Here is a 72089-nt window from a genome sequence, read left to right as displayed (position 1 = left end):
GGTCATTGGAAGGGATAAATTGAAAGGCATATGGTTCATTTCAGCATAAAATAAATCTCTGGGCATTACTTCATGCTTAAAGGGAATTCTTTTTGTAATACAAGGCGTGTCAGAACTTGAGCTGAGGCGATAAAAAGTCAGTAGAAATCAGAAACGATGACATGACTAATTAGTACAGCTTTTATAAGCAGTGGCTAGTTCTGTTTTTATTATTTTTATGAAGTTAAACTTAAAAAGTAGAGAGATATTATGCACAGAGGCATCAGTGACTCATGAAACTGTTGGAGTTTTTAGATCTTGGTCTCACATGTAGTCTACTTTTTATCGCAGGATTATTTTCATTTGTTTATTTTTATTGTCAACCTTTTAAGTGTCGCACTATATCACTATTATGTAACATTGAAATTAAGCTTGTAGATTTGCAGCTGAGTTGGTGAATCAGAGTGCAAAGCATGCTGTGGATTAGTTAAACAGGATGTATTGTTCACTCTCTGTTTTAAGCCTTGTTTGGCATCCCCACTAGCTGACGGTATATATTTTATATTCATAAACAAACTCTACTAACTTTTAAAATGAGCATTTTAAAAGTCCACCTCACCGCCTTTACAACTCAGACTGTACACATCCTGTGTTAATGAGGCTTTAAGATGCCCTCTTTGCTCAGGGTCAACGGGGGAATCCTCTGATGCCTCAAAACATGTAACATTTCTTGTTCAGGCTCTCAGGAGAAAATTTATTCCACCTAATGATGAAGTCTAAACAACATATTGCAACGTCACTGTATGCAGTATGCATTCGATAAAGAACTACTTGGGCTCCAATAAATTATTTGCAAATTATGTAAGTACTATGCATTCAGGCTCTCTGTGCAAGTTATGCATTTGGTGATCAAGTCATTAAGAAAATTTTAAGTTAAGTTGTTTCAATGGCAAAATTTCAGATGTCGCCCCCAAAAAATACATTTTCAATCGCAAAAACCATTGCCAAGATGGAATAAGGATATTGGTATGTCGTTATTTGTGCTGTTATTTATTTATTTATTTATTTATTGGGCGGATTTTACATTCTTGAGCTGGAAACCGTCAGTCGGATCTGACAACCCGGTCCGGATTGATGACAATGACTGGGTTATAGTGGAGTGGATTCTGTAAGAAAAACATATGTAGTTTCATAAGGGCAGCCCACAAAACATCTGGATTGAGGAAAACTGCCTCAAAGTTTTCATGCCACATTAAACACAAGATTTCTGTCGAAACAAACTAACGCCATCAACATGTTTTACTATGTTGGCTAGAAATAACGCAACGCAGTTTGGAAGATAACGAATGGATGGTTAATGTGTCAAGGAAAGTCCTTGTCATTTCTGCATTGGCCCCGTTTTAAAGGTTCAAATTGAAAGAACTGAACGTTACTCAGATAGCACAGATATCATCTTCATAGCACCTAGCATGCATCATCTACCCAGAATGCATTGCAGTGCAAACTACAGGGCAATGTCAAGTGACGATATTTCATTTAAATTTATAAAAACTAAACAACCAACAGTATTTTACTGTTTTTACATCCGAAATAAATATTTCTGAAACAATCTGCTGTCAGAATTTATTGTGGATTTTTTTTATGCACTATTACAGCAATATTTATCTGTCCAGTAACACCTGAAGTGATTACAAAAACATTTTTAAATATCTATTTAAATGTAATGAAGCCATTTCAAAGAGCCTGATTAATTCCTGGGAAACCAGCTGTTTGTAATTTCCGTTATGTTCCAACGGTGAACTTGTAAAGGAATTGGATCTGAAAATGAAATGCCCAGCAGGCCTTCTGGTTTTACAGAAATGAATGAAGTCCAGCTCGCTCACACACTACTCATTAAAACTGGGGGAAAAAATTAGACATGAGGAGAATCACAAAACTACTCCCTCAGTTTAGAGCTGGCCTTCCTTTCATGAGCAGGCCTGTAATCAGCACCTGCATTCGAATCCACATATATGCCCACAGCATGTAATTAACATATTTAAGCACAGAACGTTCCTGAAGCCTGCAGAGAGTGAAACATATGGTGCATGAACAGTAATTGTGAGGTCCATCTATTAAAGGAAAACTTTGTCAAAAACACAAGTGAATTGGATTGGTTAGAAGAGAAGGATGAACACTGATATTTAGTTGAAACAACAGACAAATAATTCATGCAGGCAACACAAGCAGCACTTGAAGAGAGAAATGTGTAAAGCAGGAAAAAATACTCCAATGCAGAATTCAAGTCTATGCTTTTTCTGATGTAAAGTAGCACTTAAAGCCTCAAGTAAAAGGTACGGATAGAAATCCATATATATTCTCTAAAATTGTTCTCTTTTGTGACTTTCAGTTTCATTTTTAGCCACAAATTGTTGTCAACATTCCACAATATTCAATCTTATTTGGATATGACAGCATTTCTTGCATCACATGTATGAGACTCTGAAATCAACATTCATTGTTTTTATTTTTTCCATTTCATTTCTGTGTGTCGAGCCTGAATTACTCTGAATTCACTGCTCATTCCTCCGTTATTAATCTATTTCTTTGGTTGTCGAAGTTCTGATATAGTTGTCCGTCGTCATAAATTGCCTATCACAGATCTTCAAAATGAAGTTCCCACTTCCTTATCGTGGTGCCACAGATGCTCAAAAACAGAGAATTTGATTAATTGATCAAATTGATTTATCACCAGCAGAAACCTTCCCTGTTCTGCATAGAGGTCATTTTGCAGATCCTCTGTAGGAAAAATAGACTAAAATCTGCACACACTGTAGTCGTTCTCCAAAAACGATTACTCACTGACTTTGGTGACACGTTCTTCAGCTCCTGTGTGATCAAAGTGACCCATCTCATTTAAACACAAAATTTGTTCAGATTGCCGTTTTACGCCAATGACAACAATCAAACCACGGCGTGAGGTGGCCTGTATCATTTCATGGCTGTTTGCACACAGATTAATCACATTACGTCTGTGACTTCTGTTACAGATCACCAGGCGGGCTCAACACTCTCACCGCCTCGGTTCTGTATTGATAACAGAGATCCGTTTAAAGAAACAATGACAAAGTTGAAGTTTAAAGAGAAAAAAGTTTCTATTTGTTCTGCCTTGTGAAGGCAAATGACTTCCTTCTAGAAAAAAAGATGTATGGATGTCTAAATGCTACGTTTCTTTAATGAAAACTCATTCCTTCTTTCAGGCCTTGCTGTAGTAATGAAGAGAGCTAATGAGAGTGCAAGGCAAACAAAAGCACACTTAATGAGCATCAGAGTGCCAACTCATTAGGACTCTCCTTTATCTAACTGCTGCCCCATTTTTAACAGTTGGGCCCTTCTGTCGACGGTGCTCTGATCAATCATCTGCATGTGCTGTGACAAGGTGTTAAAGGAACAGCTTGATTCTTAGCAAGTGGAGTAATCAATATCTTACCTGTGGTAGAGAGCTATCTCAGTTTGAAGACGCTAATGAGAGATGATCAGGACTGAGTGACGCTAACAGATGCTCCAAGCAGGAAGCATTCATGACTGTAATTGTTCCTTAAAAACAAACCACGCCTCCAACAGTCTCTGTAAACAAACCTATTTCTGCCGGAAAGCGGGCAGAGTCAAAATGCATGAATTTCAGGAACAACATAACCAACAAATACAAGGAAATGTGAGCAGGGTGAAAACAACCCAGACGGCCATGACCGCTTTAAAACAACCAAAAGGAATCGGCTGAACTCACCATAGATGTTCAGTTGAAACCAAATGCACTCTATCCATTTGGATGAATCTGTCAATACTCCATTTGTCTGCTTCCCCTTGTGTTCTTCTGACTGCTCCCTTAAAATCACCTGCTGTGCTTTTTCTTTTTAGTTAACACTTAACACAGTCCAAAAGCTTTCTCAGCTCCCTGCAGCCTTCTCGAGCTAGAGATTTTTTTCCGGTGGCAGAACCTGTGGCGTCTGAGACTGAATGTCTGCTACCAGCACAAATGAGCAAAATTGAAAACATGGCCTTTGACCGGTACAGAAATCCGTCTGTGATTATAAATGTGGATATGATTAATTGATCTATCAGAATTTATGCTGTTTGTTTAAGGCTGAAGATATTCAGTTAAGTCCCAGAAGATAAACACCTACGTAGTAATCATAAATAGGAATTTCTAAGTAGTTAATGTTTTTACTAATAGAATAGTAACTCTAACAGGAAACTTATTTTATCTAACTACATTATAGGAAGCATTTCTCTGATTATTTTCATACATTTATAGAGAAAAACTGGCATGAAAAAACCTTCAAAAATCTAAAGAGCTTTCCTCGTAAGTCAGATATATATTTCTAAAATCACAACTTGTTTGAATCTCAAGTTTCACTTTGACCTTAATATGTCTTACCTTTTAAAATGAACAAACTCTGTTACCAAGAAAGAGATGTACAATTATTTTCCTACCCAGAGTTAGCAAACGGTGTATTCAGCAGAATGTTTATATTAATCTGAAAAGGTTTCATAAATTTACCTTCAACTCTGTGGGCCCCTGTTACTGCTCATCTTCTTTGTTGCTTTTAGTTTCTCCAAATAATGTTACTCTTGTAAAGGCCATCGACTGCCTTTCACTGTGCTGAGGATATTCAGTTGCACCGAGAAAGCAGTGTGTTTTATCTCCTTCCTCTCATTGCGGTTCTGAACTTGCCGTCTGAGCAAATAAGCACAGTCACAAACACAGACGTAGGGTTTAGAGCCAGGAGAAGCAGCACATCTCAAGCTGATAGCAGCAATTTAGCTGGAGATCTCCAAATGTAGCAGAACTGTTGTTCTGTCAAGATGGAAAACTGCTAATCTCTGAAACAATCTTCTTCTTATCCAGTTATGGTTTCTTTATTAAATTAAGACTGATTTTAAACTGAAAAGGTATGTTGAAAGTATGAAAATAGAGCAGTTTTAGTCACTTTATATTTCATCTCTATGCACCACAGGCTTTCTCGAAAACTCAGAATTTCTTTTTTTTCTTTTAGTTTGCTCTTCTGGACCCACAGCATCAATGTTTTTTTTTAGAGGCTGTTGTACATTTCCTTTTTCTTCACGTTTATCTTGCGCTTTTTTCCCTTTTTAGCCTCTGGCAGTTGCTGTACCAAGTGTACAGGAGTTTTAAATTCTTGTTTTCATAGATTCAACTTGCATAATTTATAGATTTATAGTTTTTTTTTTATATCCCACATCTTTAGGGAAAAACAGTCTTTGCAAAGCTGTGTCTTCTTTTTGGGTGCAGCTGTGGCCCATTTGTACTGAGCTCGTCTTTCGGGTCAAAGGACTGAGGATTGTATCTCCTGCCCCGCAGCTCGTCAACGTCCAATCCTAAAGCTACAATTATACTTGAGCTTGTCAGCAGAGTTGGTTTTATTTTTGCCTCTTCTGATGAATGACACTCACCACATCATGCCCTGATCACAGTAGATGTCACAACAAAGAAGACATGACTCTGATCAACAAGTTGTTGGAAAAAATGAATAAAAAATAGTGTTAAAATTTCAGACATAGCGTCTCTGAGGTGCTTTTGTTATCATATATTTTCCTCTGAATCCTAAATCCACTAAAATAAAACTGTATTCACCGAGCAACTTCTAAGATAAAGTCTTGTTCTGAATGTTGTTGAGTGTGTTTTGTGTTTATGATCTGGTGAAGAGGAAGCGGCATGGCTTGTTGACTTTTTCATTCCACTGAGAAATTGCCAAGTAAACGTACAAAACCCAAGTAAACGTACCTGCAGACGATGTTGCAGTCGCTGGAACTGGGCCTGGACATGTTATTGTTGGCCTCTTTTTCACCAGTGAAGTGTAGAGAGCACATGTAGGGGTCGTCGGTCACCTTCTCCACGGTAAAACCTTCTCGCTGAGAGGCTTGTATCCAACGTTCACATTTCTCTGCATTTCCTCAAGGTTTAGGAAAAAGAATGAAACAAAATCATTTTATATAGTCAAAATGATCATATCACAAGTTACTGCAGCAAACATCAGAACCACAGTGTTCTGTTCTTACTACAGTCCATCTGTTGAGGCGATATGAGTATACTGTCGACGCTTTATTGCTCAACTTGATTGTCTGAATCTAAAATGGCTGCAGCACATGCGATGTTCTAAATTGAGTGTTTTGATGTATTTTAGAATCAGTGCTATACAATAGCTTGAGATGGAGTCCCTGAAAATCATAAATTAGCTTCACAAAATACAATCAGTATTATGAAATTGCATTTATAAATAAATAAATGATGAAATAAAACTCCCCATTAAAAATATGTTTCAATATTTTGAGGACCTTCATTTGGGTGATAGAGGATTTATTAGTTACAAATAAGAGTATTTAATTTTGAAAGAAATTGCTCTACATACACCAGCTTGTGTAAGTGAGCAGAGCGACAAAAGCTGCTACCGACTGCTGGTACAGCACATTTCATTGTTGGAAATTGCGTCACTGAGAGACTTAAAGTCTGGCAACACTCCTGTATTTATCTTTAAATATAACTGGGAAATTAGCTGACTTATTTCTTAGTGTGTACAGTGAGCAACAGTCTTAAAATATTGCTGTGCACGACATACCGCTGCCTACAGAGGGCTGCATCACAGCAACAATCAAACTTTAAAACAGTAAATTTAACTCTAACCCTTATTATCTTATGGATGACTATATAAAATATGCCTTATATAGAGTGTAAATAACATAGAAATCACTGTATGTCTACAGTAGAAAAAGATGCATATCCAAGTACTTTGCAGAACCTAGCTGACATTTAAAGGTCCCCTGATGGAAATCATAGGTCAGACCAGAAAGTGATAACTAAAGAACAGTTTAATTTCTGGTTCCCTGAACAGAAATAACAGAATATTATCCTCTTATCTTGATGATTGAATCTATGTCCTCACATGCTTATTTGACTGAAAGCTTTTCTCCAAGCACTGCTGTTAAAATTGCCTGTTTCATAAACCATAGTTGGACTGCAGCACATCTTATCTCGGTTGCATCTGGCATGCTGCTCCGTGATTGTTTGCCAGAAATGTGGATTGTGAGTCAGAAGGTTTTAGAGGATATAAATCATCATGGGACGTTTGGAAAAAGGTCTAATGCCCTCATGATTGGTGGGTTTGCTGGACAAAAACTTTTCTGTTTAAGCTGAAATATTTGCTAAATGTATCACCTTGGAACGTTTTGCTACCCTTCTGAGTTTATCTGCAATAATGCATCTTGTTCCTCTTGTTCCCACTCTGTGGTGCAAACCAGGCTTTAAAACTAAATGTACCAACAAATGGAGTGTTTTTTAAGAATAAATGTATCGGTTATCCTGCTGTAGGGGACTTCTAGGTCTAAAGAACAGACATGAAATAAGATTTTTTTTTGGAAAAAAAAAGGAAAACACAGGAGATGTTTTTATTGAGGATTAGCTTCATAATTGTTGTTTATTCCTTTTTATTTCATGCCTGACATTTTAATGAAGGCTTTGCATTTTTAATTTTTCCCCATGAGGTTTTTCTTATTGAGTTATTAAAAAAGCAATGTATTTGTAAACAAAGCATAGATTAGTCTTCTAGACATTTAGACATCACTGTACACACAATCCTAAGTTTTGCTGGTTTCTTTTAATGTATGGCATTTTAACACACAAATATAAAAACCAACACAACTTGAATTGAGATAAAAATGATTTTAAAAATGCTGGTAATCAAAATTTACCTGAGTGATCAGATCACACATCCTCAAGATGCACTGTGTGCAGTTTAGGTCATCTGTATGCAGTTGCATAGAATCACCCACTGACTTAATTCAACTCTGTTCAATCAACAACATTTCTTTGAATTTATAACTTTTGTTTGTCCCAAGCCCCCAAGGATGTTTTAAGAAATTTAAAATTACTATGTGTCTCTTACTTATGTAACGATTATTGGGGCCTGCCATAGCAATGCACAGGAGAGCATTGAAATACATGGAAGGCACCTATTATTCTACACCTCAAAATAACTGTCACTTCCTTTTACCGTTAATGTGGCTCGTATTGCTGCATGCACCCTCACAAGAGTGTTTTCTGGTAACCAAGTGCCTCAAAGTAAACATCTGATTTTTAATTGGAAAATTTACCAACTGTAAATTTTCTATGTCTAAGCAGATAAGCAGTATTTCAAAAGAGCTTGTTTCATGAACAATAATATTATTTGTTATTCATTTGTTAAGAGTTGAGCATTTCTTTCTGGTATCGAACTGCCTCGAAGTAAACGTCTGATTTTTGCTTTTGCAAAATTTACCAACTGTAAATTTCTTCAGGAGCTATTTATTGAGCTATTTATTTATTTATTAGCTACATTTAGCACACTGAGTGGAGGAAGTCAATGTAAGACAACATGCTAGTTATACCTCACATACTGCTGGAAGCATTCAGGCTAACATTAGCATTTTTGGCTAATTTTAGCTTGTAGCATAATTTTAACATACTGAATTGAGTAAGTCCATGTTAGTTAACATGCTTGTGAATCTCCACATGCTATTGAGTACATTGTAGCTTACTTTAGCACTGATACTAATTATTAGCATCAGAACGCTGCGTTTCAACAGACAGGCACACTTTGGCAGGCCCCGTTTAAATTTCTTCAGAAGTTTTCTAGTTGGTTATTAGAAGCCTTTCAGTTCAACAGCCCTGCAATATTCAGAGACAGCAAGTGTCTATGCTTTGTGGTTGATTTCTGTATAGATTTTGACTTTTAAGCTTTGGTCTTAAAGATTAGGTCGGATGGTAAACAGTCTGTTGGCTATTTTCAGTAATTTGCCTGGTTTCGTCTGTGCTACATTTTCTTCTTTGAAGCTCTGCTAAACTGGTTACCATCCATCTGCACCAAATGCAAGCGCTTGCATTTTCTCCCCTGGCCTTAAGATTTTGATCAGGAGTGCATGAGGAGGCTGCAGGGTTAAGTGGATTTCTCTTTTGTTTCTGGAGATAACTGATCCTGCTACTGGCTCTGCATTCTGAAATGGTCCATTCAAAGCAACGTCCGGTCACATTTATGCAGCTCATTTTGCCATAAACCAGTGTTGTCCAAAGTCAGTCCTAAACGGCAATATTCTGCATTTTTAGTCGTTCCCCTGGTTTAACACACCTGCTGCAAATGATGGTCCATTCTGTGACGAGGTCTGGCATGCCGAGGAGACAAGTGAACCATTTGAATCAGCTGTGTTGGAGCAGAGACTCATCTAAAACTGGCAGGACGTCGGCCCTCGAGAGCTGGAGTGTGACACACATGCCCAAAACTAAAAACAGATCCCTGATCTGATGCAGAGCTTTGTACAGTCCAACATTTGAATTCTCCATTTTCTCTTTCACACTGCTCACAAATGACTAAGACTAATTTCAGCCAAGCTGATATTTGAACAATGGCGTAATTTAAGAGACAGAATGTGTCTATAATGTTACCGAAACATCAGGAGATCTGCTGATTACTCTGCTGAAAGCTCACTGTCACCTGGATACATGTTTTTTTTAAGTTGCTCCTGGGGACAGATCACAACGCCAGGAATGTTTAATTGGGTTTATTGTGGATCTTTGTCTTATTTTGATATTCTGCCATCTTTGCATCTGTATTAATGATGCGTCTAAATAAAACTGTTTTTTCCACTCAGAAAATTTACATTGCAATTTAACCTTGTAGTTCTTTTATGATTTGCAGCCATGTAAGCATTTCTCTCTCCTCATTATTAGTGACAGTTGTGTATTAAAAACAGATAATTTGTTTGCACTAGTCTACTGGTAAATGGTTTGAAACGGTGGAGTACATTAAAATAATACTTTCCTTTGAGTTTTTAAAACCACCACATTGAATTTGCATTACTTTCAGGTGTTTTGTTGGTGTATAATTTTACAGAATGGACTGCAAACAGTGCAGCATTTAAAGGTTACTGTACTAGAGGAACAAAAGGACCATGAGGGGAAAATTGAAGCCATAAAAGCAAGAAAAAATTATTTCCTTTTTTTTTGTTGATACTTTGCTTTTATCACGAACAGTATAGATTTTGGAGGCTGTTTTTGTGCTCATTGTGTTGATAAGTTTGAAGAGGACCCCTTAGGGTTCAAACAAACACACCCACATGAAAGTTCTGCAAGTCTCTTAGCAGGAAGTTGGCAGAGCTCAGGAGACAAACTTACAGCTCTAGTTAAATTTCTCTGGCACACACAATAGCTCTGTGCGCGGGTTCATTCAGTTTTCCCATCATAATTAATGTCTTTTTGCTGTGGAACAGAATGAACATGAAAAATGAAGAGTCGGTTCAGCTGCATGTAAGTGAAACTTTTCGAGCTTTCCCTACAACGTGCTCCAGTTCCATGAGACAGAAGTTAAATTGTTTGACTGGAGGCAGCAGTTCCTTTGTCATTTCATTTCATGTCGTCCCATTCGCTGTGCTTTTCCCATGTTTCTCATCTGCCTGTCATGACATGGAAGTGGACCCCCTACCTGCACTCATTTTGTTCAGCAGTAACAGCTTGTCTGGATGAAGAGTTCATTAAACAAAGCATTTCTTTTCTCCCCCTGCTACGTGTTCAGGATCATTAGTGCACGGTTTTCTACCGAGTCGGCCTCCAGGCTACTTATTGATCATGTTGCATGTTTGATAAGTTAGCATCAGCTGTAGCCAAGTGTGTGCTGTAAACAAAAGTGTGGATTAAATGATTACATTGATCAATTCTGCTGACAGTTATCAAGTTTCAGCTGTAGTTGAGTCTGAATTGTTGTGGGAAAAATGTTGATTAGTGTTTTTGTTTTCTTTACTTAGAAATAAAACAAGCTTTAAAGTATTTAATCTTCTTTGAACATTTGAGGCATACTTTCTTCGGCTTGTCGTATGACTGAAATGATTTGCTTTCCAGTCACAGAATGAAATCCACAGAAAGATAGGACTGCAATAAAACAAACAGTTTGAGGGTCAAGCTATGCGGGTCTCTCAGTTTCAGAAAACCCATTTATTGGAGAAACAAGCATCTATTTACATTTTCTACCTCAAACTCAAGGCTTCAGGGGCCCCTACAACTTCTGAGAACCATTGCACCGAATAGCAGTGTGTTGATCTCGGACTAATGTTGTATGTCTTACTTTTAGTGCAAAAGATCAGACTTGGGAACAACCTGTCTGTTAACCCAGGAATGCTAAACAGTAAAAACAGTTCAAGTATAACTGTTAAAGCATGATGGCTGAATGTTCTGAAGCAGTTTTAGTTAAAATAGGCAGATGATGAACTTTAATTTAATCGTTCAATCAATATTCCCCTTGCACAGACAGCATAATCAGAAATCAGACTAACAAGCTGATTATGATTGGTACCCTGCTGCTACAGTAAATGTGCTACATGTGGCTAAGACTGTGCTGGAATATTGTTGTCGACTAGGAGTGATTTTTTTTTTTTTTTAATAGTCGTAAATAGTCATATCTCTTGTATCTCTCCTTGGATAAATTGCAGGTCCAGGTATCTTGCAATATTACTAAATAATTTTTTTCCCCATATTAGATATTTATCTGGTATTTATGGACTTTAGGCCTCCTGCTATTGTTTTTTGTGGCTTTCCTCAGGTTTGTGTTTTTCCCAGTATGCATTTCACCACTGAATTTGTTAAGCCCTCTGCAGCCTGCAGGGCTTTCTGACAGCTTGAGCAACACATTTCACTGAGGTGCAGGAAATAAATTTCTGATGAGTGACAATTAGTCGAAATGTGTCTCCTGCACCGACGTCTGAAGCACACTGTGGCCTGAATGATCTGTGAAGCAGGCTAAGAATAGTCCCAATCACCGATAATGAGCAGCCCAGACTGTCTGGAATGGACCGTCATTATGACCGTGTTCAACAAGGCTGTGTATTGTTCTAAATAATGTCAGCTGCAAACATTAGTGGGAAACACCCAAACTGTGTTTCCATAAGTCATGGGTGGGTTTGCGTTGCCCTTTAATAGGAGTATGTGCTGATAATGTTGAAAAGTTTACTGGTAATTCCTGGAGTTCTTCTAAATTGTTTGTAAATGCTACATGAAATGAAAACAAAATGTAGGCAGGAAAGCATTTTATTTGCAACATTTATTATGTTTTATTATCCATATCAAAAAGTTATGTGACCATTTATATGTTATTTGCAGTTAATAGGAAAGAAGGCTAATCGAAGGCTAACCGATCCCCATGAACAGCTTTAGAATGTAAATATGCAGCTTTGCATGGCAGGGGTTATGAAGACCATTAGTGAAAAATTAATTTGTTGTTGGTGTGAAATAAGTGATGAACTAGGCAGATGGCCAAATATGCTGATAACATTATCAGCATATAATGTTATCAGCACCTTTATAGCACCTTTATAGTACGTGCTTGTCGTACTATAAAGGTTGCCTTTTCATGTTTCAGTAGAGAAACAACAGGAACATCAAGACACGTGGATGTTTTATTTTTTTGTTTTTTTAAGTGTAAGATGGAGAGCAAAGGCTAAATAAAAGCTGCACGTTCAATAAGCAAATATTAATAAAATAGGCATACACTTTACACATTTGTTGAATAATTCACTGTTTTTCCACTGTGGCTTGCAGGCCTGTAAACTGGTACTCTGAGGATGCAGCCTCTGATGATGAAACTGAAGTGGCAGCACAGAGTGAAACACTATATGCTTTTAATCTAACACGATTCCGCTGGCTTCTGCTTGCCACCTGAAATTTCATCAAAGCTCTGGGACATCATTTTCCCACATAAAATGAGCAGCACACAGGATCATATTTTTATATTGTGTGTCTTTTTGGTTGCACTGGAAAAATCCCCAGATAGGAAGTCAGGAAAAAAAGAAAATGATTTCTGACTTCAGTTTCACAGTTGCTTAAATCCTTATAGTTACATTTTTTTCATGCATATACTTTCTGAATATTGCACGTTGAGTCTAGAAATGCATTGTTTATCTTGGTCTGTCAAAAATGTGTTCAAATGTGGACCTTTTTTTTCCACACCGTAGTTCAGCTGAGCTAACAATAGAAGCAGTAGGGAGGCATCTTTGTCCGCATGATCCAATCGTAAGGCATTTTAAGGTCCCTACACTCTCAATACTCTTATTTTGGCTTTTCATTGTGCTACATCCCAACCTCAAGTATAAACACAGGACGTAAAATGTTTACTAGATGTTAAGTTTTCTATTCAATTTTGTTCCATACTCCAAAATGATCCAGGTGCTGAATGCCAGAGCCAGTTGGTTGATTCAGTGAAAGAGTGATTTGGTTTTCAAAAACTTTGAAATCAGCTTGGAGCCACACCGTTGCATCACCAAAAGCTTCTCAACCAGTAAATGTTTAATCTTTCCTCAGTTTTATTCAGAGTTTGAATGGAAGAAGAAACAGCTTCATTACACAATATTTATTATTCATAGCTGTATCTCTGCAAACATTTGAGCTAATTTAAACATCTTAATAATGCTGTTTTAAATTACAGGGAATGAGGTGATCTGTTTGGATTAGCATCGTCCCAAAGCAGGAGTTTAACAGTAATATTTTTAACACCCTCTGCTGATATCAAAAGACATTAAGAATTATGTCTGAAATCGGGTTCAAGGTTTCAGAGCTACTTTATTTGACTTAAACTCTTCACCATGTCATCAAAATAAGGAGCAGGTATAAGGGTTTCAATTCTGAGATGACTTTTGACTAAAGTTGAAGCTCAGCTTTTTGTTTTGAATTTAGCAGCTCAGTGAAGCTGAGCTGTATATATGTGGGGAACATGGTACACTCAGCTCATTTCTCTTCCCACTAATGTTGTTGTCACTCATCTCTTTGCATTATCCAGGGTTTACCCTGAGCCACCTCTGTGAGACGTGTCTGAATTTTGATAAAGGACTGCAGCGTCTACAAAAATGCTCATCTTTATTTATACTAATGAGCCACAGCTCACTGCAGCTTTTTTATCTTTTCATCCCGCTGTTTCCTTTAAAGACATATCTCCACTCACACTGTCTATTAATTTCCAACAGGGTCAGGACGTCTGTGTCAGCCAACCACCTTATCTGAGGTTTATGATCAAGTATGTCCCCAGGCTCTGTAACAAGTGCTGTATCAAGGAGATTTTATGAGCTCAGACACAGACAACCTTCGTGATATAAAATTATTGTACTGCTTTAACCTGCATTCCTTTATCTGACCCTGCACAGAATTACCTCAGCCTGTAAACTGTGTGCAAGTTGCAACCAACACATGTAGGGAAGAAAGTAAGAGGATGTCAGTCGATTCAATCGTTTTGTAGTTTGATTCGTGGTGATGTTGTCCGACCACTCGCTGATTTTCTTTTTAACCTCAGTTACTTTGTGTTTCTCTGTATTGACACAAGTATTTGATCAGTATTACCTGACTTCCACTCACACAAAAGCTTTTATCAGTATAAATCAAATGCAGGAGACATGCTTTATGTCCCTCCAGGTCAATAAATGTTTTCATCCACAACAAATGCAAAATTATAACAGAGCTTAGGATTTAAAGACCAGGATCCTGCTAAAGTACATTCTTCAGTGTTCTACAGTATGTATTAATGTTTCTGTTTCTGCTTACATCTGTATAATCTGGTTATATGACTAATCAAAATGGTTTTCATTTTTATAAAGGCCTACATATTTGATTTTGGAGGTCTTATTTCTCAACACCACAGAGCTTTCTGCACATGAAAAGAAGCCTGCTGTAATGGAAATTACACAATCAGGATGACTTTGAATTCATAAAGCTGTGGCAGCTTTCCTCACAACGATGCACTGAATATTTTAGATAGATTTCTGTAAAAATGGAAAAAGTTGCTTCTGTGACCCGCAGCAGGTCCTGGATCATAACCGGCCCCTCAGTAGCTTCCTACTCAACCTGAGCAGGAAGAGTTGTCACTATAATTTTCAAAATGGCATTTGCTGAGTAAGTTTAGGATCCAGGAGCTTTTACTGTCGGTATACTGTAGCAAGGACTCTGATTCAGTGCTGTTAATGGAAAGTGTAGTCACGTGTTTTCCTAGGAATTATTCTCTCATTCATTAATTAACAAAAGTGTTATTCAAGGGTACTTGTTTTGTCCACTTTGGCTCAAAAGACCAGCCATAGAGTGACTCATCTCTTTGGGAGAGTACTTTTGAGGTAAATGTGTTTTTTTAAATGGAGGCCACCAAATAAAAAAAAGAACATCCTCTGAAGTCTTTCCAGGTTGCCTTCCTGGAACTTATGACTTTTGGTAACATAATGCAATCCATCAGTTTCCCCCAAGTCAGTTGAACATTCAGCTTTCACTGTCTCCCCCCTAAATGCAGATTGAGCAATCTCGGCAACAAATGGATCAGTTGGACTCATGTTTTATGTATGTCATAGATTTTGTGTTCAGTCCTTTGACCTTTCCTTTGCATTCACTGAGCGGTTTGCACTTGTTTTCTAGTGAAATACCTCCACAGCTATTAGGCCTGAATTAACCATGGCACGCAGAGGAGGAATGTTGTTGACTTTGGTGACCTCTTCATCTCAGTGAATATAAAGAATGTGCTAGAACTGAATGTTTTCTCCTTTTGAGTTGCTGTTCTTTTTGTGTTTTTTTTTTTTTTTTGACAAGTTGCATATTAGTTAGCTCCAATGGCATTCTGATGGACAAGCTGTGTTAAAAAGTTTGTTTTTTTTTGTGTGAAATGACCTGGTTGACAGGAACATGAACAAAATCTGAAATGAAGATTTCTGAACAAATATGTGGAACTTAAAGCTGGATTGCTCATCTGAATAAGACTTGAGGCTGAAGGATACACTAGTTTGTAAGTATTTAGCATTTGAAGTATTAACACATTTAATGGTTGTTATGTAATAGCTATCATCTGAATTTTACACCAGATTTTAAACAAAGCATGATGTGATGAGGTCTGGCAACTTGCTGTGTCCGCTTTGCAAAAGCTGTTGGAGATATTTCAGTCTGACCTGAAGTAGCGTTCCAGTTGTCGTTGCTCTTTTTCCCTTGTAGATGACTAAAAATGTATTCTACTCTAGTGCTTTTTTGTCAAATCTTTTCATTTTTTCCCTCATATGGTTACTTTAGCTAAGGTACCTGCATTGTTCTGTATCTGCTATTCAGGTAGTTTTAAAAGTTAATGTGTTTTTCAAACAGCGGCGTTATGACTCACAGCCTAAATGCCATTTTTTCCCATCGCCCCTCGTCCTTGATCCTACATTTCTAAGGGTTAAAGTTCCCCAAGTACCTTTATGGAATATGTGTTAGGGAAACATCCTTTTAGCTCAAGAGACTGTTCAGGGACACACTTGCAAATAAAATGGTAGAAAATTCACCTTCTCTGGCAAATATGAAGTATTTCCCATATTTTAAAGGACATTTTCCCCTGCAACATGTGATTTTAAATGGTCCAAAATTTAAAGAAATCATGGTTTTGGTGTAATGTGAAACCTTTTGTCTAACTTGGTTCAACACCGATGAGTTCCCATTCTTACAAAAAAACCACAAAAAATGACCGTTTCCGCTGGGTTAGTAAAAACATTGATTAATTTGGTAAAGATGGCTTCATTAAATTAGACTTTAAAGAGACCTATGATGCAAAATGTCCTTTTTGCACGTTTTTGCACTTCCACTTGGAACTCAACTGATTCTAGAAACATCCAGCCATTTTCTGGCAAAACATTCATGTTTTTTGGTATCTAGAAAACAAGCCATTTTAAGAAGTCACAATTATTAAGTTGCAATCAGTAGTCATTGCCCTTTTACCGTCCCCCCCCCCAAATGGAGCTGGTCAACTGGTTTTACTGCAGCATGCCCTGTACAATGGCTGCTGGAAAAGACAAGGTTCCTTAAAGGAGTCATTTACCAACTGGGTATGATGAGCTGCAGCATTTGTCCTGCTGAAAGACCCAGTCATCAACGCACAGACCAGAAACCTCAGTCAAGAGGGATCCCTGCTGCAAAGATCTTCTCCCAAACGGCTGCAGTTCATCAGCCCTGCTCAACCTGACTCCCCTTTATTCTATTAAATAAAAACGCAGCCACATCACAATGGAATCTGCTCTCACTGTCTCGTAGATAAACCGTCTCCTCTGGGACTTTCTTTCCATTCCACCAACAATGGAAGCCACCAGGACTGTTGGGATCCGTTTTCTTTTTCTCGTCTTTCATCTTTTGGTGTCCTCTGTTAATGTCCCCCTTGCACAGTCCAGACAGACAAGTTTGAAGACATTTATTTGTTCTTTAACCATTTTTCTCTCAGATGCCCAACATCCATAAGGGCCTATATTTGGGTCATATTTGGGCCTTTGTCTTCATGGGAGAGTCCATCAGCTCACCTTGCTCCTGGAGATAATTTTTTTACTTTTAATGTCTCATAATCCTTAGGATATTTAGAGTATTTTTCAAAAAGCATCTTACTGTGTCCAACCTCTCTTAAAATGGTCCATTTTAAGAGACCTTGCTCTTATGCCTCAACAGTCCGAGTGCCTCTTCCTCAGGGTCAAAACAATACTAGTAAAAATAATAAAGCAGACTGTTGTTGTGGGCTGGGAACTTCTGTTTGTCAAATACAATGAAAACAAGGCATAACATTTTTTTTTCTGCTAGGGAAAGCATTTGTAAAAGTCAGTTTTTCAGCTAAAATGTTGTTTTCAGATGAGAGGTTGCACAGGCAACAAAAGTTTCTGTGCCAGTGACGACAGAACACTAATGAACATGAACAACCCATGAATGAATCATTCAATGCTGCATCACATTTTACTCCACGCTCATCCACAATGGTTGCCTGTGTTATAAGAGGAACATTTCCAGATGTACATTTCAATCCAGGACCCTGATTATCAATTATTAAAGAAAGTTCTGTGCTGCAAATAGTAATGATAAATCTCTAACAGATGTGTATTTTCCTTGCCTATGTATATATAAGTCTTGATATAAGACTGTAAATTTGGCACATATGTAGCACCAGTAAAAGTAAAGACAAATCCTACGAACCTCCAAATAAAATGCAAATTTGAAAATCTGTTCTTGTCATTTTGAGCCAGAGGAATAGCGTGGACTCATCTTTAATTCATGGGAGCACTTACACAGCTGTGCCAGGGCAATCTTCATCTTGCACCCTGCTAAAAGCAGAATCCCAAAAGGGTCAACATTTCCTTGGGGTAGCAGCTGGACATAAGCCTGCCATTGCATGTACTCCTCAGGACTCTCCAGAAGTTTGAGGGAATAAAACGTTTATCAGCACAAGAACCTTGAGATTAGAAGGCTAAATCATTCCTCCTTAAGAACAATAAAAAGCTACTTTAACTTCTATACACCATAGTTATTTTCAGTTTGCAGAAACAATTTACTTCCTTAATTCTAGAGTTAAAATGTTGACCTGTTCTTCCTGTTTCTGCTATCAGGCTAAATTATTGTACTGTCGAATCAAAGACTGCAGATCTGTTGAAGGTAGTTGAGGTAATGTCGTTGAAAGCGTAAAATCGTCTCCACCTACTGCTGCACTACTGCTGCCGCTCCTGCTGCGTACTGTAATTCAGAAAGTTTGCTTTGCCGCTACTTCCTGCAGTTTCATAAGCTACAGCATGACTCGGGAAAGGAGGTTACTTCTTTGCTTAGATTTGGCACGAGTGTGGCAAATTCACACTGTAGAAGGGAAGAAATGTAAAGCAAAACCTGGCATTTAAATTTCATTCTTTTTTTTAAGCAATTACACAAATTCTGACAAGTAATAGATTCTAAATGAAATAATTTTTTACCTTTAGCTGTGACACTCATTCTGTTATATAAAGAGTTGATTTCCTTTAGAGCATTTTTCACCAGCAGTTTCATAATTTAAAGATAGAAGCGTAATGCCTCTAGTTGGTGTTCTAAAGAAAGGAAAAAATGCTGATAAAACAAAAGAAGTCACAGCTGGGGATTCTTTTGCCTACTTTCTTATTTTATCTTTTTTCAGCGGCTATTGTTTGAAAAGCCTTTTCCCTCTGTTGGCACTTTAGAGTTTTAAATTCAACCATATTCTTTTGTTCGCTTTTGCTGATGTGGGAATGAGCTATAATACCAGTTTATCTAAGCTGTTAATATTTTGATGACTGTTTGTATTTGGTCTTTTAGGACCAGGAGTCTCAGTTTGGCAGACTGTGCAGAAACTAACAGAATCATCCATGTTCTGGTGAACAACTTTCTCTATTTTATAAGTACATGTTTATGGTTTTATAGTTAGGATTGTTATTCTCCATATTCACTGTTTCTTTTACATGCTTTGCAGAACCAGAAGATTCTGATTATTGGCTCTGTTTTCATCAGTTCTGAAGTTGTATGAGAAAACAAGCACATATTTTACTCATCCCCAGTTCATTCGTCAAAAAACCCCAAAACAACAAATTTTGTTTTAAAAGTTCCCCAGACTTTTATCCCCTTCATTTCAGCATCCAGATTTAAAGTTAAATTTCTAATGGATTGACTTGACGCGATAAAATCATCTGTTTCCTTACAGACATTTCTATCCAAGTCGTTTGTAGAAGCTGTGACGTTTAGGTGCAGTGGCGTGTTTACATATGGTCGTCTAATGTCACACACTTGTCTTTTGCTTTTTCTTGATTGCTGCTTGGATGTTTCTACACATTGAATTCACGCCTGTGATACATTAAATTGGCCGTAACGTAGAAAGGCACAGCAGATTGTTGCAATGTCTACAAAACACAAAGAAAGAAGTTGTACAAGTTTTTCACTGGTCCGGGCTTTATCGCGGTTTCTAGAGAGAAGCTTCTCCCCAGTGAAAAATGCATACAAGCTTCTTCTGAAAACCAGTGATTGAAGCAAGTTAAAAGGTTTTCTTGTTTGATGAAACTAAGGTACAATTGAGGAAACCAGACACTGTTAATGTGTCCAGCATCATCCCAGCCAATGTGTGTTCTTAGTTTTTATTCGTATATTGAAAAACAAAATATCACTCATTTGGGAAACTTTAATAACAATTTGTAATTTTTCTAGGTTTACATGAGAGATAAACATGGTTTTGAGCTTTGGTGTGTATTTTTGTGATCAGAAGTAACGTAGCATTTAATCCAGAGTTTCCCTGTATACTCTGCACATCTGGTCAGTGACTTTAAAATTCACACCATTACCTGAAAAGAACAGAAATGCTGTCAGGTTTACCATTGTTATGTGTTAACAGGATTCCCATTGCAAGTCCTGAATATTCCCTCTTCTTCCACCACAGCCTTGCTTGCTGTGATCTCTGAAAGCAGCTGTTCTTCCACCATAAATCTCCTGCCTGAACTAGTTTATTCTTTCTTTTATCATGCTGAGAAAAGTGTAAACAATCAATATCCTACAAGTAGCAGAGGAGGAAAAAAAAAGTTGAGAAAGTTTGTAGCACCTTTACTTCAGAATATGTTATTTTTGATGACATATTGATGTTTTTTTTTTACTATTATTATTCCTTAGGGATTACCCCAACACATAATGATGATGTTTTACACATCATTATAATGACCATTTGTATATTTCCCATAGTAGGTCTGCGATACACTGCTTCTCAGCACGTAGAGTCCTGAAGGTTACACACAGCACATCTGACTAATGGTCCGGCTCTCTCTACATGCCCATGCTAATCACTTCTCTGATTGATTGTGCTGCTCCGTAGCACTAATGGCATCATTAGCTGGAACTGTTGTGGCAGGCTCGGCTCTGAGCTCTCTATTCCCTTGCCGAGATTTTCTTTATCCTTTCCTTTATAATTTGGAACATAGATTGGGACTGGCTCATTTTCATTCTAATCGAATTTGATTCTCAGCAAAATGAAACACAAACTATGCAAGAGCAGAGGCTTTTCATTAGCCACACCTTTTCCTGTTGGCCAAGATGAAGCCGGGTTTTACATGGGAGCCACATCCTTTTCGTTTAAGAGATAACACAATGATGGTAAGCAGGTTAATTGTTTTCCAGAAAACTTTCCTGCCAAACAAAACCTCCCGTTTGTCTGCTCTGTTCTCTGAAAGAGGTGCAACATAACATCCTCAGCAGCCTTCATATACCGCAGAGCTGAACATTTAGTCTAAAGTAGAGATCAGAGTGATGTCTCACATGAAGAGTCAGTGCTCTGAGCTAACAGGATCAACATGCTGAATTTTGCTGATGTGCTGAGTCACAGTCTAACACACAGGGAGCTGTGAACACACTGACAGATCTACACAGCCTGCTGGCTGCATGGAAGTAGAAAAGGTGTTTGTTTTTTTCCCACATAGTTGTTGATTAGTTTTTATTGGGAAAGTATATTTGGCTGTAGACAGAGAAACAGCAGATGTTAGAGCTGGAAAAACAATATATTATTGCTGCAAAGTCTGACTGTATGAAATTCCCTCTTTCTTTTACTAAAAGAAAAACCCAACAGCGTCTGTGTAATATGATCTATATTTCATTTGTGTTCACAATTTCATTTTTTGCCAGCCAGAGGAGTAGACTTTTTCAGTAATAAAAGCAGTGCTTATAATACTAAGTCAGGCTGTCAATATAAGAGATTTTTTTATATAAGCCATACTGAAAACAAATATTTGTTGAACTAACTAATTTATGCCAAAATCAATATTAATTCAGCCATTTTCATCTTCCCAAATTGCTAAACACAGCAGCACTGCAGACATGAAACAAACATTTTTTATTCCTTTTGGAGTTGATAAGATTGGAGTTTTCCTGATGGCAGGGTGTCAAAAAATGTAATCACTTTTTTCATCTGAGGATCAAAAGTGAATAAGGGTTAATAAATACGTCCAATTATATTCGGTTCTGTCAGGTGAAAACACCTCACAAGACAAGGTTTAAGTTTATAAACTCTGAAACAAGATGACTCTGAAAGCTCAAAACGAATGTAAAAGAAAAATGGCATTTTAAAGGTCTTATTTTGTAAATTAGCATACAATCTAAATGCTCATGGTGTGGCTGATTAGTTGAGTGAAATGCCAGCTGTGCTTAAGTGTTTTGAAAGTGGCCTCATGTTCAGTGGCTCATCTTACTTGAGTGCATGTATCCCTTTTAAATTTAGCTAAATATGGGGATGTATTCAAGAATGTGTGTTTTAGATGTTTACTTAACTTTCCCTTTTGAAACAAATTTAGCCATATTTCCACCAAGATACATATTTTTAAACATTTTTAAATGGGTCAAACAATGATTATATTTTATCTCTTCTTTAGCAAGACGAAATACAATCAATGACCAAAAATTATAATACACCAAGAAGCTTCTTTAGTACTTTTTACTTTAGACCCATTAGAATAATCAGTGTCTATAACCATTTGTCTGTATGTAATTTTAGATGCATCCACCTTTCTGTTTCTGGTAGTTTAGAAATCTACTAATTATTTGCAGGCTAAAAGCAAATTGAGTATTCTACGGAGTTAAATTCCTGCCAAAACATAATGATCTTTACTTAAAACGGAAATTACTGAAAGAGAAAATGAGTTCAGAAAATGTTTAGCTCTCAGAGTATGAGCTGAAGCAGTGTTCCTCATTCCTGCCCTGCATATTTTAGATGTGCCTCTGCTCCAACACACCTGATTCAAATGATAGCATTAGCTCCTGCATGCCATCAAGTGCTGCAGAAGCCTGTTAATCACCCATTTGTTCAGGCCAGGTGTGAGAGAGAAGGGAAACACCCAAAACATGGAGGGCAGTGGTCCATCAGGACCAGGATTGAGAAACTGAGAGACCATCAGCTCTTGTTACACTAGAGCTGATGGGCAGACAGAGAAGGAGTGAAGACATGCTAAAGGTCAGGAATCCAACCTAGGCTGGGCGCTCCCCAATCACTTTACTTCTACTCCACAGAGCACCCCATAAAGTGCTACATAATTGATGATTAAGATTTTATCTAACTGCATGTGAAAGATTCAATTAGACACAAATTGTAAGAAGTGCCAAATAATTTTTACTGCAGCCACATTAAATTTTAAGGTCAGGATCAGGTAGAAACCGCCAAGTTTCCACTTTGGATTCATATTTCTAAAGACCTTTCTGTTTTATTGTCCACAGACAAGCTGGAAAATTCCAACTTCTGAAGTAAAATGAAACACACATTTTGACAAACAGTGTATATTTTTTATTTTCATCTGACTGGAAGAAGTTGAGTGAAGTCCTGCAGAGAGACGGTACAACATGGTGGCACTTGGAGTACCAGCCTTTTACTGAGCTAGTTCTAGTTATAAACAGTCTGAGAACCACTTTAAGAAAGCAATTTGTTCCTGATTGTAAATATGAAGCAGGTATTTTGGCAGAGCATTTTAGGTCTGCTGACAGAAAGATTTAAAGAGCGAGCAGACACCCAGTGGGAGCTGTAAAGGGCAGGAATGTGTGCAGAGTGCAGCTGGACGACTGCCGAACTGTCAGACTGCATGTAGGTAGTGTCAGCTGGGGAGGACTATTAGTGTAACAAGAGCTGATGGTATCATCATAGAGATGGGAATGCAGCTGCATAAACAATGCAGCACTTTTTTTGTTAGCTTATAATGTAATTGCGTTGCTTTTTCCCCCCACACAAATTGAATTATTACCTTTGACTGCAGAAGCATAAAAAGCTCATTGGTGGTCGACAACTTTATTACAAATTGTTTATCAACTAACATATTGTGAGTTTTAATAGTTTAACTACTAATTTTATTTTGTAAGTCACATAGGATTGCTTTTCTCTGTCATTTTTTTGTAGAATCACAGCTTATGTTATTTTTAATGCCAGTTTTCCTGTTTGTTTTGACACAGATCTTTTGATCTGTTGGTTTTCATTTCTAACTTTTTCAGTGAACAAGCCCCAAACTTGACCCAGAGCACAGATAATATGGCAGAGTTCAGTAGAGGAAGGTTTATTTAGCTCACATTTTGATTTCAGTTAATCTGTTTGGAGGCCATCCACTGAGTTATGAGAAATTAATAGTATTCAAAATTATAATTATTTTTCTTTTGTCATTTACTTAGAAAAACACAAACACATTTCTAGGTATAAAAGCAGATAATAATCTTTCACTTTTTCTTCGTCTAGCAGTTAACTTGAATTTACCTTAACTAGGATTAAATAGTTGATTATATTGCCAGGAAATCTAGGTGTGGTTAATATACTGACAGCAGGCAGAATAAAATATTTGAAACCATTACAAAGTTATCTAATGACATTTAATCATTTTAGATGCTCTTTTTAAAGTTATTTCTGATGTACATACTTTTCTAAACTATGCATCTTCTACAGTTTATCTCTCATCTACTGACTTCAATGTCTTTGTCTCTGGTGCTGGTAGGTTGAGCTGCATTGTCATTTCTAAAACCAAATTATGACTATTTTTAAGTGTTTAAATCTTTTGCTCACCGTCCATTTGCAAAGCTTCTGTCCCATCAGACTTTGGGGACACAAGTGTCACACCTCATGGCTTTTCATTTTTTGTCCCAAAAAAAGCAAGGTTATTTTTTTACTGTCTGACTACTTTTTGCCACAGTACCTCCTCCTCACCTCTAAGTTTAAGTCTGGAGGGAGATTATTTCCACTGCTACCTTGAGGGCAGGAATTTTGATGAACCATGAATTTTTGGCTTTCCTTTTTTATGCTTTATCCTTACTAGAACAGTTCTGTCCATCAGAGAATAATCTGCATGCTTTTTTAAGCATCATTTGACTTTTGTTTTTAGTTGAATTGTGTTTTATATTTAATTTTAATTTTGCTATGACACCAAAGATTGACATGTTTCAGATTGCTCAGGTTTGTGCCGCTGCAGAGTAGCAGGTTTGGATTTGAAGTATTTTGATCATATTTTGTCATTTTTATCTGAAGTTAAGGGTCATCCTTAACAACAAAAATCTGTAAGGGAAAACATCTTTCATGAAAGACTGCTATGCATTTTGGCGTTACTTTTATCATAATAGCATTAGGTTAGTATATGTGTCTTTTTTAAGTTGTGCCATTGATTAGTTGTTTAGTCTGAAGTAAACTGGCACTCAGCCACTGCTATGTAAAGGATATAAGCTTTGAGATTTGCTGAGATCATCTGCAGTGCAAACTGTTACTATCTCAATTCACCTGCTGTTATTAAAACAACTCATGGAATAAATACGTGCATGACAGTTTCCAGTGGTTTCTTGTTAACTCGGTGAATGCGTTTCCCCTCTGTGCCTGACAGATAAAATTACAGCTCATCTGGGCATCTCCAACCAAGTAAAATGTTCATTTCTTACCTGCAGAGGCATTTTCTTGTAATTTCTTTGGTTGCGCTTCACCTCCTGCCCTGACAGAACAGACAGCTAGACGAGTAAACTTGCCATGTATGGTTCTTGTTATTCACTGTTTGAGTATTCAGAACTTCACCATGAAAGCAGAAGTGTTTTTTGGCAGCAGCGCCAAGGTTTACTGCCTGAGGCAATATGCAAAAACGAGTGTCTTCCACATGAACTTGAACTGATGCCACTTTGCTTTGCTATGAAGATGGGATTTGATAATCCTGTGTCTTTGTCAGTTTAGTCACTCTTTATGTTCTTTTGGTCCTGAGCATAAGGCAACAGGATTAGAGTTAAAGTTTGGGTATTTTTAATTTTCCAGACACTTGGTGTCATTTTGTAGCACAATCAAATATCTGTTAACTTCAGTTGTTATGAAATGCTATATATATCAAACACAAATGATATTTGACTTTGCAATTTGGTGCCTCTGTCTCTTTAAGAAGCTCCTATTCTTTCTGACACTCCACCTTCAGCCCATCATCACTGTATTGTGTTGCATTGTCAAGTATATTGTTTATGTTAAATGAAAACATATTGATGAGTCAAGTCATGGTTTAGTGGTTCATTGGTTTACTATGTTGGCTACAACTGGAGAAACCCAGTCTTGGTACAGAGAAGACATTTGCAGTCAAATATTTCACATTTATTTTGCTGTTTTTTAATGGCACATACAGAATAAGTCTGATAATCCAACTAGACTTTCTAACTTAGTGTAAACATGTTTTGGTATTTTTTTTTTTTTGAGTAAATTACCCAGTTGTCTAACATTATTACATCCAGAAGCACATCCATAGTAAGGTAGAGAACATATTGAAGAATGTTAAACTGAATACAAACACAATTTTTCATTTAGAAAAGAAATCCCAGAAGGAGGACTTGCAATGTACAAGTATCTTGTAGAGATTTAATAGAGATACAGTTCAACATGACACTTATGGATTACAGTAGACGCTGCAACAATAAACCAAGGACACCATCATCTAGTGGAGAAAAATGCAGCAGGACAGATATGCTTACATCAGCTGCTTCAAAGACATTCTTTATGTTAATGCACAGCCCGCTAATCAGTTTAAGGTTAAATACAGAGGACTCGACAACACTGATCAGCACTGACACTGTTTTTTTCCAGTGTTCAGAAATATTGAAATGCTTTGATGAATCCACCCATGCATAATTTGTTAATGACAGCAATGTTCTGGTGACAAAAGCTCACCAAGCTCAACATGTTATTATCTGCAGCAGCGACTCGAATAAGATGGGACGAGCTCGAACAAAACCCCCGTTGTCATTTTACAAGGAAGGTTTCTTATAGTGGATCTGAGTCACATTAGTTACATGTTACAGGTGCGTGAAGAGCCGTTATTAACCTTTTCACTTTATCATGCTGGAGCATAGATTTTTATTTTATACCAACCTCCAGAAATAGACTTTGAAGATACCAATAATTGTGAGCTTTCTATCCGACGGTGCTGACAATTAGTTTCTAAAGATCGGGAAGCAGAAACAGCCAGTTGATGTTTGCAATTTGCCTGACATAACTTACACTTAGAACAAGCTTGATGGATGGAAGATTGCCACGAGATTTACAGTTTTATTCGCCTCCCTCATTTTTCATGCGCTTGCCACCGACTCGGGCTCACCTGAGCGTTCACCGAGGCCAGCATGAAACTCGTATCCTTATTAATCATCCACAAATTCTGCCTTCCTCGTACACATGCATGGAGCTTTGCACAGCCGCCATTGTTAAGCATTTTTAACCCAGCCTTCTCCAAAATACTCTCCACCTCATTAGCGTGACTCTGTTAATGTTTGATTGGGGTTTGTATATCACTCACAAGCATTTTACTCCAGTGTCTCATTTGATCTGGGAGAAGGAAGGAAGGAAATGTATATGAATATAAATGTCATGGCTCTGCGGTTAGAGGGCGATGTGTAATTGCATCAGACGCTTGGGTTGACTATATCCCTAATTAATGTGTGATTTCCCACATGCTTACAGATTGCAAATTGAATACGTTCAGCCTTTGAGGTGTTCTTTACTCTGGCTGCTCAGTTGGACTGAGAAACCGTCTTTATGGCTCTAAGCTAATTATTCAGCCTGTGGATCCAGGCTCTGGAAGGATGCCTCTGAATCTCGCTTTAGGCAGTATGAGTCTGTTTTTGTGTGTTTATTCCACGTAGTAATTGCTGGAGGAATTAATAGTATGTGCATCCATTTCACATCCCAGTTCTGCATTTCTGTTTTGTGTTTGACCTGACATGAATTATGCATGAAAGTATTTTACTATTTTTCAAAGTTCTGGTTGAGCTCCTTGGTTATGAGGCAATATCTGTGCATGTTTATGATAATTTCTTATTTTGAAGGAAGCTGTAAGGTTCATGAAAGGTTTCTTTAATTTATGTGGAGGGTTTCTTGGGGGCGGAACTCAAGTTATGTTTTAGATATTTCTGCTCAGCAATGTGTTTAAAGAGAGTTACACATTGCTGCAGAACACGCATCCTTAGACCTTTAGGAGCAATTTAGGTTTTTGTCAAAATAATGTCAGAACTGCACATTTGACTGTTGCTGCAGCAGGTTTGGCCTTTGACCTCCTGCTTTGAATATTGCTGGAAGCACAAACTTGCCACACGATGTGATGAAAAAACATGAAGTTAAATAAATTGGAAACTTTAACAAACAGAAGTCTGAAAAATGTGAAGATAGACGAGCCTGAGGGTGTTTAATTAACAGATGTAAAAAATAATGAAAATGTATATTTCAATCACACTGGGAGATGAAATGCTCTCAGTAATAGGCAGAAGACTGCTGAATGCTAATGAGTGATACCTCAAAATGTCCAAAGCGATGCATTGCCTTGCTGGATGATCAAGAGCTCAGAGAGTTGGCTCTGAAGCTTAATGGTGATTTGTATCGATGTCTATTTTCCTTCTCAGTATTGAACAGCTATTGCCTGTTAGCTAGTGTAGTATTTGGAGACCCCATTAAAGCTGAAGACAATTGTACTGACAGTCGGCTCTTGATGAGAACTGAAATCTAAAAGCGAAGCCAGAGTCCAACTGCTAATGCTGTTTTAATTTAACGCTGAACATTTTCAATAATATGTACTTCTCTTTAATTGAACCATCCGTTGCTCATACTTCATAATGTTTCCAACCGCTTAAACTTTTACATTGTGGAATATTTGCAATTCTAAATATCAGTTGTTAGAAATATGTATATGTGAAAATGCAGAGTGCATAATTTTGACTCCACAGAAAGTAAATCTAAAAGCTTTTGTGTGTGTGTGTTGCCGTGGAAACTACGCTGAATATCGAAAAACATTTTTGCTGCTTTGACTTGACTGAACAAAATATAACAATTATTTAAATTGCAATAAGGATATAGTTTTCCCCTGGGAAACATGAAGTAAAAACAACCATATTCCAGTTGCTTATATACATTTAACTAAATTATAGTAGGTATGGTTTGATGCAAATTCTAGCATAATGAAAGAATCCAAAACTATCTTTTTTTTTGCACCACTCCAATACATTTATGCACATGGTTTGGGTTTGAGGAGAATTTGGCTGTTTTGCCTGGAGGAATTTGAAGCCAATGAGCGTAGAATGTAGATTTTGAATTAACACCAAGTGATGACAAATAATTGAAATCATATTCCATTTTCTGTGTATTTACAAAATAGCACAAAAACACAAAAAAAGAAACTGCTTGCTCTGCTCACTTTAAAAAAAAAAAATAGAAAAGAATACTGCACATTTACTGCAATAAAAAATGTGCAGTATTTTAAGATATCCAGGGACCCAATTATCTTTTATGAAAACAGTACAAAAGAGGAAAGGTGACACATTGTGCTGTATCTGTTTTGATCCTTTAAACCCTGAGAGATACTCTGATTCTATCCTTTACAAATGTCATACACTGATTCAAATTTGGTAAATAAGTACTCGGGTCTCAATGTTCTGTGTCAATCTTTTTTAATTTTAGGATGACCTGGCAGTTCTTTGGGTAACTTCCATCTCTTTATCACTACACAGCCTGTTGGTTGAGTTCCAGTCTCACTGTGCCACATTTAGCTGTGCCCCTGGGCATGACACTTATCGACTACTGTAAGTGTATAGGTCTGTGGATGAGTGTGTTTGTTAGAGCGATTGAATGTCTCTCTTGTGTGAAGTGCTTCAAGTGGTCAGTATGACAAGAAAAACACTACCATTTCTCACCCAGAATATTTTTTATTTATTTTTTTCTCCCTTTTTTAGTTTTTGATATTCAGCTCTTATGTGACCTAATTTGTTAACAATGTTATTTTAGGTTGATTGCCTTCATTTCTGATATTTGGTCACCTTTATCAATGACACTGCTTAGCTAATTCTAGAGGACACCAACGCATTTAGAGGATAACCATCAATGAGTTCTGGGTCTGCATCTTTATGAGATGGTTAGCTGACCCCTAGTCGATGCAGGTGAGTAGCCGCTGCACATTCTGCTTCTTTTAGTTTTAGTTTTAAAACTGGTTTCAAAATCAATGTTCAATCTCCACACTTGGGAAAAATAGATTTTTAATATACTGAAAGCACAAAATTTTATTGATGTGCGCTGCATGCAAACGCCTGCCGCTTTTCGTTCTGTGGCTGCTTAGCAGCAGCAGCAGCAGGCAAACAGAGGGGGGCGAAGGACGGCACAAGTTAGCACAGAGAGAGACAGGCGCTCTCATCAGTGACGGACTCACCGGCAGCGTGGACAGAGCTGTGGCGCAGGCAGAGGAGGAGAAGAGGTGACACAGGGAGGAAAAGCTGCCTGTAAACTGGAGGAAACCACAGGAGAGAGAGGGAGGCGGGATAAACAGAGTGATCACAGAGGAGAGAGAAGTCATTCAGAGCAGGGAGAAGGAGAACGCTGGTAAAATCAGACAAGGACCCAGACTGAGGAAAGCGCACGAAGGAGCCTTTCCTGACGGAGGGAGAAGCCAGTGTGTGTGTGCAAAGTGGGAAAGAAGGAGTACGAAAAGAGGAGGAGAGTGAACCTGACCAAAGGCTTGCCTGACACAACAGAGGAGGAGGAGGAGCATGAGGGCAAGTTGATAGATTTGATTTGAAGAGATTATTTTTAGAAAGAGGATCGAGGACATGACAGGAATACTAAGATGAGAGATGCACTGTCTAAGTCGCGGAGAAAAACTATGGAGGAAGAGACCAGGAGACGGAGAAAAGGCGGTGAGAGATGTTGAGATCAGTGTCACTGAGTGGATTAGCCTCGCTCAGATTTTCTGTAGAAAACCTCTGTGCATGTCCGTGAATATGCATGAATGCCCTCTTTTAAATGTGAAAGCATGTTGTGGGTTTCCTACTGTGACGATGGGGTTGAGAAGCAGATCAAAAACTACTTGAAGGATCCCTGAAGAAGCTAATAAAACCGGCCAAAGCTGAGCACGAGGAGAGGAGTCGGCGCATCTAATGTGAGAATGCACAGAGAGACTGACAGCAAACAAGCTTTAAATATATTTTTTGTATTAGAGCTTGTACTGATTCCAGGAAAAGATTGATAATAATCTCTGACTGTACATGTCTGAAAGCCTGATGGGCTTTGGAGCACTAAGCTACAACTCCACAAAGTAGGGAAAAGATGGAACAAGAAAATCTCTGCTAGGACCAACACAACCACACCAACCAATCCATCACCCCTGTCATCTCATTATTTTAATTATCTTCCCTTCCCACATTTGTTTTTGTCTTTCCTGCTTAGCCTTTGGTATTTTTATTCTGCTCCCTTCTTTCTCTGTCTCTTCTTCATCTTTTTCTTCCCTTTGCTCTCTCTGTCTTATCGTCTCTTGTTCACTGTCACACTAACTGCCATGGATGCTGGACTCGCTCATGTAGAAGACACCTTGCTTAGAGCACATTTGCCTCTCTGGTTTGTCTCTTCTTCCCCTGCTGAGTTGAATGATTGGAGCAATTTTCAGACTGAGACTAGGAATGAGGACCAACAAGTAGCTGCTGCTGCTGCTGCTATGTGATGGACAACTTTAAACCACACAACAGTCTGAGTACTTTTTGACGTACACACAATATTGCTGTGATTAAGTGCATGGATAGATAAAGGCTGTATAGTGGATTTCTCCTGGAGCTACATGTTGGCCCCTGTCCCTGAGGCCTGGCCAGGAAATGACGCCTCTCCTGCGGTTGTAGGAGCGTTGTGGGCAGCGATGGCCTTGCAGGGGCACTGTCTCCGGAGGGGTTCCCCAGCCATGATCAGAAGGGCTCGCAAGCGACGTCTCACGAAGCCAACTCTGGCTCAGGTCACATCCACTCTGTTGTCAAGGACACGTCTACACGGCCTGCGGCATGTTTGTGTCCCTGGAGGTTCTGTTGGCCGCCGGGCGTTCTGGCTGCTGGCCCTCTGCACCTCCCTGGGGTTGCTGTTATCCTGGTCCTCTAACCGACTCCTCCTTTGGCTGTCCTTTCCCACGTACACACGGGTCCACACCGAATGGGCCAAAGAACTTGCCTTTCCTGCTGTCACTATTTGCAACAACAACCCAATTCGCCTCTACAAACTCACAAAGAGCGACCTGTACTTTGCTGGCCACTGGCTTGGCTTGCTGCTGGCTAACCGGACAGTAAGACCTATGGTTCTGGACTTGATGCAGGAGGACCATCTGGCCTGGTTCAGGAAACTCTCAGACTTCAGGCTCTTTCTGCCACCCAGAAACTTTGAGGGAACCAACCTGGAGTTTATGGACAGACTGAGCCACCAGCTGGATGAAATGCTTCTGTCATGCAAATACAAGGGAGAGCCCTGTGGAGCGCACAACTTCTCCTCCGTAAGTCCAACTTTGAATTTTGCATTTTCTGGAAAATATCTGAAAACTTTAAAGTTTACACGAAGGTTTACCCCCTTTTCCCTTCAGCTACTTGAAAAGTAAAACTTTATTATCTTAACTTAAAACTCATTTGGATGTGAAAGTTACACTGATGGAAATGCAGAAAGGATGATGCCATTATTGTTTAAAAGGACATTGTTTTATTTAGCCATGAAAGCATCCTCTGGACAACAAGAAAGCTGAAAAAGGATTTGACAGTGACGTTATGAGTTGATTACTCCTTATTTCTTCAGTGTAAACCATCATAAGCCAAAATTGCCATGTTCATATATTATTGCTGTAAGTTTGTAGGTTTTTGTGCCCACTCTTCCTCATTTGGCATGCTTCTTTACAGTTCTCTCATCTGCATGGTTGGTTTTATTTCAGTTGTCTTCAATTAAGTCACATCTTGCTTGAGCTGAAGTCTTGCCATTTTTATCACAATCCCTTTGAAGGAGTACTTGTGCATGTTTGCTTTTGGTTTTATTAGCCTTGTTGATAATTGACATGTATATTCTTTTGTGGGTTCCCAGTTAAGTATGGACTACTTTGTAAACTTGTAACTTTGCTTTGATCATCACAAGATTTGGTGACAGTTGTTTCATCTGGTTTCTCGGGAGCTACAAACATCTGCACCATACGATCCATGCAAAACACTAAGAGGTCACATGACGTAGAGAAGAGCAGTGCCTTTCGTTCTATCAAATGACAAAATCAACTTTTGATAAACTCTTGTGGAGCCAACTGTGCATCGTCCAAGGAGGTCAGTACTTACAAGTAAGAGTTTTGCTGCTGTATGCAAACTAGCGTGACTCGTATTTACCTCAACATGTTTTCTTCTTTTTCTTCTTCTTTTAAAAGGATAATTTAGGACATGCTCAGCACAACATTGCAGAGTAAAATTAAGCTGTAGTGTTCACATAAATTTCTCTAAATGTTTTGTTTCTTAATTCTGAAGTTATTACTCTGCTTTATTTCACTTTGTGGAGTTTGTTTCACTATAAATGTTTAATTTTTGTAAATTATTCATAAAAATGGACGATGCACTTTAATTAACATACATCAATAAGTGAATTGGGTATATAACATTACTAGCAATGAATAAACTCCCCAGGGCATACAGCCTGATGCAACAGTTTAGTGTGCAGCTCAAACTCAAATGATTCAGAGCATCTACATGAATTAAGACAATTAAACTATCTTTTTTAATTGCCCAAAGCAAACACTATATTTCAGCAACATTGAATAGTGTTTTCAAAACTTGTATGATTAGTCTTGAACTATCCTGTGTGTATCTGTGTGTTCAAAACAAAAGGTCCTAATGCCATGTGAAAGCAGTGTGACATTTCTCACAGCACTCAGTCAAACTCTAAAATTGTGTTATCCTTTCAATCCAAACTCAGTACAATGCTACTATCAGTCTCTGTTCAGTGTTTGTTGATGGGGGGGTTGTGATTACTTGAAGCTGCTTGTTTTCTATTTGTTTGTCCAGCTCAAGTGGGAGGTCCTGATCTACCTGCCCTCTTGGTCTTTTTTTTCCCATAACAGAAACACAACAAGACTGTCAGGTGAAAGACAACAGATAATTTCACAGTGCAGGGTAGAGATTTTCCTCCCATCCACTAAAACCAGATGTTGGTTTTATTGCTGCATCAGAAAGGTGTTGTTTTGTTTTGTCCTCTTTTTTTTGGTTCACTCTGTTGAGGTAAAACACTCAGTCAAGTGGATCCTGATGCAAAGATTCATTTCTTTTTTGAAGTCTTTTTTTTCCCTGATGTGCTGTGAATGTGAGCTGTACGTGTTGAGTGTGGGACTGCAACGAGTTTCTCCTGCCTGAATGAATTTCCACGTCTGATATGTGTGAACACTGCTACGGGTGGATCAAGCTGCTGATGGAGATAATGTTTGCTGAGGGCAACAGCTGTGCAAACTTGAAAATGTAATCGGTCTCTTCAAAAATATCTGCAAAACTGGTGAAAACATTTGGGTCAATTCTGCTGAAGCTGCCTTACTAAATGAACAAATAGACAAGGTGTTATGAGATAGATTTCCATCTTAAGCACACGTTTCTGTCAGTTTATTACAGGTAGTCAGGTTTTCTGTGCTAAATAGAGCAACATTGAGTTATCAGTCCTCCTTTCTTTCTCGCCTTGTTTTTACGTTAAAATTGGGTCTTCTGCTGTTAATACGGCCTCGGTGGTTTCATTAATCTCATTATCCTCCTGCTGCAAGTCAGCAACGACTCCCCGAGGCCCCTTTGGTATCACTGTCACCCCGAGACCAGAACAGAAGCAACAGCCACATTAAATGAGATACCGAGAACACAGGTGCAAAGGCAAGGACGGAGATAAACATGAGAGGGCTTAAATTGTGTGTAAATTTGTATGACGTGATCGAAGGTGAGTGTGAAATCTAGTTTTGATTGGATTTGGTTATCACCAGCTTTAAAGTCCAGAGAATGCTTTGAACTGTCAAGCAACGAGTAGTTTCAGGGGAGAAGAAGAAAGACAGATGTCTACAGGTTGGAAACTTGAGATGACATGGAGGAAAAGGTGTCTGGCTGGGAATACAAATAGGACCCATAACTCTGGACAGCCCCTTGAGCTGCGGGGTATCATGTGCCGATTCCACTGTATCATAGAGAGCTTGTCCGTCTGATCAATAAATCTATTAAGCCTGTGATGTAGTTTATGATGGTCTATTTTCCCCCACATATCCAGTAGTGATGTACCCTTAGCTGTCCCTCGGCGAGGCCCATCAGCAGCGAATGACAGAAAAGGAAGAGCAAGGCAAACCGTTCTCGCCTTCCGCAATTAAAGTAAATGGCACCTTAGCAGGCTGAGCCTCTGTACGTGAAGAAGATACACATCTCCACCCCATTTCCCAGAGCTCCATCTAGAACATAACTGCACCAGAATGACAAATTAACAACTGCTATGGGTTAGGGAGCAGCACCTAATCAGACCTTAGGCGGGGAGTGCCTTGCTACTGTGATGCATCAGCTCTGTGTTCATAAAAATCTCATAACCGCAGCGACTCAGTTGCTGCAAAAGAGTCTTAAAGAGTTTGGCATTGAGAGTTTACAATTTTGTCTTTTTCCTGCTATTTATACTGTATTTAATCAGACTGGCTAAACTTCATGTTTTGGGTGTAACAATATGTCCAGCTTGCTAGGCAGTTCACAAGGTTTTAGCAATATTCAAGGGGCTTACTTATATCAGTAGATCACAGACGATCCCTACCTAATTATTGATTTACCCAGCACTTTTCTCTGGAATGCAACTTGAAGTTATTTGCAGAAAGCTTGCCTATGCAAAGATTTTTACAAAGGACATATCTATAATGTTTGAAAGAAATTGCAACTTGAGGAGCTGAAGTATGAGGATGCAATGCTATTTTGCATCCTATTGGCTGGTATTTGCAAAGCTGCCAATCCAGGAACCTTTGCCTGGATTGGCATAGAAGAGTGTAGATGCCAAGATGGTGTCCACTGTGTGTGTCATGGTGTATTTGGTGTTTTAAAGATTTTCTGTTCAGTTTATACTCATCCAGTTCCGATTTGCTTAAGATTTTACATTTTTAATTACGTATGATCAAATGTGGTCTAGACTCTCTAAAGCCTTGAACTCACCACTGTTCAACACATTTTGAATCTATTGTGTCTTTTGTGTTTGTCTGACACTTGTTGAACAGTGACCCAATAAGGGCCAATGTTACTTTCTAGAAACCACAATAGCAGTGAAACAGTTTTTATGGGTTTTACACGTCTTTCACATCCTGATTTTGCTCCACAAGTAAGTGGAAGAAGTCAACGACTGGGAGAAAAGGATGTAAAAGTAACTGTCAGCCTGTCAATCCATCCACCGCCTATAGCTGCTTAACTTGGAGGACTGTAGGGGAGCTGGAGCCTATATCTAGAAGTCATTGAGCGAGAGAACCTGGATAGGATGCCAGTCTATAACAGAGTAATACAGAGACATGCAGGACAATTATGCATGCACACACTAAGAGCTCATTGGTACAATTAACAGAGACCACATACAGAGGTAACATGTAAACCATCTTGCTTCAAATCAACACTGCTGTCAATTCTCCCTCCTGCAGCTCCTATAAAAGAAAATCCTTAGCCGGAACTGTATAAGAACATTTCCTATGAAACTTGATGATTTGTTTGTATATTTCCACCTTCTGGGAGAACATTGATGTTGTTGTACCTTTGATTGGAATCCATGAGAGTCTGTAGCTGCAGAGTTTTTACAAAAATACTGAATGAAACATCTGGTATAGAGTAGAAGGACAGCCGTCTCTTCTATGAATATCACATATTTTCACTTTCTCTGCTTTAGGAAAACATTGCTCTAGAAATTCCTCCTTGATTTGGTTTAGCATCCTTTATTCAATGTGAATTAATAAAGGCTTGTTCAGAACAAATAAACCAAGCATCGACATCCAAGCTATGATTATAGACTATTTACTATTTTAGGATTTAACAGAACAATGTTTTCAGTCAGTAGTTTTTCAGGCTTGCTGTCCGTCATTTTGCTTCCAGTGCTTTGGAACCTTCTGTTGACTAACTTTGTTTAGTGAGCACAGACTAAATGAACAGATTGACTGAAGCTTATTGTAAAGCAGCCCTAAAAGCCTGATCTATCCCTGCTGAGTGCAAAGGGGCCTGTGATTGAGATTTAAGCACATCCTGGTAATAATGAGGGGCTCTGACCTTTTCGGTAGGATTATAGAAGCAACACCGTAAACTATTGATTTGTACTGAAAGAGCAGAACAAGAGTGGTTGTCAGATGGAAGCTGTAGCTCCAACCAAAGCAATCTCATCAACTACAGGTCGTCCCAAGCCAGCCATTACCATCACTCCTGATCCAATTTCACTGAAGCTCATCTGGTTTGTTTTATTTGCTCCAACGTTCCCCATCTGAAGCAGGAACAGGCCTTCTGTTTTAATTTGAATGACTACATCGCTCTCCATCACTGCCTCGGTCACACCCAAGGCCACTGAGAATACTCACCTGGACTTCTTATTTTAAATCAAGTCCCAAATGCAGATGCAATTATTCTACACTAAGACTGATGAGGCCGTGTTGCTGCATAAAACAAACCATAACTACATAAAATGTTACATGTTGTTCTTTTCCCTTGATATTACTGTTGAACTCTGTAGTCAGTGTCCAAGACTTAAATTATGAGTTTTGTTTTGCAGTGAAGAAAACAAACAAAACAGTGCCAAGTATTTATATAAGACACAGAGCGAGTAAAGGCAGAGGCGTTGATTGCAGCTTCAAGAAACACGTATAAATGCTTTGCTTGACCTCAAATCTCACGCTTTGCTACTTTTTATTGCGTACAAACTTGCTTTACTTTAAATATATGCACAAAACCCAGAAATAAATAAAAACATTCGCTCTGAGGACCTCCGGGCGAGAGCCACCCACTGGTTTCTTCGTATTGAGTGTTGAGCTCAGATTTTTAGATGCTAATGGAACTAATATAAGAAACAGCCTTTAGCACAGAGAAATGCACTGAAAATTCATAGATTACCCAAGAGTTGCATCAACAACTCTCAGACAAGGTCAACAAAACAAAGGTGATGTATGATTATTGCAGGGAGCTTCTGTTGAGTTGCATTGTGTTGCACCACAGAAGGCTACGTGTTAATTTTAGGACATTTTGGGATCAAGGTTGCGTTAAAGGTTCAAAAGCTAGTTCGAGTCCCCGCTTTGTGAAATATCGCAGTATGATTTTCCCATATCAGGCAATGTTAACAACTTCCTATTTATTCTGGTCAGCTGGCTTCTCAGTTATCCTTCCAAATGGCTCTTTGATTTTACTTAAGTTGATTTTGTTACGTTTCATTGTTTGTCCCAACAACGGAAATGTAGAATAGACGTCCAAACTGTATTTATATTTGCATCACTTGGCAAAAAAGGAATTTTGCTTGTATGCTTGTATAAAATGTTGTATTGGCAGCACCTTGTTCTCTTCTACTATGCTTTTTCAGCATTGCAGCAGAATACCTGAGCTGGTTGCTGGATCTGTTGGTGACCTTGTTGGTTGCAATTAACCACTTCATCTCAGCCATTTGAAATTGGAAATGGACATTTTAAGTTCTTATTACATTTTATACAGTGATGTTTGTAATTATAAAGTGAAGTTAAAATGTAACACTGTAAAACGTGTGGAACTTCTGCACATGTTTTTGTAATTGTAAATATCTCAACAAATTAAGACTTATCTGGCTTTGGCTTTTATTGAAAGTATTAAATTCTGGTTAGATTTTTCAGATGAGGGAAATAATTGGATTTTAAGCTCACTTGTGTTAATCATGTTGTAAGAATACAAGGGCAAGGTAATTTAGATTAACTTGAAAGATCTGGTATTGTGTATAAAAGAAGTGCTTTATAGTTAGTTTAATAGAAGCTGGAGTTTTTCCAACCTGTGGAAATTTTCTTAGATTTCAGACGTGTTAAATGTCCATCCATTTTCTTTACACCCTTGTCCCTTAGTGGGGTCGGGAGGTGCTGGTGCCTATCTCCAGCTAACGTTCTGGGCGAGAGGCGGGGTCACCCTGGACAGGTCGCCAGTCTGTCACAGGGCAACACAACCATGCACACACACACACACACACCTAGGGGCAATTTGGAGAGGCCAATTAAACTGACAGTCATGTTTTTGGACTGAGGGAGGAAACCGGAGTACCCGGAGAAAACCCACGCATGCACAGGGAGAACATGCAAACTCCATGCAGAAAGACCGGGGCCGGGAATCGAACCCTGAACCTTCTTGCTACAAGGCAACAGCTCTACCAACTGCGCCACTGTGCAGCCCAGGTTAAATTTCTACACTGTAAAAAGGGAGGTGCAAAAATCAGATCTTTGTAGCCATTTGTTATCTCATTTTGCCATAGGAATAAAAGCATTTGAATTTATGAACAGCCTCCAGCCTGAGCCGACGTTAATTATTTCTCTTAGAAGAGGCACCATCACACTGTAAAACTTCAGTGATATTTTCAAAACGGATGAAAGGGTAACAGGTTTGACATTTTAAACTGGTTTTACTATCTTATGATTAATTGGTTTAAGTTGATTCTGGTTTATTATAAGAAAAAATTTAACCCAAAACAGAAAAATATGTATGCTCCTTAGAGATTTGAGTATTTTTAGTCCACATGATTCTTCTAACTGGAAACATCAATGTTTCGTAGTGGTCCTGTCAAAACATCACTGAAGGCAAAGAGTTAAAAATACTTGTAGAATCACTCAAAAGGATAAAAAACATCAACTTTGCTGTAATCTTTCCAGGCTTCCTGCAGTCCTTCAAATCTAAAACTCTGGCAGCCTGAATGAACTGCAGACACGTCTCAACGTGTCAGAAAATACAACCTTTTTTTAAATCACTTGCTTTTATGTGCTTCCTATGACTTCATTTTTTTTCTTTTCTGATATTTGCTTTACCTCCACAGCAGAGTATTGTTGTCAGAGCAATGTAGCTGTGCTTTATTACGGTGCGTTCATGAATTAGAAAAATATCGGATTTTCGGGTTTGCAGGGTGGATCAACCTGAAAGTCACCCGATTCTGAATATCTCTCAATAATGAAATAAATAATGTTGTTTTTGGTTTGTTTTGGCATTTTTTAATAGACCTCTGTAAAAGACATCAAAATTACCTACTGCTCTAATTCACTGGAAAGAAGTGAAGAATATGTTTATTCTTCTTTTTAAAAAAAAATCTACATTTTGAGTTCGACACTGACTTAGAAAATTCAGATTTGGTCTCAGTTCCTCTAACTGTGTGACTGTACATAACTTGTCTCCATCAGGGTTTGAAAAGTGTGCTTTGGCATCAGTTTAAATCCAATTGTAGGAAAACCTCAGGTTTAAAAGCACTGGGTAAATAAAATGCAGATTTATGTGTTTTTGACAATCCCCTCCATGCTGTTTTTCCATCTCGCTATACTGTGGTCCCTTATTTCCATACTGGCATGCCTTTCTCTGCAACAATGTCTGATCTGGTGACATCCGCACCATCTGTGAGCTGGAAAATGAAGCTGCCGTTACTTCTCACTCTTCCTCTTTTTATCTCCTTTTGAAACCAACTCAGCTGTAATTTCACTCAGGAAATGGACCTGCCGGTTGAAATTCTATTTTTTTCGTCCGGACAGATATCACCTCTTTTGTGCACCACTAGTTTTCATTTCAAAATTCACAAGAATAAAGTGAGGGAGTGGGGGGGGAAAAGTACATTTCTGTCTTTCCTCCTTCAATCTTTTCTGCCTTGCAGGGCGCATCTAATCTTCTGCTTCTTCAGTCAAGTGGTTCCTCTGTGAGCAGGTTTTGGTCTGGTGGATGACTCGTGTAGACAATATATATATATATTTGAATCACCGTTATAGTTATTATGTTAATCCAGCATTTTTGGACTTGTTTAAAACGAGACAAAGAAAGTATGATAATAAATGTAAACACAGTAAAAAACTAATTTGTTTCTGCTGTAATTTTGTGTAATAAATAAATAATTCAACAAACAAACTTATCAATTAGTACTTTACGACAACTTTGAGTTTTAATGTAAGTGCTGTGTGGGAAGATGACACTCTTAACTGAAGGAAAAAAATTGCATATTTTCAATTAGTACACCATCTTAAGTTATTTCTTGTAGTTATGTTTAAATGTTTTTTTTCACTAAATTGTTGATACTATAATGATCATCTGTTTTTTAATGGAAGCTGAGAAGCGAGGAGGTGGTTATGCAAGTCAAAAAGAGTAAATATAAACTCAAGAGAAAAAGTTAACAGGAAGATTGTAATTTTTAGATTAAAAGTATCAGTTTTTAATTTAAAAATGTAACATCTTGTCATTTTTTTGTGCTTTTCCATGTGTTGGTAGATGGTGTGAAGATGAAGAACAAATTACAACACTTTGTCCTCATCTCAGTCTCTCCTTTCTGTTTAGTCTTATCCTTGCTCGTATCGTTTGAATAAATTATGAATAACTTCCTTTGTTTGCATCAGCTTTGAGCTGTATATTAATTATTTAGTTGATTTTTTCAAAATTAAAAGCAAACTTTCCAGAAACTGGCCTTTTCTGCTCAACTTGTAAGATATCTTTTATTATTATTATTGCTAGTATTGTATTGGTTGCCATGACTGCCATATAGAAATGCAACACACGCACACAAGTAATAATAAAAATGGATGTTTTACATTTAGACTTGTGGAGGCTGAACTCAGATGGAGGGATTCCCTCCTGTACTTGTTCTGCCACAATGTAAGCTCCCCTAAAACGAATCTGGAGAAAAACGGAGATATAATCCAAGAGGGTATTTGTCGCTATCAGAGCATTCCCAACGTTTCTTCCAGCTGAAGCTGATACATTTCCACAAAAGGAATATTGGTGAATCTACAACAATGATTAAATTTAAATCATGACACGGTATACAATAGTAATATGAAGGATAAAATACGCATGAGCCTGCTGATCTGAGAATAAACACCATCGAATCAGACATGCTTTTCTTTCCGTCATTTTAATTTAAAATCAGTCTTCGCCAATAATAATGAATCTTCTCACTGACAAACTAAAGGAATGTCAAATAAGATTGGCTTTTTATGTGACACAGCGTGAGATGTTGCAATGTTGCACTTAATCTGATGAGAGGAAAGAGATAAACATCTCAGCTCGGTTCGCACTGAATATGTAAATCTTTAAAATCAGCTCACAAATATTTGATTTCCTCTTTAAAACGGCTCAGTGGCAGCTTGGAACCGCAGCGCAGCCAGTCAGAGTTGAATGTAAACGCATATTCATTTAGATTAAAATGTGATTTGTGACTTTCGGTATCTACATCACTTTGTTGGAGGGGGAAAAGTAAAATGAAATAGTTTTTATAAGTAAGAAATTTGCCATTTGAGGTTCAAGTCTGGTCATTCGTGTGTTTTGATGAAAATTGCAAATTAGGCTTTAGATGTTCAGCTGGCCCTTTTTATAAGTGAGATATTGCAATTTTCCTCTCTAGAGTAGAGAAGAAAGGATAAAGTATATTCATACTACACAGCCTAATCCTCATCTCCACTCCTTCAACACGGTTCAAAAAAGGTTCAGAAATGAATTTTGCCGTTAAACTATAAATATAAGTATTAATAGTGTGCATTGCCTATTTACATTTGTTTCATTATTTTGGAGAACTCTTTGGTTCCTAAGCGGCAAAAACATCTTTAGTGAGCAGGGCTTTATCTGCCTGTTATCTAAAAGTCAAGGTTTTCGTTTGAGCAACGGCTCCTTTCCTAACAGCCTCCATAAAGTCCATCTTTGTGGGGTTTTGTAGTTTAGTGGTCCAATAAACGGCGTCTCAGAGCTCTTTCTCTGATTATATTTATTTCTAGTCTAACTTTTTTGTTCTACTTTGCTTCTTTTTTTGCATATATAATGAATTCAATAGCTTAAACGTCTTTAAAACCTTTACCCAATCTCTGAATCATCTGAATTTTATACGTTATATTGCACCAAATTGATCACGAGCAGCCTTTATGTTTAAATAACCTTGGACTGAGCTTTTATTTTCATGCTGAAGACTCTTTATTCCTCTGAACCTACCTCTGTTTTCTGTTGAGTATCTCCACATCTCTTTGACAACATCTCTTCCACCTACAACTTGTCTTAAATGTTGAGAAAACATGTTTTTCACCACCTAAAGAAAACATCTTTAGGTGGAAAATGCCTGGAAATATTTTAATCTGGACTGATCTAAATAGGATTTGATTGTAGAAATACTGTACATTTTGTTTTACTGTAAAAAATAAAATTAGTAGAATCAACCTTTAGTTTATGGAGATACTACATGCAAAAGTGTTTGATCATTGTATTTTCTTTTTAAAGCACAAATGAAAACTCACTAATCCCATTGTACTACTTTATTTTGTCTAATCGGATGGCGTGTACATTCATCTGAGTTTTTTTTTTCCACTTAAAGCAGTGCGTGACTGTACTTCCTCTCTCATACTGTATGCATTAGCTGAGTTAGCTATCTGCCTGATACATTTTGCTAGATTTACATTAAGTGTTTAAAGCTAAATGAGCTGTCTGCAGAGTCTGAGAAGTAACAGCAGCTCCTTCAGTGCAGGGATTGGCTTCACTTTCTTGCTCACATATTCAGGCCTTTCTGAGGGAGCTTACATCATTAGCTTTATAGTAAATATCCTTTGACTTTGCACTTTTCCACCAGTGAGACTCTTTCCCCTGACTCATTTATTTTTGGCTGTTTAGGGTCTCTCTCTTGAAGCTATGAAACATAAAGGAGGACATTTTCCAGGCACATAGTGCCATTTTATAGTTCAGACAAAGTACCTATATTACCTCCACTTCTTATGGAAACGCTGTATATATTTTATTTTGACGCCTTGAAATTGACTTCTGTCTCTTTAAAAAGCTTGTCCTCTTTCACTCCACATTCAGCATGTCATCACAACGACGCCTTTCCATTATTTTGATTCCGAGTGGAATAATATTCAGACTGAGAAGTAGTTTGCATGATTAGCTCAGCAGACTCACAGCTCCATCAGCTGTTTGCTGATAGTTGCTGCCGCTAGTCTGGAGAACATGGCTGCCACAGATTATTCAACAATTATTCAAACATGCATGAAAAATGTTGATAAAGGGAATAATATTCCAATATAAAGCTCAAAACCTACCAACAATCTGCTCCCATTGCATTCTACTTCTGTTGGCAATTTTTTATTGGTAACATAAAACACAGAGACTTACTAGAACATCCTCTCCTGCTGCAGTATTCTGCATTGGTGTTGGCTGGAAACTGATAGGATACACAGAATGAAGTAAAATCAGAGAAAATGTATATCTTAAAGGAAAAGCTGACAGAAATCATAGCATTTTTGCTAAAATATGAAAGACAAACTAAATCAGTTGGAAATATGAAAGATGTTTCTTGGGAAGATTTGTACAGAACGTGTAAATATAGAAACTTCCTGCAATAGGGGGAAACAAGAAGAAGGGTAAAAGTAGACGCTGTACAGAAATACGGCAGAGGAAGCTTGCTAGACTGGCAGAGATTGGTGTCAAACCTGGGAAGATCAAAGTGTTTTTGAAGCTCTCACTCTCTGTCGCGCTTTTTACAGACACATACCCATATTGCAGCCAGGGACGCCATTAGTTATGAACACATCCTGGCAGGCTTAACATAACTCTGCTTATATAGAGCACAGGTCAATGCAGATCATGCTAAACCCACAGATGCATGCATAAAAAGGCACATTTTCTACAATTTACATGGAAAAGTTAAGCCTTGTTGCTCATTTAAACTGTTTGTCAATAAATCTTTCTATGTAAGAACTAAAAATGCGAATTGATTCAAACGGCTGCACATCAGTGATTAAAATCCACAGCAGATTTTCTGTCAACCTCACCAACATCAAACCATAGTTTGTGGATAAAAGGTTACACTTTCACCTACTCAAGGAAAGCTACACAGAATTGAGTGTTTTTCAAAGACATTTAAAATATAGATGCGAATTGACTGAACTCAGTGAAACACAACAGAGCATTCGATAAATGAGGCCGATGCAGCATTCTCCGTGGGTAAAGAGTTTACATTCACACTTCGATAACATTCCAAATCAAAAGTGAAAATACAGCAGCGGTCTGGGTTTTTCTTCAGGCAGTTTCTTCAACTTTCCACAGGTTACTGCCCAAGTTCCCCTTTACTTCTAGAACTGACCGTTCATTTCAACCTGGACCCCTGATTAATGGAACATTTTTACCCCTCTGTTAGATACATTTTTTGTATCAGATTGTACTTTCTTTGCCTTGAGAGCTGCTTTAATTCTTTTCAGCATAAATTCAACGAGGTGTCAGAAACATCCTCCAGACATTTTGGTCAGTAGCACCCTGCAGAGTCTTCTGCTGCACATCCACAATATGAATCTTTTTATCCTCCACATCACAAAGATGCTCCACCTGAACAGAGCCTGGAGGACAGTGAGCTCTTTGTCATGTTCAATAACCCAGTTTGAGGTGATTTGATGGTTTTTGACCTGGTGCATTATCCTCCCAGAAGCAGCCATCAAAAAATGTGTGTATTATGGTTATAAAGGAATGGACATGATCAACAACAGTAGGTCACATGTGGTGTTTAAAAGATGCCTAATTGATGAAAATATCACACACCCCGTTACAACACCGCCACTAAACTTCACCAACGATACGAGGCAGAATGAATCCATGTTCTCCTTCTAAGGCTAATTCTGATTCTACTGTCTGAATGTAACAGTTTTCAGTCTTTTACCGTCCAATTGTGGCCAATCTGTGATTCATAATTGATATCAGTTTCTACTCGCTCAATATCTCCTTTGATCATCTGTTCCAAAAATAACCGAACTACACCAGCAACCAGATTTGCAATAAGTGACCCATGATGGCCGCTGTAAGGGTGCAGAGTTACATGTTTCAATATTTAGGCCTGAAATTTGATACATTTGTTCTTCATCTTATGTTGAGTTTAGATATGAATATGATGTAATTGAAACTGTAGAAATGATAAAAGTACCCAGCCATGTACGAGAGCACGAGTATAACAGATTGAAAACGATTAAAATGAATTTATTAGTTACTCTCTTTACTTCTATCTGAAGCTTTATATTTTTCCCCTCTCCTTTGATTTGTGCCAGCATTCAGATAATGTTTTTGGTTTTCCTTTATTCTTTTATCTCTGTTTGTGCTGGTCTAAAGTGGGCTTACTGTTACTTTGAAAGGGGTTAAATCCATCACTGCATAAATTAGGATCAAGCACATATGACCCCTGACCCCATCTCTCTGCAGAATGTCTTTGAAAATTGCAGGAGATGAAGAGGAATGCAGGGAGAGAGTGGAGTGGAAGATAAATGCTTGGAAGGAGTTTCTCGGTGCATCAGATAAATTGGAGGTGGATGTTTGTCTCACCTGTGATTGAACATGTTTTTTCCGGTGAAGGAGCATAGCTGCATTTTTTTGTCCCAAAATTTGAGAGCTTTTAGTTTAGCAAAAAGAACTCCCAAGGAGCTTGCTATATCTGCATTTGCCTTGTTAGTATGTAGAACTTGTGATAACATTTGCAATTCAAGTGCAGATGACTAAAAGGTATACTGAAACTGCTTCCTAAACCGCAACATCGCACTCCAGATGATGTGCAGAAAACCCTTTGATACTCCACAGTTGCTCCCATTCAGGGCTTCCTTTGTGCTTTGTAGACATTATTGATGTGAAAGTGTATTTCTGGTTAGCACACAACATAATGATTGCTCTTTGAACCGCTCCTAGACTTTAATGTAACTAAAAAATATGACTCAATTTCCTTCTGTGGGCCATTTTCAACAGCGGTATAAATCCTGCAATCATTAGGAATCGCTGGCATGCCTCGGCTGCTGTAGCATAAGGACGTTAAGCACCTCTCCCCCCTTCCTTCTCTTAGCACTTGTATCTTTTGTCGTTATTACTTCCTCTCTTTCCCTGAGGCATTGTGATGTGCAGGAGGAAGAACCGTGGTCCTGACAGGAGTTTTGAGCAGAGGCTGAGCCGTCCTTCTGAAGGACAGGTGCGTCTGCCACCTCAGGGACTTTTACTGGACACGGAACAGAGCAAGGACATGCTGGGCCTGTCTCTGCAGATGATGGTAACTTTATAAAAAGCTTTAAACAAATGAACAGAGATATGGGATTGTGAGTCAGGCAGGCTGTGATGGCGGCACTGAGAACCTTGGAGGACGTGCACAGCACTGACCAAAGTGTCGACTTTTAATGTCTTTCAGAAAACATAGCAGTTTCTATAGTTGACAACCTGGGCTGGAAATGTCCATTTTTCACTAGTTGCCAGGAAGTAAAACATCTTTCCTTCACTCAGGTGTCGCCAACAGAAACGCAGGATGTTTTCATGATTGATGCATCTGATTAAGATGTTTCAGGACGTGTTTTTTTTTATTTTTTTTGCTCTTTTTCACCTTCCTTCTTTTCCCCAACATAACAGTTGTCATTGTGTCTGATTCAATAGCTGCAGGCTTGACGTGTGAGTTTAGTGTGGGAGGAGGTTGAGGTGCGGAGAGGTAATAATCATAATTTATGTGAATCTTGAATATATCTGATAAGCATAGAAGGTGGTGTGTTTTCCAGACAGCCTTAGCTTCACATTGTCCTCCAAAGACTCAAAAACAAGCAGTGATGGAATAATGTGGCGAACCGTCTGCACAGGCAGCATGCCGAGACTGCTAAAGCAACAAATCATTTCGCATCAACTTGATTTCACAGCTCTTTAAACAGGCGATCACTTAAAGCAGCTTTGTCATTCCATCGTTTGCTGCTCACTTGATTTCATTTTACCCATATTAGCCACAGGTTCTGACCCAATCTCAGACACAAACAGCCATGAGCTCACACTGACACCTGTGGGCAAGTTAGAGTTGCCCTTTACCTTAAGATGCATGCATTTGGACTGTGGCAGGAAGCTGGAATAGAAAAATGACAATGATGTCGGAAAAACGTAAAATCTGAAAGAATCCGAATCCAAAGTGGCCTTACATCCCACATTTAAATAACATTTTTACCATATTTTATTGTAATGTGCTGATGAAAAAAACATATTTTTTTAATTTTAAGCTTCAGTAACACCTCAGGAAAAAAACAAACAAAACAAAACAAAAAAACGCTCCATGACTGAAAATTGAAATTAACAGTATTTGTTGAATATAAATTAACTTAATTTGATTGACACTGAAAGCTAAATTACTGATGTGCAAGTTATTTGTTTTTTAAGTTGTGTGCTTGCATACGCCTGGATTAAGCCAAGCATGAAACAGTCTTGTAAGAAGGATGGTATGTTGTTTGAGGTAAAATATTATTCCTCCCTCACCCTCTACATGACTCTTGACTGATGCAAACAGAAGATTTTCTGCTTTTTTCTGCCATTCTTCCTTTAAAAGCTGTTTTTTGAGTAATTTGGAGGTTTTCATTGCACTATGAAGTTTTATTTACTATGCGTTAGTTTTTGATAGTTTATGACAAAATTTTAATAAATGTTTATTTTTATATTTTGTGGAAAAAGGAGACTCGAGAGACTTGTACAAAGCACTTTACTTTGGATCTTAGTATTTTTTGAAAAATAGACCGTATGTTCAAAAGTGACTCGGCTCAGAATATGCCTAATGATATCACAGCATGCGGTTTTAGCTCGCTGAAATGATTCCACTTTAAAAGAAAAACATCTACAATTTTGTTCAAATGTCTCCAAACACTCACAGGCCACATTAGAGATCAGAGTGGCCACAGATGCCCTCACATTTTCAGCCTCATTATCATTCAGAAGCTAAAACTTCAGCTTCTTGGATGAGGACCCCAAATGTTGCTTCAATTTTTAACTTTTTAATGGTGCCATCTACTCTGTGAACATGATGCTGCCACCCATGTACTTAGCAATCGGGATGTTTTTCTCAGTTTTTCAAACTTTGTCTCCCAAATTCTGGCTTTTTTATCTTGATTTTGGGGAAAAACCTTCTTCCTCACTAGTGGCCTTTTAGCCGATTTCTCTCATTGCAGACAATGGCACTCTGTACCAGATTCAGTCAGCATTTTCACCAAGTCCATTATGCTTGTTGATGCACAGTTTGGTTCAAGTCTTGTTCATATGTAGGGCACAGAATGAGTTTCCTTCCAGAGGGGATAGATGGGTGGAAATTTCCGTAGGGTATGTAATAGCGGATTTGTTTAAAGATTAATTTTGAACCACCAGGCATCTAAACATTTTACTCAATGAGGAAATGTTGTATTGTAAAACAGATCTACATACAGCTTTCCATGGAACTGATTTGACACATTTTTCTGAAAGGCAAACTTTGATGTGGCAAATCAAGACACACAAACATCTGGACACTCCAGAAGTATTTTGTCTTTTGTGCAACAAAAGGCTCATGGAGATCATTTCCTTTCACTGATTAGATGGAGGATTTGTTAACATCTATGCTTCAAGCAGACTGTCTCAGCTCATTCCTGTCTGTTAGGTGCCACTAGTCAAGGAGAAAGACGAAGAAAATGTTGCAACAATTCCTCCTTCAGTTATGGATTTACGACAAAAGTGATGCATCTTGCCGATTAACTCAATCCTTTCTTCTTCTGTAATGCAGACATTGGTTGAGTCGTCTATAATGGCCTCAGAACCAAACCCATTTATTAGGTATTCTTTGTGATGTGGCTGGCAGAAAGCTGTGGTAAATAATTAAGCTCGGATGAATCATGCCCTGCAGGACATAGGGGGGAAAATGAAGACATGTTCAATTAGATGAAATCAGTGAAAGTTGCCCAATATTCACAAAGCTTCTTGTTTTTTATCAGAAATCATTACACAGCACAAAGCAATTGATTTGTTAATGGGTATGTAACATCACATTAGAAACGCTCCCACCTTACATCTCCGCAGAGCTCTAACATTTACAGTGTTTACACATAAACTAATTAGTTTGCGTTTGCATATTTAACACATCTACATAATTACACACACAGTTCTGTTTTCCTTATGGCTCTTTTCCATCACACCGTGTCCTCGACTCATCCCACTTTCCCGCTCCAGATAGGATGTTTGTGATGGTTCAGGGGTCTTGTGAGGCTGACTATAGCTCTACAGTGAACCTCTGGTATTTGTGGGGATGGGAATAACAAATGGATGTGAATAGCTGAAATATGCTTATGACTGCCTATTTTAATAGTTCATATACCAAATATATCTTAATGTGTGTCAATCCACACATTGAAAACCATCTTGCCTCTACAACAGAAGCTAACCTTTACAGTCGTCCTTATCTCTGTTATTGGGGGTACACCCCCTTTTTTAATTTCTGTATGTTAACATAAATGTGCTGTAACTAGTGTACGTTATGCAACACATTAACATCTCAAGGGGTTTTACTTACGTTTCTGAAGCTTCTTCTTTCTGCGTCTCCTGCTAAAATCTGCAAAACCAAAGAACCAGTTTGATTTTCCCTAAGCCAACTCGAAGCCATGCCATTTCTGCAGGAGATCACAGTGCACAAAATACTGAAATAGTCTTCTTATATCTCTGGTAACTGGTCTTTAAATATTGCAATCAGAATGAATTGTGTATTTCAATGCAGCTCTGCACTATTTGAACGAAGATTTAGCAAAACACAATAGGATTTTAAAAGACCTGACAGTGCGTATTGATGGGATACATGGAAGATGTAATTCTGTTGTTCATTAACCTGCTTAATCTACAACATGTGATAATAAAAGAAGATGTAGCTGATGTTAGGTAAAAGCTTTTTCCAGTGGTACTCTTGATCCCCAATTATTATTAATGCTAATTGTTTTATTGTCTAATAAACAGACTTTCACAAAGTTTTCTTCATAAGTTCCAACAACTGGTTTTTCCTCTGGCCAAACTCAGCGTTGGTGTACAAACTGGACCCAGTTCTACTGTCCCAGCGCTGGTGTTTTCAGCACTGGGGAATGGAAGAACTGATGCTATAGGAAAGCTCTATCATCAATTTAGCACTGGAACCAGTTTGGAGGGAGGAACCCCTACATGGAGTTGGGATTTGCCACATGAGTTGTGGGAGCCATTAGGAAACCTGCGATTTCACTTCAGCTTTCCATGCAGCGCTGTGATAAGCAGCTCCTGGTGCCCATGTTGAGATTTTGTCTGCAACTGAAATAGAGTAGAAAAAGGTCAAATACAGACAAATCAGTATTAACTGCAGCCAAGGAATCTGGTTTTCATTTTTACAGCTAATAATTGTCAGATGGTGTATTTTAGTGGAAATATGCACTCAGTATTTTTTGTTTTTACTTATTATTTCCATCTGGTGTGAATCCCCAACTATCGCAGATATCCTTCTTAACTGTAACTTGGTAAAACTGGTGCGTTTACATGCCCAGGCAGAGCTGTTAGTATCAGGAGGACCATTTTAAAAGTAATTTAACCTAAAATTGCTTCAGATTTTCCCTGCTGCATTCACATTGTGGAGACAGAAATAGATTTAGGAATGATGATGTTATTCTCTTTAATGTATCTTCATAACTCTAGGTATCTGCGCTTTTTTGTCTCTTTGCCCTCATTAACAAGACATATGGAAGTCATAGCAACTCGGCAGCATGTTTCTAGACATTCATAACACAAAACTGCTGTCATGTTGGTTACTAATCTCAATTAAATCTACTTCTGTGTATGCAGAGCTGGAACTTATCCGTTCATTGGTCTTTTGCTAGCAGCTACAGGGAGCATTTTATGTAAAGCTCAATGTCCCTTGCAAGGGTGCAGATTACAGTGTGACAATTATGTGGGAAGTAGGACAATGTGAAAAAAGTCAGCTTGTACAGGCTTTTCAAAAGGTTTGGTTCGTTTGACAAAGTGCAGTGTGAAAGTGAGCCACACCAGCAGAAAATGTAACAAATGTTGTAATTTTGCTCTCCAGTCGAACAGAGTCTAAAATCACCCTAAAACTAGTATCTCATTCATCAAGCCACAGGCTATGCAGCACACATTAACCTTAGTTGTAAAACATTACCTATTAACTATTTTGGTGCAAGATTACAAGAAAATCAACGTATGAGCAAACTCACAGAATGCACTTAAAGAACTCAAAGTTTGTTGTAGTGCCAGTATTAGTATTTCACTTGGCCAAATATTTCTTTTACATGATATCTGAGAAATAAAAAAAGGTTTCGTGAATCGTTTCATTTAACTTTCTGTTCATATTATTAAAATAATAAAAAACACGAATAAATGAACAGATTATTGTACAAAATAATTTTGCAGGACTCTTGATGATCTTGAGTCCCCAGTGATTTCCTGCCACGTCTCTCTCTGAAGCTCAGAGGAAGAGCTTTGTTTGAGCAAGTGTTTAGGTACCCCTGGATGTTTGCCATGGGAAATTCAAAGATTTCTCAAACAGGCATGAATAAACCAGAGCATCGCTCCGGGTATGTTTTTGATAAGGGAATAACTTTATAACATGATATAAAGCTAAAAGAAAAAGTCAAGGTTTGAGCTTAAGTTACAGATTTTTTTTTGGCATGTCATGTAAGATGAAAATAATTAAATTACAATCTTTCTTACAAATTCAAATGTATCCAAAGTCAGTCCTCCAGGACCAGAATCCTGCATGTTTTAGTTTTACACCCTGGCAGTAACTACCCAGCATGTCAGCGTTCTGCAAAAGTGCAAATGCCACAGAATGTTGGAACATGAAACGTGTTTTTATGTTTTTATGTGACCTTATGTCAGCGGTGAAACCTTGCTGCTCCACACCACCATGCGTGGTCACATCAAGCCAGGAAAAAATGTTTTTCCACACATGAGCGAGTCTCATTACGTTGACCCTGGAATTAACGAGTCACCCAGTAGCACACGGACTAGTCAACCACCTGCTGTTTGTTGAAATCGCGCTTCTAATTAGTTAACGGTTAGCATTTTCCTCAACACAGCAGAGACTATAAATCTTGTTTAAAGGCTTATAAATAATACGCATAAATCTCCCTGGAGGTTAGCTGCATCGTCAGCCGCACAGCACACTGTTTGTTCACTAAGCAGCTCTAATAGACTTTTATGAGCAACACAAATGCAACCTTAGGTTCCTCACATAAATATGCAGACTCGTTTTCGCTCTGAGCATTCGGATGCTTAGATCACAGATTTGCATTTTAACTTCACTGACATATCTATATATTTTCTTCAGTCAGTAGGCTGATCCTGCATAGCAGAAGTCACTGTCTTGATTGCAGCCATGTGTCCTGTGCAATCCTATCTGATGAGCGGTAATTTGCACCACTCTTCATGTCCATCTCTGCAAGTTAATAGGCGACAATAAGGAGAGTGAATCAGAGACGTGGAGGACTGCACACTGCTCGCACTGTGCATGTGATTTTGCTGATTTCTTGTAAACACTCGCTGCAGGCCAATAAGCAGCAAGGACTGGCTTCTGCCCTCTTCTTTAGCGGTGGCCGTGACTTGCATCAAATGATGTGAGCGTGTTGGTGAGGCCAGGCTGATTACTCTGATTAAAGGAAACAAGCTGCATGAATTCATCGAGGAAATATTCATTCATGTTTGTTTAATGCAGGGGAAATCTACTGAGACACCCTCTACAAACAGAAAAAAGGAAGATCCACATCTTCATAAAAGTGTTCAGAAATTAGATTTTTTTTTCATGTTTAATTTTAACAATGAAATTGTTTAAAAAACATTTGGATTTTTTTTTTGACAGACACTTTCTAATTTCAATCAAAACTCAGCACATTTTTTTTCTGAATGCTGAAAATACCTTGCTGTAGTTGCATCTCATTTGTGGTTTGTGGCTTTAGATGCTGTCCTTGTTCTGCGTCCTTGAAAAGAAATAAATAAGCAGAACGAACATTTCAATGATGGTGGTATTAATAGTAATCTCATGTTTACTCCTTACTTTATGAAGAAACTAAGTGTGATGCATGAACCTTAGGAAACTTGACTTTAAAAGTTTTCCTTTTTACCTCTGAACAACTTTTTTTCATATATGTGAAGCTTACGTTTTTAAACTTCAAAGCTTCTTTATCTCTTTTATACTGTTTTTATTTTTATTTTGCTGAATCGAATGGGGAATGACATTTCTATTCAGCCTGTCAGTCATGTTTATTATTTCTGGATTTTCTGGGATTATCTGGGAAACCCCTAAAACCCTCTTACTGCAGTAACTTCGAATTGAATTTAACCCAAATACCTGCTTGGTGTGTGATAACGCTGCAGTAAAAGCTGTATGTGCTGATGCTGTGAAGTGGTTGTGTGTGTGTCTGATGCTGTGAAGTGGTTGTGTGTGTGTGTGTGTGTGTGTGTGTGTGTGTGTGTGTGTGTGTGTGTGTGTGTGTGTGTGTGTGTAGCGTGACCACCCATTGTTGACCTGCAGAGCCGCTGACCTTTGTTTCCATCTCAGCTGGGCTTGTGTTGCTCTCCTTCAGCCAAGTTGGAGCACAGAGCCACTGAGGCATGCCAGTACATTTTCCACCTTCCTGAATCATTTAAAAAAAACAAAAAAAAAACATGTTGCATGTGTTGTCTTTTACTCGTTTGTTGACTTTAAATATGATGTTGACGTTATGCGGATTACACAGTGTGTAGGCAGAGCTGACATGAAAAATAAAATAACCATCTCTGTGTGTACACACAGTCACACACCTGTATATCTGATAAATTCCCCAAAGTAATTTCCCCAATCAGTTTTTTGTCAGATTAACTGGGAAAAGCATAAAATGTCTGGAATGCTTTGCAAAACTATCATACTGCAAGAACTTTTCCTTATTTTGCCAAGTTCCAACCACAAATTCAAACTCCAACACTTTAAACATATTACTGAGCTGTGTTAGATCTATCACCGTAAAACTGAGTATCGCACTACTGCCAACCAAATAAAATGTCCACCCAAAGTGTAAATGTAACCAGAGAGTCAGTCGATAGGGCTATGGTAGCACTGGAGGAGCTGCAGGGATCCATTGCTCAGGTGGAAGAATCTGTCCTTTACAGTTAGTTCTAACTACATATGTACGACACACTTTTCAGAATATTATTTTAAAAAACACATTTAAAGCTGTTCAATTTACTAGACCACTGCCATGGCCTCATTCTGGCACAATTCATGCTGCTGGAACATTTCCCTCTGAAAGGACTTTAATATCCTTGAATCAACTTTCTGCCACATTTCATCATCAAAACATGACATTCACATCCAGTAATCAGAGAATCTGTTTTTTGTTGTTTTCGGCCTGAGCTGAGCTGCATCCTCCTCCAGGACTGAGCTTCCATGTGGCAACCGAACGCGGCGCTTTGTAAGCAGCGACGCACAAAAAGTCCTCATCTTCTCTAGAGCTTTCGGTTCAAAATTACCGCCCGCCTCAGAGGCCACAGGCCAGAGCCCGCACCTTTGTGATTCACACGTCTCTGCTCAACTCGTCCTCTGGGCAACAAAAGCACCTCCTACTGCAGGGTTTGGCTACAGCACACACACACGCACACACACGCGTGACTCAGCCTGACCTGCACAACAACAACAACGGCGCTGAAAGCACATGGGGTGGTGCTGATGCTCATGCAGATAATTCACCAGCTCCACAATAAAGTGTTTCTGCAGCTCTGTCCGGGTTCGTAATGTTGATTTGAATGTCAGTCACAATATTGTTACTCCTTATTGATCTCCCTCCTGCATGCACATAGTGACGGCATGTGAATTTATTTTGTGGAGACTGCCATTTGTTTCACTTAAAAGTTTATAGTATTACCTCAGAAGTGCCACACGGGCGTTTCAGTGAGTTTTGTTTTTATGTTGCATTAAAAAGAGGCGCTTTTGTTGAATTATGCAAAGTATTTTTATATTCAAAGCTTCCATTTACTCGCTACAATATCTCCTGTTCTCTTAATTGAAAAATACTCCCGTAGCTGGAAATCCTGTTTCACGCCATACTGAATCATCGTTCACCTATTCTTCCTGCTGTGCCTGAAATAGCCAATATTGTTCTTGTAAATATGCGACATATCTGTTAATTACATTGTTGCATTCTGATTTAATGAAATAATTACGAAGGAGCCACAGTAAATTATTCCTACGTGTTATATTGTCCTCTGCACATTTCAGTCTCCAGCATTTTCCTAGAAGGGTTAAACTTGCAACCAATATCTAGTCACCAACCAGCTTGTACCAAAGATTGGAAACCAGAGTTCAGCAGGAGGACATGATGTGTCCCAGCATCATATCCTGTTGTTTACACAACTATATTGACCAGAAGTGCTAGTTTTATTTACTAAAACCTCCTGTATTCAGTGAGAGGGTGAAGAGCTCCAGCTTACCTCCAGGGTCTGCAGTTTCTGATGGATGGCTGCAATCAACAATTTCCTGTCAGGTACTTCCAACTTGGGGAGGAAACTAGAGAGCACAGGAGTTGCCAAAGAAACACTGAAAAGGTTTTATTCATAATCCAAATAACACACTAAATGATGCAAAAAAATAAAAATAAAAATCTGGATGGTTTAATTGTGTCAAACCCTTAAAAATCTCATGCTAAGACCCACATTATGTATTTATAGCAAACAAAAAATAGCACTTCAGCAAGACTGAATAATTATTTTTCTATTTTCAAATCTTGAATATTTTGCTTACATACAAACTTTTATGTATCACAACGAGGAATACTGAGTAAAATAATTTATTTTCCAATTGATTAGATATATTAAACTGTAATTAATTGTAAGTACAATTAAATAATAAAAATTTACTTTAAATTTTCACAATAAATGTGTTATGTCTCCAACCTTTTTCTCCTAATTGTAGTTTGCATTAGTAGCCCAGCTTTAGATTTTAATTTGTTTTTGCTCTGTTTGCATTAACTGTGTGAATTTTGATGTAGGTTGGAAAAAAAGAAGATTGTGTACTAAATAAAGCACAAAAAGTTGTATCATGAGAAACACTTCTGAGCACAAATACTTATTCATATGTTGTTTATTCTAAAAATGTTGATGGTCTTCATAATATACAAGATTTGCACATAGTTTAGATTGAACTGTATTATTATAGCCCAGAATTTGCCCTAGAAAGTAAAACATCTCTCAAACCCCTGGCACCAAAAATAAAAAACTCCCAAATGAAATCAGAAAAATTACCAACAATGAAAACCTTCATTTCAAGAAGCTAGTCATTTAAAAATAAAAACCATCTGGGAGATTAAAACTTCACTCTTATTGTGAATAATTACCTTTGTCTTTAAATTATCAATATCTCAAATAATACATTTGTTTATATGGATTAAAAAGAGGAATAAAAATGTTTCTGATATGTCATATTGCTTCCTGTTGGCTTAGTACTGATAATGAAGAACCAAATAGACTGTGTTCCTAATTTCTGTTATATAAGGGAAAAATATTTGAAATATAGCTGAAACATTGACTTCTTTACATCAGTCCCATTAGCTCTGTAGTTACCCTCTTTTGTCTGGTTCAAACCATTTCTTTGCTGCGCTCTGCACATCGAAAGCTTTGATAGCTGAACTAATAATGTCTGCCTCCTAAAAACACTTTGATGAAAGAACATTTTGACATAGGAAAGATCAAACAGAGTAAAGAACAGGAAGCGCTCTCTGCTCCTCCTCTCTAAAACATCCCTGTTCACACACAGCGAGAGCTGCAGTGGTTGCAATTATTGTCGTGAAGATGCTTCTCTGCTGAGAGAGACGTGAGTAAGCAAAGTCACATTGTGTTTATTTCTGGGAAGAACTAACATGGACTCAAGCATCTTGACCAAACAGCTGCACTTAAAAATTTCACCAGTAGTGTGAGACGGCGGGTTTAAAATGCATCATCCCATGTTGAGTTCTGCAGTGAAACCTCCAGAGCAGATCTCTCGTCTTTTTAGGGATTTGTTTCTGAAGCCATCAGTCTGTCATCACTCGTACTGTTCTAATGGGACGAGTCTCTCTGATTTGTTGGAAACCTGTGTGTGTGTGTGTGTGTGTGTGTGTGTGTGTGTGTGTGTGTGTGTGTGTGTGTGTGTGTGTGTGTGTGTGTGTGTGTGTGTGAAGGTGTTTTTACTTTTGGAGCTTGGTGTGCCTGCCTCTAATATGTGACTCCAGAGTGTGTGACACTTCTGTCAGAACATGTTACATAAAGCGTGACGTCCACTGGAGAAACGAGGTCATAGATTTTAGATTCATAGAGTTTGTGTCTGGGAGATAAAACCTGCCTTTGGATACATGAACTCTGGTTTTCTCCATATCCAACTGTTCATGTGTTAAACTTTGTTAAATTTGTATATATTTTTAGTGCATCAGTGATTAATTACTCAGAATTTTGCATAGGAACAGTCGATTTTTGTTTATTAAATCCATTATGCCTCGTCCACCTGCACTTCTAAGCTGACGTCCAATAGTTTTTAGCCATTTCAAATAGTTCTTCATACATTCAGTTTCTACCTTTTATGTCATGAACAAAAAACTTAATAGGATTTTGGTGATTTGCCATAATCCTTTTTGAGTAGCGGAATGAAAAATATACATGGTTGTCACATTTTAAACGGCATCTTGAAGACCAAGGAACTCTGCATAAATTTCATCAAGGAAGTTGCGAATATTTTGAACTCAGACTTAGGTCATAAGTTTGCAATTAACCCTTGTATTACAATGCAGTTCGTCACACTGACATTTGAGTACACAATAATGTAATACTTTGCAGTCCAAGTAAAATCCATCGACATATATGTGGCCGTAACTTGACAAAATGTGAATTAAATACAGGGTGTATGAAGAGTTATTAAAAACACGTGTGCTGCATCTAAGGTTTATTCTTTCCTTTCTACTTTGGAGGAACAGATAGTTCTGGACACTTTGTTTTTAACATCGCAGTGCCGCTGTGCAGGAGTGGCGTCCATAAAAACAGTTTTAGCAGTTTGATGATGCTGAACTAATCTGCCTGTCCAACACCTTTGGGATGAATTAAGACTCTGAGTCAAAGCCATATCTTATTACCAAACATTGGTGACCAATGGCACATGAAACAGTAATGGTTTGGCAGGAGGGGAAACAATAACAGGCTTACCCCTGGAGGGTTGGGGCGCGGGCGTGGTTGTGAAAACAATTTGTGGAGAAAATGTTCTGCCTCGAAACTATGGCCAGTAAGATTTACATTTTTTTTTAGATAGTCTAGAAATCATTTGTTATGAATAAAGTTAGAAAAAAAAGCCTAGTTCATTCCATTACAAGTACAGATTTCTGATTTGGGAACACTTTAGCAGGATCATCGAAGGGCAATGATGCAGATAAGAAAATGGCTTCTTAACCTGCCATTTCTCATATAGCCCATCGTCAATTGCAGTTAAGTTCATTCTGTGGATGAAAATTCCTTGACAGAGGTCTCTGAGGAATGATACAAATACAACAGTAGCTCAATTGACCAGAAATGTGCCATGTCTGAATGCACCACACATCAAACCTTGAAGCAGGTGGGCTACGGCAGAAGAGGAACAAATCTGGACATGCTCATCATGTTGGACAATTACAGGTTTTGGGGTAAACAATACGAACAGCATGCTGCTGCTCCTGCTGCTGCTGTAATGGTGTGAGGGGTATTTTCTGACTACTACTTCCAGGATGAAAATGGACCATTTCCAATCTTGTACTAGCATAGGATACTTCACAAAATGGTTGGCGAGCTATGCAGAAATGCATAAATCTACAAAGTATAACAACAATGTAGGAATTCTGTGTTGTAGTTGCACTAAAACAAAGGAGGAAAATCTAAAATGAACTTGCCGATGCATAGTCAATCGGAAGTGTGTTGAGTGTTTACAGCTGCTCATCTGCAATCAGTCAATCCAAGGTAGATGTCAGTGCCACGTGTTATTGGAGACGACGCCTCAGGTGGCTGCAGTTGTCTCATCTTATTACAAATCCATCATACTTTTGATTGGATCAAACATGGAGAACCAACATCTAATTTAGACTTTTTTGTTTTTTGATTTTGCTCTTTCTTTTTGTTTTGTTGTATTTCCTTCTGAACTGCCTTTTTGCTGAAAATGTGCTGCATAAATAAAATTACCTCACCATAATGTAGGTTGTTCAAATGTTCCTATTCTTGAATATTTGACTGTTTTATAGTTTTTCTAAATTTAGACCAAAACTGTATATGATGAATGCATTTTTTTTAATCTTCAAAATATTTAAATTAGTGTATGGTAATAGAGATTAAAAGTCGAGACAAAACGAAGCCATTGGATTCTCCAAGCAATAAGCAAACTTTTCATTTGTGTTCCTTGGGTTTTAAGAAGTGTGATGGTCAGCTCAGAAAGGAGTGAAAACAAAAAGTGATTTGCAGCCTGAACATGTCCTTTAATATTCTTGACTGTATGACTTATTTATTAGCTTACCCGCAGTGTCACGAAGTGTTCAGCAGAGCAGTAATCTTGTGTAAAACCTAATAATATTCCGGTCTGCTGAAGCCGTCGGTTCACTTTTAGGAAGTTCTAAAATAGTTGGCGGTCTCAGGGCTCATCATTATCATTTCTCTCCTCACTGAGTTGGTGAGCGGCTCGCCGTCTGTCCCCCTCCCGCCTCTCCTATACTCCAACTTTGATTTCCCCTCCCCGTGTCTGCGGTGTTTTATTCATGAGCAGCCTGCAGGACAATGTTGACTGTCAAAGTTTTTATTATTCAAGCAGATGGGAGCAGATGTTTGTTATAAATGATCAGTCAATCTATCAGTGGGTGGAGGAGACGAGCTGAGCTGCTGCAGTCTGCATATGTTTGCATCTGCGTCCTCTGTGTATTGAAACAGGTGACAATAGATGTCAATACCTGTGATAAAAACCGTCAAGCGTGACATAAATCAGTCCACTTTAGCTCATTTAGAGCAAAGCAGGTGTTAATTTGCAAGATGTGATTTGTTTGTCTTTCTCCTGTCATGATTTATACTAAACCAGAGAAGAGGGGGGATGAGTGAGATGAAGATGTTTTGATTAAAATACTTGAGAAGCAGCCGAATTAGAGCTAAGTTGACAAGGCTTGTCATCCGAGTGAAATCTTTTGATATGAAGGAAACAGAACATCAGGAAAAAGAAACCCTCCTGGCTCCACTCTCAGCCGTGTACTCGCTTTAAAGACTTTGTTCTGAATCGCAACTTTTTTGGTCCCGGCTGAACACGGATGGGGGAAAGTTAGTTGTTTGCATGTATTTCTCCGACTCAAACTTCCCCTCTTGTGGGTTGTTGTGGATAGACGAGGGAAGGTGAGGAATAATCCCCCTCGGTTGCAGTGAAGGGATCTGAATCGAGGTCACACTGAACAGCGCCGTAACAGAAACATCAAACGGCCTTCTCAGCTTCATACAGTCACATGCTGCATGTTTACAGTATGCAGCGGCGTGCATCCGCATGGCAGCCTGGCAACCTGAGCTCTCCGGGAACATCAGCAGGGTTTTTGTGTGCCACACAGACGGGGAGCATGTCAGGTGGAGAAGGTGTTGAAATGCAAACTCCTTCCTTAACAACAGACCGTGCTTTCTGTGTAGTTTTGTTTTTTCACCAAGGAGCTCCCCATCATTTCTCTTCCATGTCGATGGAGAACTCAATCTTGTCGTCTTCACTTGCTGCTGCCGTATTTTTGAAGGAAAAAACTTAGGAGCTGAAGGTTCAAGTCAGGTTGGCTGTTAAGTTCTGGACTACTTTCAGCTTTCCTTGCCAAGTCAAACATTTGAGCAGATTGATCCACTTGTTCCACATCAGAACAGCAGGAGAAAAATACATTTTGGAACCATCTGCATGCATGAAGGCACCGTTGTGTTCAAAACAAAAGAAACCTTCCCTGAACCACCAAGTTTATGTCTCTGATAAAAGAAAATTCAACTAAACTCTTCAGTCTTGTATTCTCAAAATGAACTTGCTCACATTGGTTTTGCATTAAGACATCTTTTCCAGGTGTTGCTCATCCATTCATACTTGTGTAACCTTCAACAGAACTACTTGTGCTGTTGATTCATTGCCTTAAATTGCTTTTGCAACCATAGGAAATAAAACAATTACAAAAGCCTGAGCACTTCTTGCCATTCCTGATTAAAACGTGTTATTGAAGTTTAGAGTTTAGAATAAAATTGTGGTTAAATGTCTCTTTCTGTTTTTAACTTCTGTTCATCAAGGAATTTGACTTTATTTTTTTAAACATAAATATTTTAAAGGACTTAAGGATAAAGACAGTATGTAAATGTATGAGTATGTACAGACATTTATTTATATTTAAAGAAATGAAACAAACAAAATGCACATTTGCTCTACCACTGGATAGCGCAAATGTGGTCTTTTCTCAGCAGAGCGGCTGGTAATGTGTTCACTGTTTCTGTGACAGGTGCTGGTGATCCAGCTTCTTCTTATCTCATGTTCCAGGTTTAATTTATTCAACCTAAAACTTACTAAATACCTACAGTGTATTTGTGAATCTGCTCTGGGAGGTCAGGCTCTCTGCAGGGTGAAAATGTTCCTGGTTACTGTAACATCAAAGCGCTCCTCAGAAAAGGTCTCAAACCTTTTCTGTCTCACTCCAGTGTTGAGTCCTTACTCAAGCAGAACTCTGTGCTTTTAACATGAAAAAACATGAGACGGGAGTTTCACTGGGAATGCTGGGAATGGTGAGCGTCGATCCGGCTGCTGCACAGTCACAGGAACCCATGCAGCACAAAGCAGAGGTTTCTTCTCCAGGCAGTTTAGAGCTTGCTAGTAAATGTTGCAACATGCAAGGACAAATTATCTTTACACGCTGTGTGCTTCAGGACTCGGCAGCTCCTGACTGTGAGCTTATGTGGCATGGCAGAGCTGTTTCTGGCTCTGAGGTATTTTTCACATCACAATAACAGCCCAGCTACACTTGACAGGGGCAAAAGCAGAGAAACAGAAATTTAACAAATGGACTCAGCAGAAAGATGGGAGAGACTAAGCTCTTCGGCTGGATCCACTTCATTGCAAATTACCAGTAAGTATCTGTCATCAGCCTGCGCTCGGCTTTATGAGCCTGTTAGTCATGTCCCTGACTCGGGTAGCTCAGCGCCGACGACAAAACAGGACTAATTAACTTAAAAGATAACAAACAGGTGGGAAGAAAAATCCCTAATCACAAATTTTATTTACCATCGAAGTGAAAAATGTGCATTTTCTTGTTAGTATGAGGATGTTTGATGTTCTTCAGATGAATTCGATCTTCTGGAATGTCCCGGTTTGCGTCACATCCTCTCTCCTCAGTGAACAGGACATTGCTGCAGAGGTCAGCTGCTTGTTGTGCAGGATGTTGCATGCATTTTAAGACGGGGGGAACAACTGCAGTCTTCCACTTCTAATTACATGTTATCAAAGACGAGAGCAACGAGGGAACATCAGAGACCCACAGACGGGTAATGGGGAAGCAGTCCTTGGAGGCTGCTTCTGCTCAGCCGGCAGCTTAAGGGGTTTCACTATCAGGATCTTAACTCTTTTAAAGTTCTCAGTTGCTTCCTTTAAATCTGAGTTGTTTGTGTCGTTGAGCAGCGGGGGCGATGTGCTTCTGATTGCCCCTACTTGGCAGCCCAATTCTTACTTTTTGCACGTTTTGGATGATTTGCTCACTGCTGGGGATTTTTCTTTTGTTTCAGTGACTGCACATGCAGAGGCTCTTCCCTCCTCCCCCCTGCAGGCCTGTCCAGCCATTATCGGCTCTGTCTGAGCTTTTATGTCTGCCCACAAAACATGACTCGTGTGCCTGTGGGACATGACAGCTGAGTGGTGGAAGCTCACAACCCCAACCTGAAAGCTTATCGGCTTCACTCCTCAGGAAGGGATTAGGGAAATTGGAGACTAAGCATCATTTTAGCCAGGGACTCTACCTGCTTCACCCAGTTAACATCACTGGGGTTTGTCACAATTTCTGTTTCTGCCTTAGCGACACAAATTCATCTTTGTTTACCTCTAATACTAGAGAATAAGATGGCCTGATGTTGATTTGTTTTTTTATTCTAAGTCAATTATTCTGTGCATGTAGGTCTAATTAGTCATATTTCACTTATTTTAGTAACTCTAACTACTAATTGAAACATATTAAACTTATTATATCGATTATTGCTGTTAATTAGAGATGTGCCGATCAGGTTTCTTCCTGCCGATACCGATACCGATCACCCATGATGGCCGATACACCGATACCGATCACATAATTATTATTTATTTATTTTTTATCATAAACACTACCGGTTACATTATGTGGAAAAAGGAACCATGAATTCACCTTAATTTAGATAAAAACTTGTTTTTAATAACATTTTCCAAGAAGAAAACTAAACAAAACAGGCATTGTGCAAATTGTACTGCTATTGGTAGTGCTATCTTTAACAGACTGAAAACATATGAAGGCATAAAACCTCTCAACATTGCCAAAAAGTTCAAGTATAAAACTTAACATTCAAAGGCAAATACAGGATCCATTACAATAAACAATCCAGAGTTACTGAATGAAAACTTCCTGATAGCATGGCGGCTAGCTGGTTACTGCTAGCTCTGAGTGGCTGTTTCTGACTGAGCGGAGTAATTATGCAGAACAGGGAGGAGATCGATTATTTTTTTCAGAGATTATTTGTCTCATGTTAGGACAGCGACAGTTTTAATACGTATGTAAAATTTATTTTTTTAAGTTAGATGCTGCAGCTTTAAACAGGTTCGGTGTGAGAGTCACTACCAGGTGGAGCAGAAGCGAAGCTCCGTCTGTCAAATATTACTACCTGTGGCGTAGCAGCGGTTCAACAGGAGAGCAGAACCAGCGTCTTACATCGCAGCTCGAAGACTTAAATAATTTTGCGGGTTATTTGTTTAGCTTTCTGACCGTCATGCTAATCCGGGTGAGTGTTTGTAGCTGTGCGCTGCTTTACCTGCTTTACCATCCTCCGTATGTCTTTTTTACTGCAGTGAGCCTCGATGTAGCCAAACTCCGTCAAGTATGGCACTGTTTTTATGTCGTATTAGCTTTGTTGTGTTGATGCATTTTGACTGCTTCAATTTTCCGCCGCAACACGCAAACTTCCCCATTCACTCAGTGCGTTATAGTTCCACATCGCTTAGGATTTGTTGCTGCGCGTTTGCGCAGAGTGAAGGAAAGAGGAGACCAGCTGCACAGGCAGGCTGGGAAATGAGAAGCAGGTGATCGGTATCGGTAAAAGAGCCAATGATCGCCGATCACCGATCATGCACTTTTTCACGAAAATCGGCCCGATTATGATCGTTGACCGATCGATCGGCACACCTCTACTGTTAATAGTGATGATTTCCTGGTTGCATCTATGAAATCATGGCATTTGATATTTTCTTTATTATTTTATTTAAAAAATAATGAATATAACTTTTAATGCTGAACTCTGGGATTACAAAAATGTATCTTTAATACCTACTTAAGAGTTATTTCCAAAATATACTCAATAAAATTATATTTTAATTTATTGAATATGAGCAGTTCTAAAAATGCAAGCTGCTTATACAGTGTACCCTTTGAAAAGATTTATCTCTCCTTGAACATATACTTATACTTATTTTTTTTATTTAGGATTATGTTTGATAAGCCCCAAAAAAGGCAGAGCTTAACTGTGGAGTGTAATAATTATCTACTTTTTATGAATAAAGTGCTGGGAGGTGTCGGTCCATTTAAAATCTAGTCTCTGTAGAGATATTTACCTTATGTTCCTAATAATGTTTTGCATTTAGAATTTAAAAAATGGTCTAAAAAGCACTAAGCGCTTTCGAAAAATAAATCCCTGACTTGTAGCTCTTGCTAATTTTAAGTGTAAGATCACCAACAGAGCAATGTAATTTAACTAAGAAGTTGAGCCTCTCTCCCTCCTTGGCCTGTCAAATTAGCTGAACTATTTCTTGTTTACATAAAGTAAAACTCCCCTTTTCTCACCTATGATGCTTAATAGTAGTTTTGCATTTTGTAACTATAAATATTGCTTTCTTTGAGCACGTACTGCTTTTACAACTTTTACCAACTGAAGCCAGAATTTGGCAAAAAGTGCAAAAAGTTAACTTTATTCCTCCTTTTCATGAGGACCTTGCAAATTCCCAAACTTTATGGACCGTTTTAGAAGATGTACTAATTTAATCTCCACTTAAGGAGAGAAAATCCCTTCTAATTAAGGATTTACAGATTTCACACAGCCTCATCTGTGTCAGCAGATTCTCCTCAGCTCCTCCTCAACTCCCACATATTTTTGACAGCTGTGAACCTTTTTTATGCTGCTGGCTAGTTATATTCAAAATGATCAAGTCAGTCACACGTTTCATCTCTGTGCATAAGCAGAGAGTGTATTTTAGGTGTCAGTGGAAAAGTGAGGTGGGCTGCTTTTACTGAGTGTTAAATGTTATCAGTGTTTAAGTGGTAGAGCAGATGCTGTGCAATAGGGAATGGTGTTCTTGCATTTTATGTGATTCGTGATATATAGTCACGTGTTCAGGTCAAAGTTCACATTATAGAAGTAAAGAAACGACAAAAGGATAAGGATTAACATATCTTTTTTTATCCTTTAGCTAACAACGTATTTGAACCAAATAGAAAAAGTACCGACAGATTAACAGACTGGATATGATCCGTTTTTAAACAGTTGTGGGAATACTAAACTGGCTCTGCTAATGCAGAAGTTAACAAATATTTGAAGCTTTCTGTCTGCTGGTTTTTTGTTGTTTTTAGTTAATCTGGGCTGAGCAGAGATTTTCTGAAGCACAGTTTACATTTATGAAACATCTTGGCAATTTTGTAACGTTTTTGGCAGTAGGACCAGCGTGGGTTGAAACAGACATGGCAACCACAATGAATGACCTGTTCAAAGCTGGGCTGGCTTGTTGAGTTTTTAATTCTTTTTACATTGCAGCTTCTTTGATTTTATTTATTTATTTATTTATTTATTTTTTGTGAAACGAGAAAAAATTGACTCATTTTCTTGAGCTGATTGTATCATAACCCCTACTTTGCTGGTGTCTGGTACTGACCTTGCACTAGAGATGAATGCAGTTCTGTTAACATTTTCATCAGCTCAAATACCAGAATATTCCCAAGCAGAAAGTTCAGACCAGCCTTTTGATTCATAATTTCTTCTCCTGCTTTCATCCGGTCTCTTTAGACGTCACATCTGCCTGCTTCTCTCCCTGCCATCCTCCTCTGACTCTCCGTCCTTTGGTACTTGCTCCGTCGCCACAGCCGTGATCCATTTCTAGGTTAATGGATGAAAGAACCTAGAAGTTCCACCTCATTCCACCTCTCAGGTCGCTTCATATTGAACATCCTTTGATGCTATCTCCAATATCTCACCCTTGCCTCACCAACACTTCGCCCTCATCTGTCCCTCTAATCTACCCATTCCTAATGCTGCTCACTCCCAGTACAAATGTTACTACCATCAGCTCCACCACTCCCGTCTTTATTCATACCAGTGCCTCAAAACTGTATAACACAGCAGGTCTACTGTCTTATAAACATTATATTTAATCTGTTTGTCACAATTATACTGACCAAAATGAATCCTGGATTCATTTTACTGTCTGTTGCCAACAGTTAATCAATATTGTCCTTTTTATTTTCAGAGGTGTTTGTCGTTTTCCCTTTTAGTCACACCATTTAGCTTATAATAAATTATAATATTAAATTACATGGAATGAGCCTCTGAGTTTAATTGATTGGTGATGTTTATTACCAGCTTTGTGTATTTATGATGTGAATGATTTCCTAAATCATAACACCAAACTCTCTGGTTAGTTTTCATTTTTAAGAATAATACCTCCTAAACTTCAGAAGAAGTAAGGGTTAGGGGGTTACACACACACACGCACACACCCACACACATGCACACACACCTACACACACATACACACACACGCACACACACGCACACACACACACACACACACATGCACGCACACACACACACACACACACACACACACACACGCGTACATGTACATGCACACACACACACACACAGACACACATATATACACTTAATTGCTTCTATGTATTACAATTATTGCAGGTTAAACCAGAGTGTGTTGTAATAATTGTTCATAGCTCCTGATTTCTAAATGTGACATTTGATTTTAAGTGCGTCTTTTCATTGTAAGAAGCAAATTAGCCTAAATTAGAAATCTGTTTCAGTAGAGGAAATAAAATGAGACCAATGAAAGTTTTTTAATGATTAATGAGAGAGACCAATATTAAGCTAGAACATCATTCAGAAGCATGTGAGAGAGAAAGACGATATATATAGATATATACATATATCTTAAATTGGGTTGAATGTTTTTTGAAAATGAAGTTTTTCCATCACAGTGATAAGCGTTGGCATCAGTCTGAGAAATGGAGCATTCCTAAGTTTGCGTGTCAGCGATAGCTGCTTTTGACAAATGATTTGGGATGAGAGCTTTAAAACAGAGACGTCTCAACTCTAGACGGAGAATATGACAAAAGAAATGTTAACTAAAGTCCTTTTGGGCCGCTCTGTCAGAAATACGTAAGTGTCAGTAACGGGGATGTTCGCTCCAGTTTTCTCTCTCTCTCTGGTATTCCTGTCCTTTTCTTAACCACATACAGAATGTCACCTCATTCATTCACCCATGTTGGATTGTTGGATATGTTCATATCTTATGTTTTACCGTGTCTGAGGCTTCATCTAAAAAACAGTTGTAACTATGTTACAACTGTTTTAAGGGTTAAAATAAGAGTAGGGTTTTTTTCTTACACTGCTCACCTAGTCCAGAGCCAATTTATTCAACAAAGGATTCTCTCAGAGAGACGGAAAGCCTGTGAAAAGACCTCCTTTTGTGCTCTGTGAGCACGGCAGAAACTCAACCTCCATGTGTTCCAGTTCCTCTTTTTTCCACTGCCTGCAAGCTAGAATTATACATCTTTCTCATTCCTCTGAAGTGTGTGGCAAAGATGCTTCTACTGTCTTTAAACTCCTTCAATCTATCACAAGAAAGAAAAGGTAGGGATTGCACTTTGTGGCTTTAAAGTCTACAAAAATCAAAGCTTATGTTCTGCAGTAACAAAATGGAGTAGTGTAAAATAACTTCCTGCTTTCAAAAGTTGTACACATCCTCCTTTGTTTCTCACGTTAAAATAACCATCAAATATTTTGTCAGATTTTTGCTCAACACATTTCAGTTGGTTGAATTTCTGTGATTCTGAATCTGTTCAAATCTTATTATTCTCCGACTAACGTATCCCTCAAAGATTCAGCTGTTGTCTTTGTTTTCTCAGCTTTGAACTCAGATGTAGTTTTAAGCGACAACCTGCTAACTGCTCGCAATCTGTGTCAACAAGCTGAAAATAAGCTGCAGAAGATTCGAAACACAACAAGACTCATGTGACTGCTGGGCTTGTGGCGTTGCTACTTTCTCAAAGAATTCAAATCCTGGAGGCTTTGAAGTGGACAGGCAAAGTTATTTTGATGTAATTACTGATGTTAGACAAATCCTCCGATAACTAATCATAAATCAGATGCATCTCCATATAGATCTCTGCTGGTATTTTTACATCATTACCAGGTTTTGGGTTGTCTTGTTTCTGAATGAAAAGAAGCTAAAACATTTTTTTTTTTTCAACTGGGACAACGTCGCTGGCCCAAATAAGTGAGATGGTCGAGAAATGGAAATCATAATTACATAGCATTAGTATTAAATTATTAAACTGTGATTAACATTCATAACTCTGTCGTGTTTTAAAGGATTGCAATAACAAAGTTTCTATTTTTACCCTAAATTTAACCCAAATTCCAAACCTCGTTTCCCGTCAGAACATCCAGTATCTACACTGGTCCAGTTTCCTAATAAAGATGCATTAAATTTAATCACACTTAGTAATGCAACAACCTCAAATAATTATACACTTTCATTTGGATTTTGTTGTGATAGACCAGGGGTGGCCAAGTCCAGTCCTCGAGAGCCACCATCCTGCAAGTTTTAGAAGTATCCTTACTCCAACAGACCGGGATCAGCTCTACAAAGGCCTGATAACAAGACATTCATTTGATTCAGGTGTGTTGAAGCAGGGATGCATCTGAAAGTTGCAGGATGGTGGCTCTCGAGGACTGGACTTGGCCACCCCTGTGATAGACGAAGACAAACTTCTTCATTGTAAAAGTGAAAAGAAAATGGTTGATTCTTGTATGTTTTTGCAAATGGAAATCTGAAAATCTACCTGCTTGCAATCTAATTTACTGATAAAGGCAGCTGCTGTGTAAATGCCTCAGAAGTGGCTTTGAGGACATTTTGTGAACAAAATGCATTGGGAGCAACACAGCATACAGGTCAGGAATAAATCTGCGGAGAAGTTTGAGGCATTTTCTACTTCACTTTGTCTTGGTTTAATAGAAAAACATCAAAATGTCATTTGAGATTGTCACATGACAAAAATGTAAGAGGTACTAATAATTTTCCAAGTAACCTATGTAGTAATTATTTATGTCATTAAATTGTTTCTATGCCTCTTGACAGTGACCCTCGGTTTGTAGCGACATGACAACAGATTCATTTGATTATGCAGGAAATGAGATATGGCAGAGTCATCGCTCTGCTGACATCATCTCCTGTCAATCCATCATATCTAATTTGCATAAAGTTTTAATAACATTTTCAATAAGCTTCTTGCTTCTTTACTTCATTGCTCTGTGTTGTTAAAATGTTAATGGTCTTGCTTTAATATTATGAAAGACATATTCGGAAGTTATGTAAACATGAACATCGTCAGGTTTTTATGTGGATGAGAAAAGTTTAGAGAAGTCTGGAATTTAATTGGATACTTGCCAGGTTTGCACAAGTATGGAAAAATAAAACTAGAGGATGCAATTTACTTTGCATTGTTGGAGTTTATTCTCCACCTCATTGTCCAAAGGTTATAGCCGTCTGCCTGTCCAGTAGCAGTTTCTGTTTTAGCAGGTTCCTTATTTGAAACTTGACCCCTGTAGAAATATCTGCTATAAACTCATTGTAAGCTTCTGTGTTTATGTAACACAGATGAGAAGGGTATTATATATTAGATGAATGGGCCAATAGGTTTGACTATCGGAGCATGGTGGGGTGTTTAAATGACACACAAAGGCAGCTAAATGAATTTAAAAAAAACAACTAGCATGGTGGGGTGTTTAAATGACACACAAAGGCAGTTGATTAAAAAAAAAAAACAACTAGCATGGTGGGGTGTTTAAATGACACACAAAGGCAGTTGATAAAAAAAAAAAACAACTAGCATGGTGGGGTGTTTAAATGACACATAATACCCTTCTCATCTGTGTTACAGAGGAAACTTTGGCGAGCCAGCCAGGAGGAATCCAACCTCAGGAACAATCCAGCAAAAAAAAAAAAAAAAAAATCTGACCTGTCAACAGACAGGACCAGCAGAATCATAGAATTTTATTAAGCTGTTCTAGCTTTAATCCTTAACCTGTTGGTCTCAGGTTGTCATTCACAATGACAGGAGTGTCAAACTCCAGTCCTCAAGCGCCGCTGTCCTGCAGTGTTTAGATGTGCCACAGGTAAAAAACAGTGGAATGAAATGGCTTAATTACCTCCTCCCTGTGTAGATCGGTTCTCCTGAGCCTTGCTAATGACCTAATTATTCTTTTCAGGTGTGGTGCAGCAGAGGCACATCTAAAAGTTGCAGGACAGCGGCCCTTGAGGACTGGAGTTTGACACCCCTGTCACGAGAGGACCCAAATTTGGGTCCTCTAGTGACAGACAGGTTAAATCATGTTTCTGTATATTTGACATCAATTTGTTATCAACTGATTTGCAATACTGTAAATTACAAAAGCAATTCTTCAAACACAATATTAAACATTACATTTTACCCAAAATCAGTAAAGGTTTACATTTGAATAATTAAATAGTGCATATAAACAATATTATTCAACAAAAATGTGATGAATAGAACAAAAACCCAAATGAAAGGCACAGAATATGCTCACCGACCTCAAAGCGACACGTTAGGGACAACAATATGGTGGCTCTCAGTCCGGACCTGTGTGGCACTAGATGGTGTAATAAGGCATATTTCCTGTGCTTTAACCTCAATAATATGAGCTTTCATCATGAACAAAGTAAGAGTATACTGTAATTTAGGCTTTACCTTCAACTGAAGGAAGAACGAAATGAACTTAAACCAGTAGCCGTTAGAGCTAAACTAGTAGCCGTTAGCCGTTAGAGCCAACGAGCTAGCTCCAACGGTGCTCGGCAGAAAAAGCGAAGTCGTCCCTCTTCCCTTTTCACCTCACACCTCCGGCCCAGAAGTTGGATGATAAACAGCCACTATCTGGGAAAGCGTTTGTTTAGAGTTGTATAACCGGTTTAACACAGGAGACTCTCACGCTGCCCAGCTTAACCATTTCCTTCTCATGGCGGATCTCTCTCGCTTACACACACAATGCTGCAGATACAGGGAAGAAAGGC

This window comes from Poecilia mexicana, unplaced genomic scaffold (assembly GCF_051168715.1).
Source record: "Poecilia mexicana isolate PSO_F unplaced genomic scaffold, ASM5116871v1 scaffold_8, whole genome shotgun sequence".
NCBI classification, from domain to species: Eukaryota; Metazoa; Chordata; class Actinopteri; order Cyprinodontiformes; family Poeciliidae; genus Poecilia; species Poecilia mexicana.
The sequence above is the reverse complement of the archived record's forward strand: the minus strand, read 5'-3'. Positions refer to the sequence as shown.